A 70,437-nucleotide genomic window follows, 5' to 3' on the forward strand; every position below is an offset into this window, starting at 1 on the left:
ACGGATATGGGTACAGTTAGGATCAGTGTGTGGGTTTCATTTAAGAAACCCTAACTCAGGCATGAAGGAAACCCTTGGCCAGCAGTTAGCGTTTCATCCCAGGGATTACAGCTGAAGTGTAGAGGTCAGAGAGTTTCTCACCTCTGGTCCCCTCCCAATTTTCTAAGGCACCGAGGGCCAGGCAGGAAGCATCCGTTTCCTCCAAGCTGCTTCCCTACTGGGACAGAGTCTCAGTCACAAACAACTACCACCACCCCACCCCTCCCCTTCTTCCCTTACCGCTGTGAGCTCAGAACAACAGGACAAAAGTGTTCAGGACAAGGAGGAGAGGAGCTAAGAGCAGCCGTGGACTCTGGAGGAATGGGCCTCCCGGGGACTAAGTGGCCCCTGCCTCTATTGCTTCTTTTCATCATGGGTGAGTGGGGCCTTCCCTCTCCTAATCCACGCTCCTGGGTTCATGGCCGGATCCACGGTCTGAATCCACAGCCAGCAGGACAAAGGAAAATCTCTTTTGCCTGTGGTGTCTCTCTTCTAATTAGCAGTGAAGTACCAGAAACAAAGATGGGGGCAGGGGGTATGGATATGGGCTTGTGTGTGCGTGCAACAGAGACAGAAAGAACTATGCAGACCCTGACCCATCGATTCAGACCCTCTCCCCTCCTAGTTAGCTTCTTGCTTGGAAATAGATGTTCAGTAATATAAACCTACACAAGACTACAGACTCCTACACAAGACACAGGAGTGTAGTACAGAAGTCTCTCCCTCTTAGGAGGCGAAGCTCTGGATTCTCCACCCCAGATCCTAGTTCACCCCCAGAACCAGCTACTTCAGGGCTCCGGCCCAGTCAAGATGAGCTGCAGAGCATCGGGCCAACCACCTCCCACTATCCGCTGGCTGTTGAATGGACAGCCCCTCAGCATGGCGACCCTAGACCTACATTACCTCCTGCCTGATGGGACCCTCCTGGTACATCGGCCCCTTGTCCAGGGACGGCCGCAAGATGACCAGAACGTCCTTTCAGCAATCTTGGGTGTCTACACATGTGAGGCCAGCAACCGGCTGGGCACAGCAGTGAGCCGGGGTGCTAGGCTGTCTGTGGCTGGTGAGGCTTGGGAGGGTAGGCTCAGGGTGAAGCAGAGCGAGGCGGAGATGCTTACGCCCAGGGAAATGAGGCCCGGGCTGCGGGTCTTGGGATGGAGAACTGGGTTAGACTAGACATAGATGGGCAGGGAAACGGGGACAGCAGAATTGGGTAGGCATGTTAGGATAAGCCAAAGGACTCAGGGCGGGTAGACATACTTCCTGCTGATCCGCTGACCTCCTAATAGTCCTCCAGGAGGACTTCCAGATCCAACCTCGGGACACAGTGGCCGTGGTGGGCGAGAGCTTGGTTCTGGAGTGTGGTCCTCCCTGGGGCTACCCAAAGCCCTCAGTCTCGTGGTGGAAAGACGGGAAACCCCTGGTCCTCCAGCCAGGGAGGCACGCAGTGAGTGAAGCGCCATTCCTGGGAACTCCTTTTCCCGTACGTCATCCTATCCTGGGCACATCAAGCAACTGACCTGCTCTCCAGTGGCATGTCCCTTGGCAGATCTGAGGACGGGAGGGCAAGGAGACCTCAAATTTCCCCTGACCTCTAGACTTCTCACACGGAAGACTTCACGGAGTATCTGACCCTGACAGGTATCTGGGGATTCCCTGATGGTGGCGAGAGCAGAGAAGAATGACACGGGGACCTATATGTGTATGGCCACCAACAAAGCTGGGCAACGGGAGAGCCGAGCAGCCAGGGTGTCTATCCAGGGTAAGCACAGGAGTCATCTGAAATCCAGTAAGGGGCTTGCTTCATGTACGTGAGTTCCAGGTTTCATAAGAGACCTTATCTCAAAAAAAAAAAAAAAAAAAAAAAAAAAAAAAAAAAAAAAAAAAAGACAAAGACAAAGAACAGCGCAAAGTTCAAGGTAAGGTAGGAGACTCCAGTTAGGGTGGTAGCCAGGTATGGAGTTCAGGATCCGAGTCTTAAGGCCTCCCTATATGAGGCTGGGATGGACATAGGGGTACCCTAGACCTGAAAACTCTGGGAGCCAAGTTTGTCCACGATGAAGGCATGCTTCACTCCTTTATCTCACCCCTCTGACCTCCCCCCATAGAATCACGGGACCACAAGGAACATCTAGAGCTTCTGGCTGTTCGCATTCAGCTGGAAAATGTGACTCTGCTGACCCCAGAACCTGGAAAAGGCCCCAAGCCTGAGCCAGCTGTGTGGCTCAGCTGGAAGGTGAGGCAGAGGACCCAGGAAATACCTAGAGCTCAGATTAGGATTGCCCTGATCTCCCTAGTCCCTTATCCTTACTCTGACTTCTTCCCAGGTGAGCGGCCCTGCTGCACCTGCTGAGTCCTACACAGCCCTGTTCAGGACCCAGCGGGCGCCCAGGGACCAGGGATCTCCATGGACTGAAGTGTTGCTGGATGGCTTGCTGAGTGCAAAGCTTGGGGGTCTCCACTGGGGCCAAGACTACGAATTCAAAGTGAGACCGTCCTCTGGCAGGGCTCGAGGCCCTGACAGCAATGTGTTGCTTCTGAGGCTGCCTGAACAGGGTAAGTCAAGGATTCTGCTCTGCCTGGGGGAGGTGGTTCCTTATCTATTCCAATCCAGTCTGGATGTGCTAGGAGGTTAGGGGAAGTCCTATTTGTGAATTCTCCTGTACATGGGGAAGCAAAGAGTTGTACGAAGTACCTTTCTTTGTGGAACTCTGGCTCTTAACACCCTAGTCTCTTTCTTCACCCTCTCTCAGAGTCCCCTCCCACAGCACTTCTAACAATCTCTTCCTTTTCTCCAGTGCCCAGTGCCCCACCTCGAGAAGTGACCATAAGACCTGGCAACGGCAGTGTCTTTGTGAGTTGGGCTCCACCGCCTGCTGAAAACCATAATGGTGTCATCCGTGGCTACCAGGTATTCCTACAAAATGACACCGGCCAGCGTTCCTGTCCCCTGGAGTACCACATAAAGGTTATGTGCCCGGCTGCTACAAACCAGCCTCTAAGTCGAAAAGGGAAAGGGTTTGCTTGAGCAAGTGAGCAAGGGCCTACCTAGTCTGCCAGACCCTGCCAAGCCTCTTATAAGCCACTGTGTCATGGCATCTCACAAGCAGCTTTAGGCTATGATCTCCGATTGACACATGGAAAGCCAGATTATGGGCCAAGATGGAAGAGAAAGAACAGAAATCAAATCCAGACTGGGTTAGACTGGAACGCTCAAAATGTGCGTGCTGAACTGGCGAAAGACAAATTACCTGGAAACTCCTTTGGAAGGCAGACTCTCGGGTCCCCTCCTAAGCCCCCTGAATTGGAAAGTAAAAATGAGACTTAATACTTGTATTTCAGCAAGCCTCTTGGTGACTCAAAAGCACACTGAACCACTTGTCTTGGGTACATTGTAACAGATTACCTTCCTGTCTGTCCATAAAGAAGTCTTTCTCTTGGTAGAGAAGAGGGTGTAGGGACTGTGGTGTTGTCTCATGGGACAGCCCCCAGGAAGATAACACCCTTAGGAAGACATGCCCATTTGCACATGAAGCGCTCTGCTGTTAGGAAGGCACTACAGGCAGCTGCTCACCTTTGCTCGTGCCCTAGGTCTGGAGCCTGAGCAATGCCTCATTATCTGCTGCCAACTGGACCGTAGTGGGTGAGCAGACACAGCTGGAGATCACCACACGAATGCCAGGCTCCTACTGTGTGCAAGTGGCTGCAGTCACAGGTGCTGGGGCTGGAGAGCTCAGTACCCCCGTCTGCATTCATTTAGGTGAGGGGAAGACTCTCTCCATATCCTCCAGCCCCTCCCATGTCATCCCTCTGTTTCCCTGTTTCAGTCTTACATTTCCGGCTCCTCTCTTGTCTGTTGGTCCCTCATTGTCCCACTTGCCCTCCCTCTGAGCTCCACATCTCAAACAGAGCAGGCCATGGAGCAATCAGCACAAGACCCCAGGAATCATGTTCCCTGGACCCTGGAACAGCTGAGGGCCACCTTGAGACGACCAGAAGTCATTGCCAGTGGTGCTGTTCTGCTCTGGTTGCTGCTACTGGGCATTACCGTGTGTATCTACAGACGGCGCAAGGCAGGGGTGCACCTGGGCCCAGGTAAGAGCAGAGAGCCCATACAGTCAGGCTCCCTGGGCCCAGTCTAAATGCCACAGGGGCTTAGATCTCTAGGAAGATGCTGGGCTTTTCATGTAGCCGTTCCCTTATTTTCTTCCAGGTCTGTACAGATACACCAGTGAGGATGCCATTTTAAAACACAGGTGAGAGGCCGAAAAGGAGCCCTTAGCAGAGAGGTCAGAGTGGGTGGAGTCTTGGCAGAGAATCAGGTGGATGTTTAGGCTACACTCCTGCCAGGCAGTATAGGGTCCTAGTGCCTGAAGCTCTCCTGGACTCCGTGCGACAATGATGTAGTCCTCTTGCCAGCTGAGCGACCTTCATCATGCCTCCTGACCATTTATCTGTTGTCCTTGTCATCTACCCTCACTACTCTTGCTGTTAAGTGAGTTGTGGCTGGCAGAAGATGAACAGCCCTGCTGTTTAGCTCCTTCTGTGTTCCCACTGATAGCATCTTTGCATTCTATACACTGCCTGCCTCTTGAGCCGTCCACCTGTCTTGCACATGCTACATATTTCCAGTAGGGGGCGTCCAGCTCCTTGGTCATAGATTGTTCTTCATTGTTCCAAACCAGAGCCAAACAATGGGTACCTCTGCTCCAACTGCTTAATTACCACAGTTAGTCTGGAGTCATGATACACAATTCTAACAAAAAAAAATCTCCCTCCAGCCCTCACCCCTCTGCACACATACACCATTGGCTGAGTTCTATACTAGAAAAACATTTTCTCTCTTTGTCAACATCATTTGTCTTTTTGCTCTCGTCTGAATTGTTTGAGGAGAATTTATTGTGTACCTACTGTGTACTGGGCATGTCCGTGAATACCTACTGTGTGTGTCAGGACCTCAGGCTACCAATCTGCTCAAATGCTCTCAGCCTAGAACAAGGTTCTAGGTGCCTGGCACCATGTTCCTGAGTAATAAAACTCTCTGACCTCTCTTCCAACTTCATCCTGCCTTTGCTCTGCTCCTCTGAAACCTCTTCCCTTGTCCTGGAGGGAAATTCTATTCAGATTGGTTTATCCATTCCTTTGGAATAGTCTCCATCCACCAGGAACTTGAAGACTAGGCAAAGATAGGCAGAAGGGCAACCGGAGTTGGGCGTGCAGTGTGGACCAGCTACGTGGAAGGGGACAGAGAAACAAAAGAAAGAGGAGCCAGCACTTACCCTATCGGAGAGTGGGGAGAGGGAGAAATAGATTGCTATGCTCACTGGAAATGTAAACCGTTGTTCTGGCTGGGATATATGGTATATAAGTCAGGACAAAGGGTAATGCTAAAAATCTGGGAGCCCAACCGAGGAAACTTAACCATGCTAAACGTCTGAACTCTGTCTTGGTAAGTAGGGAGCAACTGAAGGGTCTAGGCAGAGTAATTTTAGCAAATCGCTGGTCTTGAAGGACTATTCAGGAAACCAACAGCCGTTACAGCAAGCTTCTTTCTATTCGGCCAGCAGAATGATTTTAAGTTCCCTCAACTCACATTTCACAGTGTCAGACTTAGGGAGGATCTCTGTCGGCATTCAACAGTTGAGAAAGCAGGGTAGCTCGGCTCTCTGAGTAGACTTATTTCCTGGGCTGTGCAGCTAGGGGTTTTCAATTTGTTTCCCTGGCTCCATACTTGTTCTTTTCATCTCAGTAGCTCTAAGAGTCGCTCCTAACACCCCAACTCTGGACAAACTAGCCTTCTCCTGATCCCAAGATAGAAAGATAGGTTCAGGGACACCAAGGCAGACTTTGCACCTCAGGGGACTGCAAACAGCTATAAAGTTAAAGCGAACACTACCATTTCTACTCCTCTGAGCTGGACGTCTTGACTAATTTAGTTCCTATTCCTCCCTGCCTCTCTTTGTCACCCCACCACCCCACCACTGTCCCAGGATGGACCACAGTGACTCCCCATGGCTGGCAGACACGTGGCGTTCCACCTCCGGCTCTCGGGACCTCAGCAGCAGCAGCAGCCTCAGTAGTCGGCTGGGAATGGACCCTCGCGACCCACTAGAGGGCAGGCGCTCCTGTAACTATGCCTCCTGCACAGGGACCTGGGCGGGGAGAGGGGATGCAAAGGGAGGAGTTCAGTGTACTCACTATAACTCCTTTTGTCGTTCTTTTTTATGTCAGTGATCTCCTGGGATCCTCGGAGCCCCGGCGTACCTCTGCTTCCAGACACCAGCACGTTTTACGGCTCCCTCATTGCAGAGCAGCCTTCCAGCCCTCCAGTCCGGCCAAGCCCCCAGACACCAGCTGCTAGACGCCTTCCAAACAAGTTGGCTGGGACCTCCAGTCCCTGGGCTAGCTCAGACAGTCTCTGCAGCCGCAGGGGACTCTGCTCCCCACGCATGTCTCTGGCCCCCGTAGAGGCTTGGAAGGCCAAAAGGAAGCAGGGTAAGGATGGGAGAAAAGCCACACTCTGGGGCAGATGGGGATGGGACTAGTAGTGATAATGTGGTCCACTGGCCTTAATCAGGCCCAACTTGTCATTGTCTCCCAGTGAACGCAGACCTTTATCTCCACCCCCAGAGGATGTTTGCTCGGCTCTTCTCTACCGTGGGCCTGGGCTCAGCATTTAATTTAACCCGCACCTCTGCATGCCCGCATGGTTGCTTCAAGAGACATAGAGCGCATCTTTTTCCTCTCTTCCGAACCCCATCTGTGATGATGACCAACAGACAAGTATAGTTGGAGCCTGGCCAAAGGGAGTTAGCGCTCAAAAACAAACAAAACAACCAGGCAAACAAAAGAGCCAACCAGGTTTTCCAGAACTTGTGCCCCACACATTATACGCAGAGAGAAATAGGTATAAACAGCTGTCCGTATACAGAGTCTGTATTTGCAGGCTCAACCATCCAGGGATGAAAACGGTTCTTCCAAGGGATGCTGGATCCAGTCCCCTATAATATGAAGAGCTACCTGTAATACTTACAGCACAGATTTATCTCTTGATTTCCGACTGCCTGCTTTGACTTTCTAGAGGGGAACGGCAATAATCTCCATTTCTCAAGCAACTCCTTGCATTTATTTGTTATCATGTTTAATCCTCAAGCCAGACCGGGGGAATGGACAGTGTTTCTCTAATTTTACAGAGAGGAAACATTGGTACAAAGATGGGGTAACTTGTTCAAAAATCCCCAAGTAAGATGCAGAGCTCAACTTTGAAGCCAGGATGATTCGTCTCCCGAGGCTACTGAATTGCCAGGGAATTACTCAGGAAGGCCCCTGCTTTGGGGGCTGTTTTCCCAGCTGCTGCCCTACAAGGCGAGGCACTTTGCCTGCCTTCTTTGTGGATGGACTTAAGGAACTGCTTATAGAGACTTAGCAGATGTTTCTATGGTCAGTTGTTTTTAAGTAGATAAAAATCCAACTTCAGTAAAAAGGCAAGGGTGGATTCAGGGTAATTAAGAGCTTGCTCAATATGGACAATTTTATGTGACCGTAAATATTAATAAGCTGGCACTCTTTCCCGGTTTGCCCCAGGGCTATTGCATGATCAATCTTGAGTGGTAATGAAATGCCATCTAAAATAGTTGGAATAAGTCTCATTTAGGGCTCGTAAACTCAGTGGGAAAGCCTGTGGTTGGCCTGCAGCTGGTCCTGAATTCAGTCCTCAGAAACAACCAACCAACCAAATAAACAAACAAAGTCTTTTTCTGTGGCAAGCCACAGTGAGTTTAATGAAATATATGATCTCTCTTGGAACATTAACAACAGTTCTAGAAAAAGAGGAGTTATTTTCTCCAGCCATTTATTTCTTTTCTCCCTCCCTCTCTTCTTTCTTCCCTTTTCCCTTTGTTGCTGGAGCTTGAATCAGGGGCTTAGCAAGCTAAGCATGTGCTGTACAATTGAGCCACCCCCTCATTTCTACAGCCATTTTCTAGGAAGCCTCGGGACTTCCTAGCACGCCTTTTTAGCTTTTCACTTAGGTGATTCACCTCACCCTAACCCTGTCTTCCCACATCCCCAGTCAAGAAATAGCCAAGTATCTCAGGACGATACTTGACTTGCAGTGTAAGAAATAAAAATTATTAACAGAGTCTGAGAAGAGGATCCCTTATCTTCATGGAGCAGAAGTCGATGCGGAGAACAGTGGGGGGGGGGGGTGGATTGAGATGAGGCACACTGGAATGCACACATCGAAGAAAAGAAATCTGGTCTGGGAATATTTGTTTCTATTGAATGCTCAACATCATCCTTTGAAGTGGTTGTTAACTAGTGAACTTGATGTTCCTAAAGTTTGATGCAGTTCACTGAGGTCATACAGCTAAACCAGCCAGTGCGCTTCCCAGTTTATCGGGGCTGGAGAAACGTGAGAGCACAGAAGAGTAGCTGTGCTCTCATTGACGTTCCCCCTGGATCCCGGCTCCCAGGACTGGGTGAAGAACAAGGCTATGCACAGGCCCCACGACTGGGGGGGGGGGAATACAGTCGTATTTCCCTTGCAGAACTGCACCAAGCTAACAGCTCCCCACTGCTCCGGGGCAGCCACCCCATGGAAATCTGGACCTGGGATTTGGGAAACAGAGCCTCCAAGAACCTTTCTCAAAGCCCAGGTGAGAGAATATTCCTAAGAGGGAAGTGAGGGGTAAGGAAGGTTTTCAGGTCTACCAATCCAGGCCCGTCTTGGTTCTGCTGTGGGGTGTGTGTGTGTGTGTGTGTGCGCGCGCGCGCGCGCGCGCGTGCACGTACTACGTGGCATTCTAGGGAATTTGTTGTTTTCAGGCCCAAACTCTTATTCCCCACGAGAAGCCCCCCGAGCCATTGTAGCCTGGCGTGCCCTGGGACCACAACTTCACCGCAACTCCAGTGAGCTGGCGACTCGTCCACTCCCTCCAAAACCCCTTTCTCTTCGTGGAGACCCCAGTCACGATCCACAGAGCCAGTAAGATCATCATGGGTCAGGAAACAAGAGTTGGGATGTTGGGGGAGGGTGCTGATAAGGCAAGACCAAAACTGAGTGATAAGGACCTGCAGACTGCAGACTGATGAAAGATTAACTAATCTGCTGTTTCCCCCTCCCCCACTCAGGTGTGTGGAGAAGCTCCAAGTGCCCTCCTCTGAGCCACTGCCAGCCGCCCCTCTCTCCATCCTCAACTCTTCCAGGCCTTCCAGTCCCCAGGCCTCTTTCCTCTCTTGTCCTAGCCCAGGATCCAGCAACCTGTCTAGCTCCTCACTGTCGTCCTTAGAGGAGGAGGAGGATCAGGACAGTGTACTCACCCCTGAGGAGGTAGCCCTGTGCCTGGAGCTCAGTGATGGGGAGGAGACGCCCACGTGAGTATCCTCGGAGAACTGAAACGCTACAGCCAAGCATACATACCTGTCTCAACTGCCATGTTCCTGCTACTGTGCCCTAAGCAGTGTACTGTCCTGCCTTTTAGGAACAGTGTATCTCCGATGCCAAGAGCTCCTTCACCCCCAACAACCTATGGCTATATCAGCATACCAGCCTCCTCAGGACTGGCAGACATGGGCAGAGCTGGTGGGGACACAGGGTCTGAGGTTGGGAACTTACTGTGTCCACCTCGGCCCTGCCCCACCCCTACGCCCAGCGAGGGCTCCCTGGCCAATGGTTGGGGCTCAGCTTCCGAGGACAATGTCCCCAGCGCCAGGGACAGCCTGGTTAGCTCCTCTGATGGCTCCTTCCTCGCTGATGCTCACTTTGCTCGTGCTCTGGCAGTGGCCGTGGATAGCTTTGGTTTCAGTCTGGAGCCCAGGGAAACTGACTGTGTCTTCACTGGTATGTGGACCCACCCACCTCCCTTTCTCCCTAGACAAGAGGCAAGGCTTCCGAGTCAACATTAACCCTCACAGTCACTTAAACAATTTGTCTTATTGTGGTGGCACTTATCTGAAATCTCAGCCTTTGGGAAGGAGAAACAGAAAAATGGTGAATTCCAGTCTAGCCTGAGCTACAGAGTAGGATTTTGTCTCAAAAACGAGGAGAGTAATTTTTACTGAATGATTGGTCTGTCCTAGGTACTAGGAGAAGTGCTTCACATGCGTTATTAAGAACTCCATGAGGAGTTCTTTACCTCTCTTTTCCAACCCAGAAAACACTAGGTCAGAGAGCCAGAGCTGGTCTGGAAGAGAACAAGTTGAACTACTCTCTGTAAGGAAACACATGTCAGGTCCCGAGGTTGCAGCCCCTGGAACAATGGACTGAGTTAGGTTATATTTAGGGATGGTGATGACTTTGGACCCTAAACCATTTCTAAGCTTCCTGCTGTATATTGGTCCCTAGGAGGTATATATTGAACCGTCTTCTGACTGATCTACCTTTCTTGGCAGATGCCTCATCACCCCCCTCCCCTCGAGATGATCTCTCCCTGACCCCAAGTTTCTCTCTGCCTCTGTGGGAATGGAGGCCAGACTGGTTGGAAGATGCTGAGATCAACCACACCCAGAGGCTGGGGAGGGGGCTGCCTCCCTGGCCTCCTGATTCTAGGGTCTCTTCCCAGCGAAGTTGGCTCACTGGTGCTGTGCCCAAGGCTGGTGGTAAGTATCTGGCTGACTGGCTAACATGGTGACCTTAATTGAGAAGTCCTGGAGAAGAGTCAAGAGGGAGCCTGGGGTCTTAGTAACTCTATTCCCCTTCAACTTCCAGATTCCTCCTGAATTGTCCCTGAGATGGCCAGAAGAGTACTCAGACCATTCTCCTGTCTGTCCCCAGGCCTTCTCACAGGTGGAGGTCTTAGCCTATGCTTTTTTGTAATAGAGGTCCATCATCTCTGGGCTTCTGGAGCCCTCACTCTGTCACTGGGATGGTTAAAACAAATGAAAGCAAACCAAAGATTGGGAGAGCCTTGGATTCCCACTGAGAACAAGACAGCATCTTCAGGACACCAGACTCTCTCTTCACAACCAGAACCTTTGGCCCCTGATCTCCTACCCATGTGGATCATGGAAAGAAGGGAAGCCAAGGGTGTCTTCAGGAAGGATAGAAATGCCTGTTGGGAAGGGCTATGGTGGAGGACTTGTGGAAGAAACCCTCTCATACCTACTTGGACTCCTCCCTTAGAGGCCTGCTCAGCCCTTTCCCTAGCCACACCGTACAAGGAAACTACAAGAGGAAGGTCATGGATTCAGTGGGCCTATCTAGTGTCACAGTTGATGCTTCAAGATGGGTCAATGGAAGAGGCTGAGGGAAAGGACGCAGCAGCACATGGAACTAAAGCACTATTCTCATGCCACTGTGAGCTTAAGGAACTTGATTCTATAAAACTGTAAAGACTTGAGTTCTGTGACATCATTCCTTGGGCTCTATTTTGGGAAGGGCACCTGCAGAGATGGAAGAGTTACCTGGCTAGAGGGAGATTCACTGTTACTCGGGGAATGGCCTTATTTCTTTCTGGTGTGCAATCGAAGGGAACGAGATACATCCAGTAAGTTTAAAAGGAATGTAAAGAAGGGGAGAGGATGGGTCTAAGGCACTCTTGGTCTTGGGGAGCCATGTCCTGTTTTCTGCAGCCCCAGGTCTGTTCCCTGGAGTCCAATTCCAGGTGGTGTCTTAAAAATAGGCAGCTAAAGTCCACGGAAGGTAGAATCACCTGGGAAACTTTGCTAGTGAACACTTTTTAGACACAACTACAGGACGGAGATGGACCCTGGTGGAGGACATGGGTCCTGAACCATTGAAAGCCACTAGAGGGCAGGCTACCTGCATCTCTCACACGTGGTGGGTAAGGCAGAACTGTGCTGTAGAGCACGGTCATAGACAAAGAAGATACCTCTGGTGCTTCTTCATGAGACCCTGGAGCTCTTCCTGAAGACCACTGTGAGTCAGGAAGCCAAGCAGTGTGACTAAGGTGATAAGGTGACTAATTTCTGAGCTATGTTCAGTGAACTAGCCTGACTGGTTTGCAGGATATTTGAAAAAAAGCAATGAGTGTTGCACATCTGTCCAATTCTTTTCCTGTTTTAGATTTTCTTTCTTTCTTTCTTTCTTTCTTCCTTCCTTCCTTCCTTCCTTCCTTCCTTTCTTTCTTTCTTTCTTTAGCTTTCTGGTAAAATTCCTCTTGAAACCTGGGTGTTTGCACACACCACTATTCAGGTCAAAGTGGAGAGCAATGCCATGACTCTGAAGGCCCGAGATATTTAGAGAACTGAGGATGAAGCAAGCAGCAGCCATCGTGTGGGTCAGCTATGGGGTGAGAGTGATAACGACTGTGACACAAGTCTCTGACAAACATCCAGTGTAGCCATGAGTACGCTTTGCAGACACCCTCTGTGAAGGTGCCTGGGGACATGAAGCGCATATTTTCTTCTTGGCTGGAACGTCACTCATACACTCTTTTTGTTTTGTTGGAGACAAGGTTTCATGTAGTCCAGGCCAACCTCTAACTTGCTATGTAGCTGAGGCTGGTATTGAACATCTAATTTTCCTGCTCAAGTGCTGGGATTACAGGCAAATACCACCACCCTGGCTCTCTTTGGTTTTTGTTTTGTTTTGATTTGATTTGATTTGTTTTTTAACTTGTATTTGTTGTAAGGTGAGTAAGCAGAGAGACCCTGGAGAAGGGCACCAAAGAAGAGGTTGGCTCGGTTCTCTGAAGAAGGAACAATAATCTATGTGTTGGTTATTCGAATATCCCTATAGTAACAAGGCATCGTGGTGTAGATATAAAATATTCCCCCAACAGGCCTATGTGGTGACTATATCTGGTGTCACTATTGAGAGGTGACTGGATCATAACAGCACTAACTTCATGTATGTGCGACTAACAAGTGTGGTATAACAGGAGAAAGAAGGTCACTGGGATCATGTCTTTAAAAGACATATCTTGCCTTGGTCACTTCTTGTATGCTTCTTTCTGCTTCTTGGATATTATAGGTGAGCAACACCATGATGCTTTGCCTCACCACAGCCACAAAAGAAGATCCAGCCAACCATCGGCTCAGTCCTAAAAATAACCCTTTTTTTCCTGAAGTTGTTTACATGTCAGTGAATAGTGGACTAATACAATGATGGGACAGTGGACTGACACACACATTGGAGGACAGTGGACTGACACACTGGGGGACGTTGGCTTCAGTCTCTCTGGGACACAGTGCAGGCCAGTGACACTGATCATGTGTCCTTATCTTGAGATTTAAACAGAAATTCAGGAGGATGCAGAAGCTACCAGTGTGTGTTGATCTACACACCTTTACAGACTGCTCTACTCACAACACTGTATAAAACAAGCCAGGGCCAGGACTCAGATTGGAGGTTTTTTTTTTTTCTCCTTTTGTACAGACAGACATGTCTCAGTCATAAAGAGATGGAAGGGATAGAGCTAGTTCTCGGATTTCCAAGACGACTAAGGCTGTTGAGGACAGTGTGCTTCAGTGAGTCACAAGTATCAATGCCAGGAGGAAAGGCCGCACATCCTTGTTCCTCTTGGCTCACATCTGTTGACCAGGGAAGGGGTCCCATTCTTGCCCTGTGGCACTTTCAATATGCTCCTTGCTTCATGAAGGGTCATCTTGGTTCCTAAGGAGAAAAGAGTGTGTGTGATGCAAGGGAGTTGTGGGGGCTGTGTTTGTCACTGGACATACATAGGAAGGGACCAGCCTCTTTTCTAATCTACTCCTCCTATGGCATACCCACACTCTTATATCATTACGTCTTCATCCCTTGTCATTTCTTCTCTCTTACCACCCTGTCTTTGTGATCTTCTCTGGTGCCTTTTACTACTTCCCTGTTTCCCTTTGGCCTATCCTCCCAGTCCTTTGCTCTGCTTCTTTATGTCCTCTGGTCCCCACCTCTCGGCGATTCCGTCCCGGCCTCTGGCTCTGGCTCTGGCTCCGGCTCCGGCTCCGGCTTCGTCCAGGTCCCCGAGAGCCCCGAGAACCTCGAGAGCTGTTGGAACCCCTAGAAGAATTGCTACCAGCGGTAGAGCAGGTGCTGGTGCCCTGGCCATGGCTCAGGAAGCTTGGTCTGCCGTACGGAAGCCAGGCCTCTTCTGCAGCACAGCCCAGAAGTGCAGCTGGGCCCACAGGAGGAAGCAGACTGTCACCACTTGTCCACTGGCCACCCTGTACACTCTCCCAGCTCCAGGGTGATGACTGAGGGACGGGCATTGGCAGGTTGAAGGCCTAACATATGACCTTGACATGACATAGGTTCAGAAACATGTGGGGTGCTCCTGAACATAGAGGTTAGGGAAGGGAGGAAACAGCACCCAGACCCTACTTTTTCCTCATCCTTGGCTTCAGTCCTGGGGTGTGGGGGGGCAAATCTTGGGGACTCTGAGTAAATTTTATTTAGAGGGAGTGGAAGTGACAAGAGACAATATTGATGTTGACCAGACACATGGATCCAACTGAAGCTGGGGTCTACTGGGACTTCTGCAAGCCTCCAGGCCCCTCCCACTGTTCTGGCTTTCCTTACCATCTGGGTGGGGCCCACGTTGGGCCCCTAGAGGCATGGCCTGCCCCACTCTCCTCTCCCCACTGTGCTCTCGCTCGAGGGAAGACATGCTGCCCGCTGCTCTCAGACCCAAGGGCCAGCTTGTCTCTTCCTCTGGTGGTGGCAAAGGTGGTGGGGGTAAGTCTGAGGAGAAAACTTGTTTTCAGCCAAGTCTCCTGCTTCTCCTGACACATACACCCTGACACTGGGAGGCAAATAAATGAGGTTTGGTGTCACCTGCTCCATTCCTCTCCCAGGCCTAGGGCTCTTCTCACCTCCAGGACTGTGCTCCCTTCTGTAGGGAAGAGCCTTGGGTTTCTTCCGGATTCGAGCGCGGTGTGCATGGAGTGGGGGTGTCATCTCTCCAGTTACCTGGCGGGTTCTCCCTGTAGTATCAAGAGATAAAGAGGGAGAGGTATGGGAAGGTCCTGAGAAAGGAGGTTGAAGGAGAAAACAAGCTCTGAGGGGAGACAGTGATGTGGCAGCAAGTTGAATGTGGGCGGACTCACCTGGTGCACCGCTGGCTGAGCTAGGGACAGGACTGGGGCTGGGGTGATAGGAGACTATAGGACCAGCACTCAGGCCAACAGGCCTTCCATCATGGCTACTCAGAGCAGGCTGGGATACGCTGAGAGGAGAGCTTGGCCCAAGGGGCACTCTCCTGCAATGACATAAGGCCTCAGCATTTGTTCTCCACAAAAGCAAAACTTAGGCAAGACACGATTTGTCCCCCACAAGTCCTCAGACCAGGGAAGTGTGAGGACATCCATGTTTGCATGCAATGCCTCGGAAGTCTGCAGACCCACTTCAAAGAGAGACGGCCTGGAAGATGAGTGAGGACTCTGCTCGACGGATGTCATCTGAACACAGTCACGAGACCTCTGGACCCTCTTCACCTATCTATCCATCTCCCCACTGAACAAATATACACCGAGGGCCTATAATATGCAGGCATTCAACAACTCCTTACCTGGGCATCTGATGGAGGTGTGGGATGTCAGTGGGGGGCTGGGGAGGATCAGGAGGTGAGGGGGTGAGGGTGGCTGTGGACTGCTCTCCATAAGAAGAGGTAGGGGAGGGAGTTTCCCTTCGGGCGGGAGCCACAGCGCATGCACCACTGGAGCTTGGCTCAGTCAAGTGGTTTTTCTCGGGCATTGGTGGACACCACTCTTCCAGATCTGAACTGAGGTGGAGAAGGAAGATGAGAAGCGAAGGACTGAGTAGCTTCCCACTTTCCTCTGGAAGCATCTCTGCCTACTCCCTGCTCTGGGAAGTCTTGGGCTTCTCTATCTGTGAGGGGCATGTGCTGCTGTCAGTCTCTCTACCTGCCCTTCAGCTCCTCCTCAGGCCCGTCTGCACAGCTCAGGTCACAGGCAGGGGGAGGCGGTGGCAGGGCTTCTGGCCAGCTCAAAGAGGGCATCTGAACAGGTTTTCCCTGAAGCTTCCCTTTGCCTCCCCTGGCTCCTGAGGAGAGGAGATAGGGGCATGCCAGGAGCATGCAGAAAAGAGCCAGAGATGAGTCAGCGTGTCAGAAGGAAGTGACAGGCCAGGTGCCAGAGAATGGAGAATATTGTGGACAGGACTCAAATGAGGAGGTTCAGAATTGGGGTCATACCACTGTCCTCCTCGCTCCATTCGGGGGGAGCATACTGGCTCCAGGTGCTTGGGTCTCCAGAAGAATGTTGAGGGAACCCTCCGTGGAAGGTCTGTAGCTCTTCCCCTACTGGGTCAATGGTGCTGTAGACAGGACCCTCGCCAGGGGCATTAGCACCCCGTGCAGTCTGAGCCAAGTACAGGGAGATTCCTGCCTCTGAGGAGGAGAAAGAGGGAGGCCCAGGGGAGGAGGCAGACACACAGACATAGGGGACAGAGGAAGGCAGAAGGAGATTCCATAGGATCAACTTCCTCCCCAACCCCAAATCTGACATGTCAAACCAAGGCCAAGGTTAAGTCTGATTGCTGTTCTAGAACTCATGCCCAAGGTCCATTCCCCAGTCCTCCGAGGGTTAACCAAACTCAGGAAGGCCAAGGGGTCCTCAGATCCCTGAACTGTGTCCCAGGAAGCTAACAGAGAAGTGAGGGTGGGAGAGGGCTAAGTCTTGGGGGAAGGGGTAAGTGCACCCCTTTTAAGGGAGTCAGAGCTTCTCACCATTGTAGTATCTATCATCTGGATCAGGATTGTTGGGGCAGCAGCTTCCCCGGGGTTCCTGAGCTGAGGGACTTCGAGATGGGTGGGGCCAGGAGTCTGCCAGCCATGGGTAGGCAGCAGGGCCAAGGCCCATGGGTGGCCTGAGGGAAGCAGGTAAATATCGGGAATGGGGAGCCAAGAGAGGCCAGCGAAGGGAGGAAGATGGCAGAAATCAAGAGTCATGGGACAGAAATGATAGTTAGGGGACAGGAACTGGGAAAGACTGAGCATGGAGAGGCAATCAGGCCTGGAGTGGAAGGGACATTCTCTCTGCAGAAACAATAATCGTTAGAGAGGTCACAAAAATTACCTGGAACTGGATCCAGAAAGACCCTCTGAGTGTGGAAAGGACACTGAGGAAGATAAAGGGGAACGTAGTAAGAAAAGAGCTGGTATTGGGGTTCTGAGCCCCACAGAGTAGGGACACTTACCTGCAGGTGTGTAGGCAAAGGAAGCTTCCGAAAAGGAACCGGAAGGAAAAGAAGAGGAGAAATGAGGTGAGTTGGGTAAGGAGCCCCATTTCTCTGCTCCTCCACCGGGACCCAGATATCTACTCATGTTGCACACTGGACCAATTCTACACTAATTTCTTAGAATGAGACTCAAGACCGTCTCTGCTCTGTCTGTCTCTGTCTCTGTCTCTGTCTCTGTCTCTCTCTCTCTCTTTCTCTCTCCCTTTTGAGATAAGATTATACGTAGCCCAGACTGGCCTTAAACTCACTATAAGCCAAGGATGGCTTAGAACTCCTGATCTTCCTCCTGCCAGTCCCCCTTCCCCTTGCTCAGAAAACAGGTGAGGGCCATCACATCTCGCTTCATTTTCACTTTTCCCCCCCTAAAGCTTTCCTAAGCGATTCCTACATGCAACCAAACTTCAGAGATTACTTTTACTAAGGAGCAGATCTTTGAGCCGGGTAGTCTAGACATCAAAGGGTCATACAGGCCCTCTGACTTGAAAGGTACTTTCTTATTTACTTCGTTTGAGCTGCAAAGCCAGTGTCCCAGTGATAAATCTAACCCCCTCCGTCCAAATCTGGGTACTTCCCCTCTGGACACACCTTCTCACTTTCAAACTTACTCTCCACTTCTAACACCACTCCCCATCCCGGTGGGCTGTGCTCCCTGTGGACCCACTTCAGGCCCCGCCCACCCGCTCAGTTGAGGCCCCGCCTCCCCAAAAGTCCCTCCCACGTAGGCTTTAGTGCCCGGAGGCGTGGCTCTCACCCGTATAGTGACTGAGCTCTTTGCGCTGCTTCTGGCGCCGGTAGAGGGCGGCGCAGAGCCCTAGTAGCAGCGCCCCGCAGGCCGCACTGCTGCCAGCCAGGAAAGCGGGTTTTCGCAGCACCCTAGCCAACCGTTCCGCCAGCCCTTCGCTGACCTCTGGCCCGGGCTCCGCCGCCGCCGGAGGGAATGCTGTGGGGGTCAGAAAGATGAAAGGAGACGAACCCCGAAATCCAGAGGCTCGGAAGACACCATTCCGGATCCGTAATCCCAGTTACCCCAGCATTCCCCCAAGATACTTTTTTTTAATTGCCTAATTTCATTCTTTTTTGTTTATTTTGAGACAAGATCTCCCTGTATCCTTGGCTGGCCTAGAGCTCTCTATGTAGACCAGGCTGACCTCGAACTCACAGAGAGTCACCTGCCTCTGCCTCCTGAGTGAGGGGATTAAAGGAAAGCTCTGCCACTCTTGGGTTCCCCAAGTTCTCTAGCTTTTCTCTCCCACACCCATCACTGGACTCACGCAGCTGCACTAGCACCGGGGCACTGGCCACGCCCACGCCAGCGCTGGTAGCTGCTGCCACCAGGGTTCGATAGAGCTGGCCCGGTAGCAGTCCCCGGAACACCACAGAGCGTGACCAGCCTGCTGCAGATCGATTGAGGTGGAATCGGCTTTCATTACCCAGGCACCAGATCTAGGGAGATCCCAGATACAAGTCTGGTTAGGAATTAGATTTAGGCCCGAAGGAGAAACTTGGGGTTGCAGCTAGGGAAAACTCGGCCCTGAGGACAATATTTTGAACCCTTTTCTTCTCTCCCAGACTCTTCCCAGACCCAAAGCTAGCCCTAGGTTCATTCCACCACAATTTTTGGCTCTATGTCTCACCTCCCCCAGCTCACTCCCAGCCCCGAGCCCACTCACCCAATCTCCAGCCCAACTCTGTACCTGGTATTCAGTGATAACCCCATTTTGCTGGGAGGGAAGTGGAGGCTCCCAGGATACAGTGATACTGCTGTTGCCATCACCCCCCAAGGCCACAGCCACTCCCTGAGGGGGGCCACTGGGGGCTAGCCCAGGGTGGAGCATGGTAAGAAGAAAGACACAGATGGTCATCGCAAGCTGCCCCAAGCTTTATTCTCCCAGTGCTTACATGACAGAACAGAAAGGCATCCTTCCTTACCCTTTGCTGTTCAAATCTCCCTCCCTCCTTCCTCTTCCTTCTCTCCCTCCTCTCCCTTCTCTCCCTCCTCCTCCTCTCTCTCCTCTCTCTCCTCCTCCTCTCTCTCCTCTTCCTCCTCCCCCTCCTCTCCCTCTTCTCCCTCCTCCTCCTCTTCTCCCTCCTCTCCCTCCTCTCCCTCCTCCTTCTCTCCCTCCTCTCCCTCCTCCTCCTCCCCCTCCTCTTCCTCTTCCTCCTCTTCCTCCTCCTCCTCTTCTCCCTCCTCTCCCTCCTCTCCCTCCTCTCCCTCCTCCTCCTCTTCTCCCTTTTCTTCCTCCTTCTCCTCCTCTCCCTCCTCTTCCTCCTCTTCATATCGCTCTGTGCCACATCCTTACCCTCCTCAGGAATGCTTCTGGTCACAAAAGGGCTTTCAGCCCCCAGTCCCTCCTGGCCTTGGACTTGCACCTTGATCTGGATTTGGGCCCCTGGCGGGAGTCCTCTTAGCACAGTACTTAGCTTGTGTGGACTCTGTAGGTCTAGCACTGTCCAGCTTCCCTGGTCAAGGCCTGCAATCCTCCAAAACACACGGAATCCTTGAACCAGCTGGACAGGACCATCCACCTACAGGTAACAGAAAAAGTGTGTTTGAGTCCTAGAGGAGGTTAAAGCCACACAGATCTCCAAGCCCAGCACCTAGTTTACTCCTGCCTTCCCTAGCCTAGCCATAACTCCCCCTCACTCCTCAGATGCCCTCATGTCCCCTGCCACCATGTCATCTTTAACCACATCCCTTTGCCACACTCACAGTCCAGGACACCTGTAGAGTTCTGGGCCCAAGGACTCTGGGCTCCTGCATTCTTACAGCCACTTCAGCTAGGCCTCGCTGGCCTTTCCATGGGTCCTCCACTGGCCTAGTTAGGCTGCTGTCTGCTGACCAAAGACACCAGTCAGCAGGGGCCGCCAAAGGCAAGAAATGTGTACTAAGGCTATGTTGATGTTCTGTCTCTGTCTTTTGCATTCGTTCAAGGCTTCAACTCATCATCTCTAATATACAGTTGCCTCCCCCAAGTCCCTTTTAGCATTAACAATCTGTATGACGGGTAGTTAAGAGGCTCAGCGGTAAGGGAGCTACTGAGATGGATGACATCACACACCCTCATTTTCCCCTCCTTTCTTTCTTAGTCCTTCCATTAGAGAAACATGGCTTCCTGCTGTACTCTGAGCCATCAATATAGACCTGGCATATCAAGTGAACCACCACCATTCTGTGGTTGTGGTTTGGGTGGGGTGAGGGGCTCCTCTCGCTGTCATTCATACCCATACCCATAAGGCCTCTGGCCTTACCCTGGGTTTGAACAGGCTCAGAGACAGGACTGGGTTCACTGAGGCCCCAGGCTCCAACAGCTCTCACTAGGAACAGGTAGATGGTATTGGGCTGCAGGCCGCTGACGGTGTGTGTTTCCAGCTGCACCCCATCTGCCACCGTCCGCCACGTGTTACCAGCTGCTTGGCTAAGAAGGGATGAGATGACAGGCTAAGCCAGGAATTCCCAACTCAGTCTCGCCCATTCCCTAGAGAACCATACTACCTCCTCACCTTGGGGGAGGGGGCTATAATCATTATCCCAAAATATCAAAGGCTCTAAGGACATAGGATCCCCCTCTTTTCAACTCTCCAGCTTTATTCAGCAGTTGTCTCCATGGACCTGGAGAGATGGCTCAGTAGTCAAGGTGCCCGGTGAGTAAGCATGAGGACCTGAGTTCAAATCCCACGCACCCACATAAACTCCAGGTGTGGTGGCACACATCTGTAATCTTAGTATTTGTTGGGGGCAGAGGGCAGAGATAGGAAAATCCCCAGAGCTGAATAGTCAGCCTGTCTGACCAATTAGTGAGACCCAGGTTCAAAGCCAGACTTTGGCCCCCAGACCATGGGGGGGGCACTTGTTACTACGCCATGGTCTCTATGTGCACATATACATATGCATGCACACTTGCAAGCACACATACAACATACGCAGGCACATACCTGAAGGCCTCTATCACATAGGAGGTGGCTGTGGCCCCAGACTGTGGATTGGACTTCCAGGTCAAGGTAACGCTGTTTGTAGTTACCTCAGTGACTATTGGCTGAGAGGGCGGGCCTGGAGGATTACTGGGTTCTGTTGCTGGACCTGGTGATGCTCCCCAGTCTTCTGCAGTGATAGATTATCATTAGATAGAGAGACTGGGAAAGAAAGTGAGATCTGCCTCTTTCCTAGAAAAGCCATGGAGCTCCAAGAGTGGCCATGGTTAAGAGGCGACATAGTATATTAACCCAGTGTCACATCTGCCTCCCAAGTGCACCAGTCCATCCTCATTCCCACCAACAGAGCCTTTGGAAGATAAAATTAGCCCTGAGGCTTGGAAGATATTGGCTTTTTTTTTTTTTTTTTTTTTTTAAAAAACCAATGTGGAGAAAGCTGCTGATGGATAGACTGATGGATGAACTTACCTCGCTTCCTAAGCCAGCTATTCCATGTGGCCTCTCCTATGGAACTCTTGGCCACACAGCTGTAGAAACCCATGTCCATCTCCTGTAGGAGAAGGTAGAGTGCTGGCCCACTGGGAGTAGAGCAAAGTAGGGTGAAGGGGTGGAGAGGCAGGTAACAGAAGGATGAGGAAGATGCTGGATACTTTAGGAAGTCTGAGAGAGCAGAGAGGTAGAAATGAATTAGATGCCTAGTTGGCACTTACTAGAGTTGGAATGTGGACCAGATAGCTATTTTTCAGTTACAAGGAATCCAGGGCTGACACTCACCTGTACACTGGCAATGTACAGAGTGCCATTGTCCATTAAGTTGAACTGTGAGTCATCCTCCTGCAGCCACCTCTCATCCTTCTTCCACTGAACATTGGGCTGAGGGTTCCCAGTCACTCTGCATGGCAGCCACACAGAAGAGCCAAGTGCCAGCGTCTGATTGGCTGGTCCCTGGAGAATGATGGGAGGTAGCCCATCTATGGAGGCTGGGAGAAGGAGACCTTGGGTCAGGAAACCTTTGTCCTTCTGCCTTATTTGTTTCATCAACTCAACTCTCCCTCCAAGAGGGCTTGAGCAATCATGTCTAGTCTCTGCCTGGAACCATTTTGCTGCTTGTTTCCAAATATCAAGAATGTCCCTCAGGAAAACGTCATTTCCCTTTTAGACACATTAAACAGCATCCAAGGGAAGCAGATCTCTCTAAATAACGGATCCTGGGTCTAACCTTCTCTCCATGAACACGTACCTCCTTTTATCTGTAACAGAGCTTTGGCCAGGATGCTACCAGCCACACTGACAGCCTGGCACACGTAGTAGCCACTATCCCCAATCTTTACTCCAGTGATGTTGAGCTGGCCTCTTGGAGAGACTAAGAGGCGTCCCATGGGCTGGAGTGACTGACTAGGGAAAAGCAGGACCTGGGATGGAGCAAGAAAACAAGATATGGAATGGGCAGGGTGTAGAGAGCCCTACACCTGCTGAGAGAAGCCCTAAGAATTTTAGTTTGCACTGTCTCCAGCCATTGGCATGACCCTGGTCCAATTAGTTAGGGCAAGCAACAACCATGATGGACATTTATTAGAAGCTCTTGGGGTCCATGCTCCAGTTCTGTGATTTTATTGGTTGAGAAACTCTAAGAAAATTAGCTCTGAGATAAGGCAGGAGGATCACAAGTTAAGAGACCAGCTTTAGCTGTGACTATGAGCCACCTGGGGCCCGGGGAGATGGCTCAGTAGTTAAGAGCACTGGCTGCTCTTCTAGAGGACCCAGGTTCAATTCCCAGCATCTACATAGCAGCTCACAACTATCTGTAATTCCCAATTCTGGGAGATCTGATAGACATACATGCAAGCAAAAACACCACTGAACATAAACAAATCTTTTTTTTAAAGAAAGAACTAACCAACAACTGAAAGAAATCTCTGGGCCAGTATATCTTTATGAGCCCCCGTTTCTCCAAGTTTGACTCTCAAAGCTTAGGGCTCAAACTCGGTGTGAAGGAATCATGTGAATGTTTCATAAAGCAGTATATGTGTTAAATATTTTCTGGCTTAGCATTTTACTTTAGAGAGATGTGTGGAAAGGTAGCTGGAAAACAGGCCAGGCGGAGACTCTGACTGACCCCCTTCTTACTCCCTCCTACCAACACCATTTTCATCCCCATGAGGACCGAATTAAAAGGCAACGAGAACTGGAGATGTTGGAAAATTGTGGCCATGTGTTTGGGACAAAACATCTTGTAGTTTTCCCGAAGTGTGGAAATAACCAGGTCTACTGTGGTAACCCTGTAGTGCAGTGCCCACTCCTTCCATAGAGAAAATCACTGAGGTTTAACTTCCATTCTCTTGGATGGTGTGATAGGTGGAAAGGAAATGGCTGTGAGTCCCCTGCCCCCGGTGAATGATGATCAATAGAGAAAGTCATCTACTCTAAGAAGCTTTCATTCCTTCAGTGCTTGGTTTCCATGTGCGAAAGCCAAGGAACAGAGGGTTCGGGGGAAGAACAATTTAGTTGGGTTTCTGCTTTCAAGACAACACTGGTTGAGACGTAAAGATTCTCTCAGAACCTGCCACTCAGAACTGTTCTGCACCACCTAAAATATTGCTGCATTATCATTGAGTTGTCCAAGTGTCCAAATGACCTGGGCCTTTTTATCTTCGTTGTCTCATTTGCCCCTCTCAACCTGCAAGAGTTTCTGGAACAGGAAGCTGAGAGAGAAGTCTGCAGAAAGTGGAGGGAGAGAATGATCCAGAAGGAAAATTGGTCAAGAGCTTTAGAACGGGCTACCTACTTGACTCCCTTCCTTCTGCCAGAAGATGGCAGGTGGGGGGTTTCCTTTGGTCTCACATTGGAAAGACACGTTTTCTCCAGGAGCTGCTGTCCGGTCCTGGGGCTTAGTCACAAATTGTGGTGGGACTGGGAAGGAGAGAGACAGAAAAAGGGGCTGGGATTCAGTGGTAAGGAGTCCAAAGCTGGCTTAATAGAGCAGGAGCCTATCTCTTGCTCAACTCCCTTTGTTTTTCTCTTTTCTTCCTCCAGAAGTATCTCATGTGATCTACCCTATCCTCCTGTTCTGTCCTCTTTCCCCATTCTCCTCCAATACCATCACTCTTATCACCCCTGCCAGCTGACCCAGGAGGGGCCCTCACCGTGAACACTGAGGGAGCCAGATGCTTCTGCTCGGCCCACACTGTTCTCTGCCACACAGGTGTACGTCCCCTCGTCTTCAGCACTCACTTGCTCGATCCAAAGGCTGTGGTCACTCCGGATCTCATACCTGCTCCACTCCCCACACCAAGCTGGGTTGGCCACAGCTACAAACCCCTTCTCTCTCCCCCAGAACAAACACCAGGGTCAAGATAGGTAAGACAGAATTCAAATGGTACAGAAGAAGATGGCACCCACTCTATGAAATAAGTTTAGCCAGGGACCACTAGTTCTGGGAAATAAATTTCTCCATGCCATGGCTAGGGAGAGTCTGGAGTTCCTTGGATCCCCTACTGTCAGAAGGAAGGGGCTTCTCACCTGCCAGTGGGTAGCTCCCCATCATCCTTGCGCCAGCGTAGATTGGGCTGGGGGTCTCCCTGCACCTCACACAGGAAATTCACAGGGGCATCAGCCAGGACAACCTGGTTTATTGGTCTACGCAGAAATGAGGGACGCTCTACAGAGTAGGAGCCATCGAACTGTCAGGGGTTCTGCACAGCTACTTGCTCACTGGGCTACACACTCCCATAACTCCAAAATGCCCGGTGCCTACCCAGTACCACAAGTTCAGCTGCCCCACTCTCTCGTTCTCCAGCCATGTTGGAAGCCACACACGTGTACATGCCAGCGTCACTCTTGAACGTGTGTGACATCATCAGCTTTCCTCCACGTATCTGGAGAATAACAATGGTAACATTGGTCCTTTACAGCCATCAAAATGTTTGTGAGTGTGTGTGTGTGTGTGTGTGTACGGGTGTGCATGCTTGTATATGTGTGTGTAAATTTTATTTGGTTCTTGAAGTAAGCTAATGAAGAAAACTAATGACGTTGATTCATGTGTCAGATATGGAGGCTTTGGCACATCATGGTGTTTTCTCTCGACTTTTTTTTTTTTTAATTTTTAGGGGAGGGGTTGAGACAGGGTTTCTCTTTTTAGCACTAGGTGTCCTGGAGTGCATTTTGTAGATCAGACTGGCTTTAAACTCAGGGATCTGCCTGCTTCTGCCTCCCAAGTGCTGGGATTAGAGGTGTGCACAAACACCTCTTAAACCTCAGTTCTTTACTTAGTAGTTTAGTTTCAGATTGTCTTCTGTACATTACCAAGACATTATTCACAGGTCTCAAGATCCTTAAGACCAGTGGTTCTCAACCTTCCTGATGCTGTGACCCTTTAATACCGTTTCTCGTGTTGTGGTGACCCTCCAACCCTAAGATCTTTCTGTTGCTACTTCATAACTGTAATTTTGTGGTTATGAATCAAAGTGTAAATATTTGATATGCAGAATACTTCCTATGCCCAAAGGATGAAAGGCATTGTCTTAGATTCAAGACTTCCTCCTTTGAGGCATGCCTTAGACGCATTGCCCACTTGTACACACACACACACACACACACACACACACACACACACACTCACGGTGATCCTTCCCTCCTCTTCCTTAAGCTTTGTATGGCCCTTCTTCCAGGTCACCAAAGGCTCTGGGTGACCCTTAGGGGGCACACATTCCATTACCGCTGGCTCCCCCACTGCTACCACCAAGTTCCCTGGCGACTGCCGGAAATCATCGCGGAGGACTGAGAATAGAGAAGAGGCCGTGGGGAGAAAGGGCAGAAAAATAAAGTAGAATGATGTTAACAGGAGCTGAGTGTCAGGGAGGGGTCACAACCAACCCGGTTTTCTGAAAAAAACCTACTTCTTTCCCCATAGTCAAGGTTTGGCGTTAGAGACCAAAGGTCTCTGTTCCAAAAAAGACGTTCAGTGGGCTGACCCAACGTTGCCCCGCCCCCAGGCCAACTCTCTGTCCGCCTTCCCGAGTGCCCCGGGCTCCAGAAGCATCAGCCGACCGAACTCTCACCAGCTACTTCCAGAGAGGCGTTTCTGCTAGCGGCTGCTCCCAGGTAGTTGCGAGCCACACAGGTGTAGACACCCTCGTCAGGCCGAGAACGACGCCCGTGCACGATGCGGGGAAAGAAGAGGGCGCCGCTGGGAAGCAGCAGGCGGTGAGCGCGCGGATCCTCCCGTGCAGTGGCCACGCGCGCCCCATTCTTGTACCACTCGATGTTAGGTCGAGGCCGGCCTTCGGCGCGACAGGGCAGAGTGGCCGGCTCGCCCCTGGAAACCAGCAGATCTGGCGGCTGCTCCACGATGCGTGGCATGGCATCCTCTGGTCCAACTCTTGACCCTGAAGAAGGAGGTAACTCAAAGTGCCCAGGCAAGACAACTGGGGGAAGACCAAGGCTTGCTCTGGAGAGTAAGAGAACCCTCTGACTCTGACTCGCTCATCTCCCATGCTTCCTTTTCTGCAGAACCATCTTCATCAGCCCAAACTCCTAGGAAAGATTTCCGGGTCTCCTTGAGATTCAGGCGTCCTTTCTTGACTAGTGTAAGTGAGAGATGGCTGAACATAGTTTGGTGAAGACCCTGTACCCTAGTAAGTTGATCTGCACTCACACTTGCTGGTTTGCCTATAATCCTTGCTCAGTGAGCAGCCAGCCATGCATGCTATACCGTAGCAGAGACTAGATTGTTCACCTCTCAGTGATCCCTGCCCCTACAGGTGAAATGAACAAAATGAATTGTCCTGGATCTTTCGTTTAAGAAAATGTTTAAGGGTTGGGGTTAAGACTGGAAAGGTTCTTAATTTGAATGCTATGAGCCCCGGGTAATCACGGTTTTTTTTTTTTTAACTTATTTCCAGGGATCCTGTGACGTTACAAAAGTTAAACGTGGTGGAAATGGAAATTTGAATGGCACCGCTTTTCCTGAAAGGTACAGTTTTTAAAACCAGGAAAGAAATTCCTTCCCTTCCTTGCTCTCTCTTTTTTTAATATAAATTTATTTATTTTATTTGCATAAGTGCACTGTAGCTGTCTTTAGACACACATGTGTCTGATGAAGAGGGCAACAGATCCCATTACAGATGGTTGTGAGCCACCATGTGGTTGCTGGGATTTGAACTGCCTCTGGAAGAGCAGTCAGTGCTCTTAACCGCCCGAGCCATCTCTCCAGACCCCTTGCTCTCCTGAAACAGTTTCTCTGTAGATTCTGCCCCTGCCTTTCTCTTGTCCTACAGACCTCCGTCCTGAAGCTGGCTCATCTCCTGCCTCAGGTTTGGGATCCAGGTGTCATCCTCACTCACAAATGTTCCACACTCCGATTTGTACCCCCATCCTCTTTCTCACCTGTACAGGATACTGACTCTGAGCACTCAGTCAAGACCTATCCGCTTCTGCCAGTAGGCGGCGCTATAGCCATGCACAATCTGGTGTCCTTAAATAACCAGGGACTACTGGGCGCATCTGTTCTGTGGATCTCTCTCGCCCTCACTCCGCCTACTCCGTTCCAAGATCCTCAGGGATCTCTTGGTTCTAAGCCCAGTGGGGGATTAGGTTTCGTTTCTTGCCCTTCCTTTTAAGAGTTCTGGTATAGAGAAGCTGGGGCGTGGCGGGTGCCGGCTCCACTCTGGTAGAGTTGTCTGCTAGGAGTAAAATCAGTTTCTCTCCCACGTTTGGAAGAGAATAAATTTCTCAGTCTTTTCCCTTCCAGATGAAATGTCTGCTGCTCACCCGTCTCTTTCCTCTGCTCCATTTCAATTCTGATCTGGAAAAACTCCACTGAGAGAGGTCCCTGGGTGATTAGAACCCAGGTTTTGGCTTTAACATGCTCTGAGCTGGAACCTCAGATCTGACACTTCCCAGAGTTAGTAAGTTGGACATATTATTTAACTCCAGTCGATTGGTGGCCGACGCCTGTAAACCCATCGCTCTGATGTGGAGGCATTTGGACCAGGGGTTCAGAGGCTGATTGGATTACATAGCTAGTCTAGCTCTCAAGAACCTAAAGGGCTCAAGTCTCTAAATATCACTGCTTTATCTGTAATATGGGAGTCCAAAACCCCCAAAAGGCTTTAAAGCACGTCAGTAGCGATGACGTTTGCCTTTCTCTAATACCCTTTCCTCCCCAGCACTTTAATAAGGCTTCCACAGTCTACCCGAATGAGACTCCAGGCTCTAGTGCCTCTAAACCCACCTCATCTCCACCTCACCAGCCTCTCATGTGTGATGAAAATACACTCAGGTTCCCTGCTGCCAAGATTTTGCTCTATGCTGCTTTTGTGATCAGTGTCCTATGCATTGCCCTCCAGAGCTGTGTTTTCCTCGTGGCAGTGTGTAGTGACTAACGGCCATCTTCCCTCACTGGCTTTTCAAGCTTGGCTGATAGGATAGATGTCTGGAAAGTCGGAGAAAATAGCTGCTTAACCTTCGGGGACTCCTCAAAGGTGACACGACTGAAGATTCGCTGCCCTCTTTAAACTCCTTCCGTCAACTCCTTTCTGGTCCACCCTTTCCCCCTAATTCCTGCAGACACAGCCAAGGGCTCCCTTTCCCAGGAATTTCTTCCCTGTCATTCCTGGTCTCCAGAGAAGCTTCGACAGCAGCCTAATGAATAGCTAATGACTTTGCAAATAGGGCTCTGGGGCTCCTCCCCCGCACCTGAGTACCAGAGAGAGAGAGAGAGAGAGAGAGAGAGAGAGAGAGAGAGAGAGAGAGAGAGAGAGAGAGAGAGAGAGAGAGATCTTTAAGAGTCCCAAAAAGGTGGACAGTGGCCAGAGTCCGGAGCCCTAGCCTAAGTGGGGCAGAGGCTTCCCGGAGGGAGAGTCCCCCGACGTAGCCGGCAGGGAGCGGGATCGGGCCTCTCTCCAGACTGCCTGAGGCGCTTAGGGAGGCTGCGCTGTCTCAAGTTATTTATTAATCACTGTAATTAGCGGTAACGACCTCGCCACCGCTCTGCCAGGCTGGGTCAGCTGTGAGTCTCACGGGGGAATACAAAGTTAGTACTAAGTTTCTTTGAAAAGACCGCTGACTTTGACCTTCCGCATAAAACCACCTACAAAGTCAGGGGCTTTCTCACCCTTGCTCTGAGTGAGGTTTTTGAAAACTTTTGATCTTTGAAGTGACATCTACTACTTGAGTGGATCATCTAGTGCCCGGTTTAGCCTTGGCCGACTGGCGACAGCGTGCCCTCTTCTAGCCTCCTTTCTTAGCTTGGAATTTGCCCTTCCCGGTTCTCCCACCTCGGGTCTGTGGTAAGTGGGTAGGAAGAGAGATGAGGAGAAATGAACTCAGCAGCCCTCCACCACACGCAGTTACACCAACTCGGATGCTCCTTTGGGACCCCACTTCCCAGGAGGGCCCTGACAGGCGCCTCTGGGTCCTGGAAGGGGAGGAGACCTTTGGCCTTCCCCTCAAAGCAACCCTCTCGTCCCGATCCCCAAAGCTAAGGTCCCCATCGAACAGTCTCACCATTGAGAGAGGGGTCTCCAGGAGGAAGCAGGCTAGGATTGAGCGTTGACAGCGAGGAGTTGAAGCCGAAGAGTAGCTCGCTGGAGTTGGAGATGTCCCCCGCCAGGGAGTCCGCGAACAAGTTCATCTGTAGTAGTGTTTTAAGCAGGTAGCGCAGCATAGTGCGGCCAGCCTGGGTCTTGGGCGGGGGCCTCGGAGCCCAGCCCCTGGGTCTGGGACCCGTGGGCCGGGAGCCGTAAGCCCCTCCACAGCCTTTGCGCGCTGCGGCAGCCACGATGCCGCTGTCCTGCAGGCGTGCCTGGGTACCGGCCGTGCCTCTGCGCGGGCTGTCCTCCTTCGCTGGTTCTTCTCTCCACCCCCCAGTGCCAGAGTCCCCTGGGAGCTGGGCGGGCGGAAAGCAGGTGCCACTCGGATCACGCCGTAATTAAGGGCTTAATCCGCCTCCCTCCATACCCCCACGTCCACCAGAACGGCCACTAGCAGGGCAGCGCGCAAGTAAGAATCCCCGCCCACACCCCTCTCATCAAATGTTGCTCTGAACCTGGTGGGAGAGTTTTCCTCTCTCAGAGCACCCAAGACGCAGACTGAGCCTCTGTCAGACTCTGTCCCTCGTTCTAAAATCGCAGCAGGAATGATTTCCTTTCTTGGACTTCAGGAAAACTGAGGCACTGGAAGAGCTCAAATGTCCCAGCTTCCTTCCAAACTCTGAGGCTTGGAGACTTGAGCGCAGGACGCTTAGATACTTGGGAGTGGGGGGGGGGGGAGGAAGAAGAGAATTCTACCGCTGGATCACCTCCCGCCCCACGTCCCACCCGTGCGCCCCTGATTACCCCTAACCCCATGGTTTGTCACTAGAAGCCTACAGGATACAGTGGCCCAACTTGACCTGGAGTCCTGCTCCAGACGCCCCAGTCAGAAATTCCTGCCGGATGCTCAGAACTGAGTAAAACTGGAGACATGTTTCAAGAAGTTGTTTTACAGTTTTTGAAAAGACCAAAAGTCTAGAACAAAGGAAGCAAAGTGCCGGGTGAATGCCAAATTGTGCGGAAATTGCTGGACCGGGATAACAGCTGGTTGTCTTCTGGGTTGAGGTGGGGTAGGGTGTGCAACAGGAAAACCAAAGCCCCAGTTGTGTCTGGTCTAGGGTTATTTTAACCTTGGAGATGTCACAGTCAACCATCTTTGCTTTTGCCCCTCTCCTGCACGCACTTTTTCTAGACTGGAAATGGTGTTGAATGTGGAGCAAGAGATCCTGGGTTTCCCATCTTGTGTTAGGTTCTGCAGACAAGTAAGTGGGGGGAGGGGGTGGATTGCTCTTAGGCTGCTTCTGATCAGTAAGGGGACTGAGGCCTGCACAGGAACACAGCTCAGAGAGCTATAGGCTACTCCGTCCCAGGGTGGAAGGCGAAGCTGTGGCGGATTCCAAACCGAAAGCAAGTCAATGAGCAGAGAAGTTCCGCCAGCAAGTTTGTCCCTTCATTCCACTCTCTTACTAATGGAACTTAGACTCTGAGGCATTTAGTGCTTCGGAGTCCCCTGCCCAGGACCTCAAAGGGGATGAACTAAACGGTGGGGATTGACGGGATTCAATAGTCCGACGGGATTTTAGACAGAGCCCTGGGAGCTGATTTGACAGTGTGTCATCGGTGGGTGCCGAACTGGGTCCCTGGTGCATTCACTGAAGACAAAGTCTGGGCAGATCTTGAGGATGGGGTAGGTTAGGGAACTAAAGAGATAGAAGTTTTTTACATCAGACCCCTGTCGCCGGGGCTTGCTGCAGGGCTAGACCACGTTCAGCATGAGAGGTAAGGGTGTGTGTCAGTCAGAAGACATCACCATTGTAGACCAACCCCTTCTCGGTTAAGGATGAATCAGACTATTTAATTTGGTCTGATTCTCAGGTTCAGGATTCTAGGGACCTTTCGTTTGGCCTTCTGCTGGCCGGTTTTGCGGGTTCCATCACATTAAAAGCTCAAGAAAGGCAGAAATTTGACTCTGTGACACCAGGTCCTGCTTTGGAGCTGGGAAGGCTGGAAACACCCTAGCCTTGCAGATTTTGCCCTATCCTAATCCTTTGATTTGCTCGAGGCCAGCCTCTGGGCAAACACACTCCCCTCCGGCGTCTAGGGGCTTGTCACCCTGTTAGCGGATTTGTTTCCGGAGACCGCACAGTTAATTGGCCCTTTATGTGGGGATCAGGGTGTATTTGCTCTGGGTTCCCTAAGCGGAGACAGCAGCGCAGGCCTGTGGGCACCGCTGCTTCCTAATCCCTGTCATCTGGGTTTAGATGCTGAACAAACGGAGAAAAGCCATCTTTCTAGGACTCTTGGCCCCTATCTGGTCCATCTTGTGAATCCCCACATCCTTTTTTTTTTTTTTTTTTAAAAACTAACTTCTAAAAAAGCCTCCCTACTTTCCTGATTGTCTCCACTCTTTCCTTCGCTGTGTTTGTTGAATCTCTAGAACATTACTTCTTCTCAGAAAACCAGCCTGATCTGAAGACAAGAGAGGATAAGGACTCAAGGGACCCAGCTAGCAGATTAAGGAATGCCATCTATACCCAAGTTCCTTCCATCTCCTTTCTCCACCTCCCCACCCACCAGGGCCCCCAGAGATCCTCCACTGGCAGAGGAGAGAAACAGAGTAAGAAGAGATGACCCAATGAAGGTCACACGTCCATAAATTCTGCAGCCTTCCCCCACTTTCCCTGACTCATTACTCTGGTCCCAGGGCAGGCAGGAAACAAGCCCCTCACCTCTTCACGGTCTATGAGTTGTTTCCAAAGGCAACTGTGCAAAGAACATGATTCCTGCTTACCTCCTCAAGCCAGACTTCAACCAGAAACATCACAACTCTGGCTTTTGTCTTTTGCTTAGCTGGGATGGGCAGCAATACCTCCACCCCCATTTTTTAATCTGAGGAGCCCCACAAGCACAGAAAACACTGCCTGTGTATTGCCCTTGGAGGGGTTCACTTGTGCCTTTGACTTATAAACTTCCATCTTGGGCTGAAGGAGCCAGAGCTCAGTTCCAGGCAACTCCATTTCCTCTGTTTGTTTGTTTTGGTTTGTGCATGCCGTTGTTTGTTGGTTGAGATGGTCTCATGTAACCCAGAGTTGCCTCACACAACATCCCAAGTTATGGGTTTACAGGTATGGGCCACATCCAGCTGAGGACTTCTTTATATTACCCCCAGGAACTTCCTTTTGCCAATAGTATGTAGAGTTGAACTTTAGAGAGAAGAAGGTTTTAAAGAGGAATTGGCAAAGAAGGAAAGTGACAAGGGACATGGGAGTTGGAGGGCTTGAGTCCGTATCAGAACCCAATAGAGTTCTGATCTGAAAGAGAAAGACATGTTCACAGGTGGAGCTGCAGAAGAGGGCATGGGGCAGGGGTGATGAGGCAGACATCTTTCTCTGGGTTTCACTTTAGGACTGCATAAGGAAGAAAGTGATACAGGAATCTGACATGAATGGTGTTTGGGGAATCAAGTGACTCTAAAGGGACTCCCCACCTGTGTGTGTGTGTGTGTGTGTGTGTGTGTGTGTGTGTGTGTGTGTGTGAGGGGAGGATCTGAATTGGATAAGAGAATAGTACCCCAGGCTAACAGTTGTTGGCCTAATGCCAGCACAAAGGCTAGAGAATGTGGCTGGGAATTTTCAGTGACCAAGCTGGGGGCCATATGGGAAGGCTTCTTGGTGGTCCAACACCCATCTGCCAGCTGGTAGTGGATGAAGCTGCTGGCATGTGATTGCCCCAGAGGGTAGTCTGAAGACAGCCCCTGCAATCTCACACTGATTATTACCTCTGCCTCGTCTTGATAGATAGAGACACACAGACACACACACAGACACACACACACACACACACACACACACACACAGAGAGAGAGAGAGAGAGAGAGAGAGAGAGAGAGAGAGAGAGATGGGGGGAGAACTCTTGTCTGTTTATATACCCCTAGAGCTTACTGTCTCTCATCATCTTCCCTGCCTGGATCTCTTCCCAGGGCATCGATACCCATTGAACATATGTGTGGGTGTAGGTGTTTGTGTGGGAGGGGGAAGGGACACACGGACCTAACATCTGCCCCACCCCCACTGAGCTATGCCAAGAATAGCCCAACGGGGTTGCTAACTTCAGAATGATGATTCCCAGGGCCAATGACCCAGCCAGCAGGGGTTAGAGAGGTGACAGGAGGGGGATCAGAGAGCAAAGAGCAGCACCCAGCTGGCAGGCAGACAGCAGGAGCTTCCTCTGGCAGGAGTCAAAGTTCCTTGGCTGAGACCCTGTGGTTGCTGAGATAATAAGCCAGAGGCCCCTGCCCAAGAGTATCCCTTTCCCTACAGGGTTCCAGTGGAAAGCCCTGCAGGGGCACACTTTGCCATACACCCAACCAAGCCCAGAAATCTGGAGGCACCTGGGTGGACGTGTACACATCTCATTGCAGATATATCAAAGGCTGAGAAAAGTGGAGCTGTTTGCTCCACATTGTTAGCCCTTCTTTTGAAGTTTTAAAAAATGCATCTAAGCACATATATTATTATCCTTTGGGAACCTGAGTACCATCCTATTATGCTAACAGTGCACAGCTGTTCCAAGCACTTACAATCAGTCTCCTACTTAGTCATATCTGTTTTATTTGTGGATTTTGTTTTGTAGACAGTGCTACAAATAAGTTTCGTGCACATACACATATGACTTTGCATATTAGTATATCTGAAGGATACATTTTTATTATTCTGTAATTTTGTTTGTTTTAGATTTTGGTGTTGTTGGTCAGAGGTAGACATTGTTTGTTTGTTTGTTTTTTCAAGGCAGGGTCTCACCAAGTAACTCTAGCCAGAAAGTGCTTTGTAGAACAGTCTGGCCTTCATTGAACTTATATAGCTCTTCCTGTTTCTGCCTCCCAAATGCTGAAATTGAAGGTACATGCAACTGTGCCCAACTGGTTTGAATTTTTGATACAAGCTCTTGCTATGTAGGTCAGTCTAGATTAAATCTTCCTGCTCAGACTCCAGGTGCTGGGATTGCAGCAAACACCACCAGGCCCAGTTGTTCGTTTGATGGAAGGTTTTGTTGTATAGCACAGATTGATTTCAAACCCCTGCTCTTTTTGCTGGAATTGGAAGTCTCTACTACCATACCCCAGTAGAATAAATGATTTATTTATTTATTATTTAGGTTTCTTAGACATATGTACTACAGACTGAACTGGCTACGTAGCCTAGGATAGCCTTTTTTTCATTCATTCATTCATTCATTCATTCATTCATTCAAGGATTGTTTTTTCATTTTATTATTGTTGTTTTAATATGTATGGGTATTTTACCTATATGTGTATCTGTGCACCATGTGTATGCAGTGCCAGAAGAGGGGCATCAGATACTCTAGAACTGGAGTTACAGATGGTTGTGAGCTATCATGTAGGTATTGAAAATTGAACCCTGACCTTCTGGAAGAGCAGCTTGTGTTCTTAATTGCTAGGCTATCTCTTTAGCCCCAACTGCTGATCTTGCCTCGACTTCCCAATCATCATGGCTAGCTGCACTTAAACAAGACACTTAATTCTTGTTTTATTTTTATTTATGTGTATGTACATGTATGTGTATACATCTACATGTGTGTAGGTGGAGTTGCAGATGAGCTACCTGATGTGTGTCTGGGAAATTGAACTCCAGTCCTTTGCTAGAGTTGCAAACTCCTTAACTACTGAGACATCTCTCTAGCCCCCTTTAAAAGCATTTTTTCCTAATAAATATTTTTATTTGCGTTGGAGGATGGGGGAACCATGCAATGGGATGTTTGTGGGGGTTAGATAGCAACCAATGGGAACCGGTTATTTCCTAGCATCATGTGTGTTCCAGTGGATAAAATTCAGGTTGTCAGGTTTGGTGACAACTGACTTTACTCACTGGGCCACTTTGCTGTCTCCCCAGCTGCACCTTATCTGTGGAGGCCTGTGAGAGGGTTCAGCCATTAAAACTCTTACCACCAAGCCAGATGACCTGAGTCCAAACTGCAGAACCCACGGGGTGAACAAGAGAACCAATTTCTTCAACTTGTTCTCTGACCTCGGCATGCATGTGTGACCTCTGTTCATGAGTGTGCGTGTGAGCACATGCACACACACACACACACACACACACACATAAATAAATAAATAATAAATGTTAGCTTATATATCTGTTTTATGTGTCTGAGTGTTTTGTGTGCACATATGTGTGAGTTATTTACAGCTGTAGGCTGGCATGTAGGTACTGGGAATATAAACCAGGTCCTCCAGAAAAGCACCCATGCTCTTAACTATTGAGTCAATCTCCAGCCCAAATGCAAAACTTTTTTAAAGGATAAAAAACATTATGAGACCATGTCTTAAATAAACAGTTACTTTAAGTAAGTCTCATAAAAGCATGCAACTCTTTTCTTTTGTAATTATCTGTGCTGAATAAGCTGGCCTTGACTTCAAACTCCTCCTGCTCGTCAGCTTCTTGAGTGCTGGAGCTGCATAGTCTTGGTTCACCATACCTAGTGAGCTTACTCCTCTTCCATCTCCTCTCTCCAGACCCTCCCATGCAGTCTTTTCTGTTCATTTTCAAATTTATGGTCTTTTCTTTCATTAACTGTTGTTGCATACACACACACACACACACACACACACACACACACACACATATATATATATAGTGTTTTTAGGGATGACTGTTTTGCATTGCACAACTATTGGTATTCTCTTCCTCTGGGAAGACTATTTCTCCTGTTCTCAGCATTTCTTAGTTGCCTGTAGTTCTTTGTGTAAGGTGGAAAGACCCCCATGAACTTTCTCCCATTCACATTAGCATGTCTGCTGTTGTTTTTAATTCAGCTCATGTTTAGGAAGTTTTGTTGGTGAGACTTTATGGCTATTGCTCCTGACATTCTTAGGAAACACAATTGCACAGCAAACTCCGTGTTCCTATAGCCCTTAAAATATTTCTGCCCCATCTTCTGCAATACATCCTGAGTCTTGGGTATAGAATTGTATGTGTTGAAGACTGTCTACTGGGACTGGGTTCTACCATTCTGTATTTTTGGTTGTGGTTGTCTGTAATCATCTCTGTCTGTTACAAAGAGACGTTTCCTTGGTGAGGGGTAAGGACTACACTTGTGTGTGGGTATAAGAACAAATATTTAGAATGGAGTTAGCTATATTGGTATAGTAAAGTGGCAGTTGTAAATCTGAAACGTCACTAGCCCCGTGTAATTGACTAGGTTTCTAATATCTTGTTGAGTGGGTATTAAATCCAATTTGAGAGCTGTTGGCTTTCACCAATGTAAATGTGCCACACCCTTAGGGTTATCAAGCCTCATCAGTTTTGTTGTGGTTCATAGGCGTCCTAGTCTGGTAGAAATCTTTGTTGCTTCTCTCTTTTGGGAGCTGTTGAGGTTTGGTCAGTTGCTATGTATTGTAGTATCCCAAGGTCTAGTTGCCTCGAGATGAGTGAATTCTCACAGATACCAGCTTTTGTTGTGCAAACCTTGTTCCTTGGTCTAAAACTATTGGTTGAAAATGGATGGCTGTAGCCTGAACTGAGCAGAAGAGAGGTAGGCGGGGCTTCAGTTCTGGAGCTTGGGGTCTGAGGCGGAGAGAATGGGAGAATAGGAGGAGGAAGAAAGAAGAAGGTGCCATGGAGTAGGTGGATCTGAGTGCTTGGTCATGAGGAGCTGGCCAGCTGGAATAGGAGAGACCCAGGCATCACAAGGTGAGTCATGTCTCAGGATTACTGATAGGGAAGTGGACAAACTAGTGCAGAGGGTTGACAGCTGCCCGACTCTAGTGCAATAAGACGTATTATAGATTTCTTTTGTTTTTGTGTCTTTTATTTGGGAACTAAATGATCTAAGGTGGGGTAGAAGCCCCCAAATAGTATTTACCGTGACAGGGTGCTTACATGGCACCTTCTGGTACCATGGAAGCTACTGCTCAAAAATAAGGCTTTCAGGCCAGTTCCTGTGAGCTTCCTTTCTGGTGGAGGTGATACATGATAACAAGATAGATCAGTCAAATTAGCCAATAGGTGAGCTGCGTAGTAAGTTCAATCATGAAAAAATAATAGAATAAATATTCTTTTAGAAAACAATTCATGAATTCTTAACACATGTATAATAAGAATATACTTCTTCATGATGTTTTGATACATACACAATATGTCATGAGGGTGGTAGCCTCAAGAGTGAAATTAGAGTCCTGATGAAATGAGGCCCCCCTAGAGCTGTCTAAGCTCTTTCATTATGTGATTCTAGGAAGGAAGGCCTTACCACTTTTGCTTGAACTTCCCAGCCTCAAGAGCTGTGAGAACAGTTCAAATGGACTAAGACAAGTGAAATAAAGACCAAGACGGGCCTAAATTTAATCATGGGAATGCTAGGTTGGAGAGATGGCCCAGCGTTTAAGAGCACTGCTCTTCCAGAGGTCCTGAGTTCAATTCCCGGCAACCACATGGTGGCTCACAACCATCTATAATAAGATCTGATGCCCTCTTCTGGTGCGTCTGAAAATAGCTACAGCGATATATATATTTAAATATATATATATATATATTTTAAAAAACCATGGGAATGCCACTATTGCTCTTGTTAAGAGTAAATGTGATAGATTAGAGAAATCTTAGAGTAGATTCAAGGATACACAGAAATTAGAGTCTTTTATTGAAATTCGGTTGAGGTTGGGTGGGGAAATGAGATAATTAGATAATAAGGTAAATAATATGTATTAAGTCAAAGGAAACACTCATGTTGATATAGCCACTAAGACTGTCATTGAAAGGAGAAATTATGACACAGAGAAAAGAGTTTCAGGAGTAATATCCCCAAGCAGGAAAAGTGAAGTCTAATGGGCGAGTTCATGAGTTCACTTGGCTAGCACTTATACTTGAGATGGCCTAAAGGGTGCAAGCCTGGAACCCTGAATCCAAACCCTGGAACCCACATAAAGACAGAAGCACAGAATTGACTCAGTCAAGTTGTCTTCTTGTGGATTGATGTTAAGGTGATATATGATTGGACAATGGAGAGGTAGGCGAAGAAAAGGTAGGAAAACAGAAGAGGGGCTGAGAGAAAGGAGGGAAGTCAAGATGGAGCACAAGAAGGTTGAGCTGGATCCAGGTGGACTTAATTGGTGTTAGGTAGATATGAATATTCTTAAGGGATTCTATAGAAGAATCTATAGATTCTTATAGAAGGGCAGTTTGTATCCTTATCCATTGGATTTAATCTTATTGTGTAGATGGTTTGTGGATTGAGAATTTAATATATAAACCTACCATGAAAATCTACTAAGATTTAGAGTCATGTTTTTTCTGGGCAGTGGGGTAAAGTATCAGTGGCATCCACCTAGGACAAAAATAGGGTGGGCAGAGTGAACCACCTGGGGAAGGAATTGTGTGGAGAGGGCGGCTTGCCCACCAAGTGACAGAGTCTGTGCACTCGGCTCCACACTAGAGCAGCATCCTCGAAGTGAGACCACGGGGGTGGGGGGGCAGATAAAGAGATAAGCCAACCAATTAAATATTTACCACAACATCTTCTGACCTCTTCATGCACCCCAATGTGCACATTAATAACAATAACACATTAAAATTGCTTAAAGAAATAATAACAAGTACATTAGGCAAGAAACAGGAAGTGAAGATAGAACATAAGAATGCTTGAAATTGAGATCATGGAGTTCTTATTATTTATGACAGTCTAATAGGATATGACCACAGGTCACAGGAACACATGGCTAAGGTGGAATAGACAAGGTTGTGGGAGAACAGGAGATCAGGCAATACAAAAAAAGGTAGTGGATGGGTTGTTTGAGTTCATATTAAAGTCATGGAATGTTAGCGCTGAGGAAGGAAGCGTTGGAGAAAGTGGCAGAGATCTGGGAGCAAAGTGTACAAAAGATGAGATGTCATTGCCTTAGAGTAAGGACTGAACTGGACACAGTGACACTCGCTTTTAATCTCAGCAACCGGGAGTCAGAGGTAGGTAGACCTCTGAGTTGGAGGCCAGCCTTGTGTACAAAGCAAGTTGCAGGACATTCAGAGAGACACAAAGAAACCCTGTCTCAAAAAAAAAAAAATAATAATTAAAATAAAATAAAATTAATTAATTAAAATAAAAGGTTAGAAAACAACAACAAAAATGTAAGGGCCTCCAAGATGGAGGGCTCCTGACCATTACCATGTTTTGGGGAGGAGGAAGAGACTAACTTAGATCTAACCATAAGAAGCTTATTCCACCAAGACCAGGGATACCGGTTGTGAGATTAGCTCCCGGGCTTACCTTTAATAATCTTAAAGCTTTGTTCCTTTATATCTGCAACAGTTTTTATTATGCTTCTTCTAATGTTTATATCACTGTTGATATAAAATAAATGTTTTTTTTTTCTGAACCTTTTCTAACTTAATGTCTCCAACTCAAAACGACCATACCACTCTAGTGAGTTTCCAAGTGCTACTGTCACCTCCCATAGGTCTCCATTACCACTGGGTCAGTTTAGACTCCTGTCATTTTTCACCCAGACTACTTACTGCAAAGCCTCCTCACTCTCTACCTTCCCTCTTCTACTGAGAATCCTGCCTCCACCCCAGTACTACAGGGAGTTGTTATGCTTTTGTCCAGCTATCCCTTAGAAGGCACCTACTGAGTGCCAGTCACTGAGACACATGTCTGCCTCTGTAAAATCTGATCATGTTACCTCACGGTGGCTCCCTCCTCTGTGGGATAGATCTTCACACAGGCAGCAGACAACAGTCACCATAGTCCCAAGGCACCGTCCACCTTCCCAAACCATTGTCACTACTCTTTGCTGTCACCCCACCCCCTACCCATCTGTATCCCAACACTGACCTTCCTCTTTGTCTACGTGACAGTCTTTTCTTTTAAAGATTTATTTATTTATTATATATAAGTACACTGTAGCTGTCTTCAGACACACCAGAAGAGGACATCAGATCTCATTAAAGATGGTTGTGAGCCACCATGTGGTTGCTGGGATTTGAACTCAGGATCTCTGGAAGAACAGTGAGTGCTCTTAACCGCTGAGCCATATCTCCAGCCCTATATGACAGTCTTTATACTTAGAAAAAAATATTCTCTGTATTTATATTTCAAATCTTATCCCCTTTCCCCCCACTTTTATCCCCCCCAGTCTTTATCCTTCTGTGCCTTGGTGCTTGCTATTTTTTCCTAGAGTATTATCTGCACCCCCCCCCCATTCCACAGCTTCTAAATTCCTTCTACCTGTTGATCCAGCCTTAGTCACCTGATTAGTGCATCTTCCTGAGTCTCCCAACGTAAAGCCTTTCCCCAGATGGTGCTTTATGTTCTTATTTTTTTCTCCATGAATTCCAAGTCCTGTTTAAAGAGCAAGAGAGTTTCTTTATCTTTGTATGTATGGTGCCCGCCACACATAAAATCCATTATTAAAAAGCCTCATTTAATGGTGATATTTATTATAAACATACTGTTACTAAGTCTGTTCTGTATATGTTTGATTTTTTTACTCCGTTAACTCTAATAGCTAAAATTAGGTACAATTATTTTGCATACGCTATAGATGGGGAGAGGAACAGAGTGGTTAAGAAAGTGGCCCAGAGCTGTCTGATTAGGAAATAGAGAGTTTAGGACCCCACACAGATAGACTTAATCAGAAGGGCTTACAGTATCTCCACCACGAAAGCCCTGCATCTCCTTAGCAGAAGAAAAGCTCCCTTGCCCTACCTCCCACATGAACATATTTTGCCCTCATGCATAATTCAAGGGGCAGAATGACATCTACAGTCACTTTGCGGTATGAAATTCACCGAGACCTATGGCTCCTTTCTTGCTATTCTGTTTTCTAAGTCTGAAATCCTCCAGCCTCTGGAGGATTCCTGCTGCTATCTGTTTGCTCAGATCTGTAATACCTGGCATTTCTCCAGTCTCAGGAAAGTCCAAAATGGACTCTTTTACACTTCTTCTAAATTTCTTTCATCTCTCTCCCTCTTTTTGTTCCCCCTCCCTTGGCCCTTCTTCTTGGTGAGAATGAAATTAACAAAGGAAGAGACCAATTAGGATCTTCAAATCCCCTAAGTCCTACAGAGGATGTCCCACTTTTCAATTAAAGAGGAATATTCCCTTGTCTCTAATGAGTCCCTTTCAGAGGGAAATGCTTCTGTGTTAAATACATATGTGAGTTTTCCAGGTCATATAGCTGGGAGTTGTTCATACTTTGTTGTTGCTTATGAGTTCATAGACTCTTTTGTTAAATTCTCCTTGAATCCCAGATTTAGCTCCAGAATCAACAGGGACCCTTTGCTCCCTGTTGGTTTCTCACTTCATGAGGTGTTCCTTTCCATTGGCTCTCCAGGAGCTCAATCCTTAGAGTAACATTGACTCCAAAAATCTCTCTGAGTTCCCCACAGAAGATCAAAATCTGATAAGCCCAGTCTTGCTGGGATCTCATTTTCCATCTATATAGAGAGCAAAAGAATAGAAGTTACTATGCATTAAACATATTTTTTCCTTTTCTTCATCCCTTTTGCATGCTCCTGTCTTTTTCTCTTTCTCTGTGCCTATTGACCACCCCCATACTGCAGCCCCGGTTATTCTTTTAAGCCTTACCTCCTCAGTCCTGATTGCATAGCTCATACATATTCAGCATTTCCTAGGAGCAACCTTCGGATGCTATTTCACCATCTCATCATGAACAGGGCTGGACTTTCCTCCGTCACTTGCCTCTGTCCCTTTCACCTTGCACTTATCAGCAGGAGGCTTAATCACAAAGGGATTTCTTGCTGTGACTGGAACCCCTTATGGATTGGAACATTGATAGTCCCAGGCTCCTAGCTCTAAATACTCCATGATGAGAAGATTTACCCATCCCGTGACAAAAGCCCTGCCACTGAAAAAGGCGAAGAAAACAGGAATAGATCTGCAATTACAATACAGGTATAAACATGATAAGTGCTGTGCCTGGTATATAGACGTTCGGTTTTATTGTGTTTAATGATTTATGCATACAGAAATAGAAAAGAAGAAACCAAATGGGTAAGCAACTGTTGAATCGGATGAGAAAGAATGTATCCTTTTTCTCATCTTTCCCACACTTTTTCTTATTGGAAACAGGATCTCAATATGTAGCTCTGGCTGACCTTGAACTCAGAAACCTCTCATCTCATCTAATGCTGGGATTATAAGCATATGCCAAACATGCTCACACTCCGACCTGATTTTCAACTTCAGTAATGAAAAGAATCTATAAAGATCCCTGATAAAGGGCTAGTTAGCTGAAGAGACAAACAGCTTGTGGGCTTAGAACCCTCAGACTGCAGAGCTCCTGCCTCAGTGGACACCCAAAAACTGCCAGAGTCCAGATAATAACCAGTCCTCTTTCTCTGCTTGGTTTGGTATGATGGTCCACCTTGCATTAGATGAAAGGAGGGAGCGGAGAGTTTAGGATGTAAGTGTAGGAAGTCAGAGGACGATGGTCCTTTGGCAAACACCCCCTAAGACACCCTTCTGTGAGGTTTTAAACAAATGTCATCCCACTTGGCTTGAGTTCCAGTCAGGGAACACAAGCAAAGCAGCTCCTGACTGTCCAGTCAGTCTCCTCTGCTGGCCTTGGTGCACATCCTGCTTTGAAGCTGAGGAACTGGTTTGGGAGTGAGTGGCAACAGAAATATAGTCAAGAGACAGAGATGGGAGGCCAAACTAGGGAGAAAAGGAAAGCTGTTGGTTAAGAAAGAGACTGTGGATCCCTGCGATTCACCTCTAGCCAAAACTCACGTGGGGACTTAAGTTGGCAAAGACTGTGGATGTGATATGTACCAATGGGTTGGGCCAGTGTCCAAGGAAGCAGCTTCATCAACCCCAGTTAAGCTGTATTTCGGCATTGTCTATGTTGGACATGAGTTTGGGGACTATTCCATGAGGCTGCCTTTAAGAGATGAGGGATGCTGCCAGCAGACACTGCAAAAGTGTCAGGGAGGGGAGCAATGTGTGTGGAGACAGGGCCCATGTGTTTTGGGCTCTATTAACTAACTCCCTCCCATCCATCACAGCCTCCCCCCAAGGCCGCTGCAACCCTGGCAGCTGGGTCACCCCGGGGAGGCTGGGCTGGGGGTCCCTAAAGGGAGCCAATCTTCAGGCAGAACAGTGGAGACACATGTGTGTCTGGCTGAGTTGGGGCCGGCACCTCATTGAGAAGGGGGCCCTCCAAGCTGGGCTTCATTAGGGCAGTGGCACTAATAGGGAGGGGGTTCAGGGGGCTGGGCTGACAGCCAATTACTTGCTCGTCTGCATTATGGATTAACCCATCTGGGTTTGGGAGATTGGCTCTGAAAGGGGCACAAAAGGGGGGGCGTGACCACAATCACACACTGAATTATCCTGTCTGAACACTATTGTCCACCAACAAACGGGGCCTCTGGATGGGTGACCCCCTTGGGTGATCTCTATCCCCACCGCTTGCCTCATTGGAAGAGCCAGAGGTAAACTGCTGCCTGGTTAAAAGGCAAGGTCTGCTCTGGACAAGGAGAACAAGGACCCCACTTCAGAGAGGCAGGGAATTTAGACAGAGAAGCCAGGCTGAGGTGTCATATTCTCCTGTCTTCCCTCTTTCTCTTTTCTCTCCCTGCCCACACTTTGGTTTTGATTTCAGTTCTTTGAAACAAAAATCTTATGTAGCTCAGGCAGGCCTCAAATTCATTATGTAACCAAGAATGACCTTGAACTCCTGATCTCCCTACATCCACTTTCTCAGCGCTGTGCTTTTGGGCATACAGCACTGTGCGGGTTACTAAGATTGTGTGTGTGTGTGTGTGTGTGTGTGTGTGTGTGTGTGTGTGTGTACATATATACATTAGCAAGAAATAAAATAAGGAGCTACCCTGAATTTAAGGCAGAATCCCACTGGAGAGAGCTCCTCTGGGGAAATGGGGGAGAAGGAAGGTGACTAGGAAGGACCAAAGTCAGATGCCTCCCATCTCACCCATCACCTCTCCTGGGCTAATTGATTCCAGACATGAATAAGGGGCTATCACATGGGTCTTGAAGGGCCCTGGCCCTGCTCTGGCATCTTGGATGCTCTCCCTGTGGGAGGGCCCAAACCCCTCCCCCCCACTCCTCTTCCAAGAGTCAGCCCACCCTGCCTGGTGAGGGAGAGATGCTGGAAATAATGGGAGAGGGCAGAGCAGGGGGCTCTCTTCTCTAGCTAATCCTCTCATTACCATCTCATAATCAGAATCACGCTTCCGATGTAAATGGGTATGTTAAATATTGGTTTCTCTAGTCTCAAGCTCCTTTGGAGAAAATTATTGATGCTCCCCCTTTTGTAGGTGCTGCTGGATCTCACTGTGTGTTGGGGGGGGGGGACGGGCTAGCATCAGTAAGGATGGAGTTTTCAGGGTTTATGCAGTGTCTGACAAGAAGGAACAGATAGGTTTGTTTTCTGTGGACCTGAGTAGCTTCCGTGTCCTTGATTCAGCAGAAGATACCTATGCAGAAGAAGTCGGAGAATCTCTAACTCATCCTCTCTATGTTGGAAGTGGATTAATCTCAAGTCATTCCTTTTTTTAAAAAATATTTATTCTCTCACTCCTTCTCCTTCCGTCCCTCCCTGCCCTCCCCCCCCCGTGTGTGTGTGTGTGTGTGTGTGTGTGTGTGTGTGTGCGCACACACACACACACACACACACGCGATTGTTGGGGTCCACAGGACCCAGAAGAGGTCATTGGATCCCCTGGAACTCGGAGGTTGGGAACTGCCCAATGTGGATGCTAGGAATCAAAGTCCAGTCCCGGGAAAGAGCAACTCTCTCTTGATTACTGAGCCATCTCATGCAAACTCACTCGCAGAGGTTAAGGACCAATGACAGACTCTTGGAGGGATCACCCTCAGTACTCTCTGTTTGAGGGTTCCATCCCTGGCAATCACTTTGAGAGCACTGTAGTTCGATGCTAAGGATGAAGAATCTGATGTCTACACCTGTGTACATTCAGTTCCCAGCTTCACTGCTTAAGTGTTGGGTCACTGACTCACAGCAGACAGGTAACTAGGTTGGGTGTCCCGGACTATATGTCACGGTTCTGTTTCAGTGCCCTAATCTGTGGGATCGAGGTATTAATGTTAGAGCCCGCTCTCTAGAGTAGTTGAGAAGAATAAGTGAGAACGACACCCCAAGTTCTTATTGTCCATCCCAGATAACAGCGAGCCATGTCTAGTAGAGAATGACTCCGGTTTACAGGTGCATTAGCCTCTCACAGGACCAAACCTGCCTGAGGTCCCCAGGTTGATGATAGCGGAACTGCTTCTCAGTTCTGGCCAGGAGTGAAATCTCCAGGTGGTTTGAGAGCCAGGTTCAAAGTTTTCCCAGAAAGAAAATGAAAGTGGGCTCTCCTGATGTACTTTGCTGTTTTAGATGCATCGTCAGGCTCTGTCTGCTCAGCATCCCCAGAGGAAGGACAAGACGACTTCTACATTGAGGCTGGCTATGGTAAGGCCACTCCTTCTCCCCTGAGTCAACGCTGAGACTGGAGCCAGGGGCACCATGTGGCTGGCGCTACTGCCGCTGCCACTGAAAGGAGGGCGGGAGATGCCTTCGGAGGGCCCCCTCCAGGGCAGCAGAGAGGGCTTCCTGTGCTCAGCTCCACCGTTTAGCTTTCTCCTCATTAACTCCCCGGCCTCATTAATCAGCCCCGATGAAATGCGCCCCCGGGAACACTGCCCGCCCGCTCCGCCGTTTGGCGCTTTAATTATCCTCCCAGCGGGAGGAAGGAGGGGTTGGCGGAGCTACACCGGTGCTCACGAACCCACAGATCCACACACTGGTCGGAGGATGGCTGAGCTCAGGTAGGGCCAGGCGTGACCTAGCCAAAAGCACGACTTTGGGCTGTTTCCCGGATGCTGTATCAATCATAAGGAATCCTATTGTCTCCCGGGCTTCTGTCCAGGAGCCACTGTGGAGTCTTCTCTCTCTCTCTCTCTCTCTCTCTCTCTCTCTCTCTCTCTCTCTCTCTCTCTCTCTCTCTCTCTCTCTCTCTCTCTCTCCCTCCCTCCCTCCCTCCCTCCCTCCCTCCCTCCCTCCCTCCCTCCCTCCCTCCCTCCCTCTCTCTCTCTCTCTCTCTCTCTCTCTCTCTCTCTCTCTCTCTCTCTCAAGGCTTCGAAGATCCTCTTCTGCACAAAAACTCCACCAACCCATTTCTTTCATCTGACTTCATTTACTTGCCATATCCTCCAGGTGTTGAAATACAGACATAGCTCTGGTTAGGAACACGGGGCCCAAACACACTTAAATATCCAAACAAAGCAAAAGGCCACCAGTAGCAAAGTGCTATTCTTAAAGAAAACCCAGCATTCAGTGAAAAGACAGGCAAGGTGGTGTGCTGAATTCCCACCTGCCAGGGCAGGTCAAAAATAGTTTAAGTTCAAGCCTCAAAGTGGGTCTTAACCTGGGAGTTAGAAGACAAGGGCTCAGTGCAAAACTACACAGATCAGGTGTGAATCGAGCTGGGACATAATTCAGTGTAGCTGACATGTCATGACAAGGTGACAGGATAGGTCGAAGGCAGCCAGGCCTCTCAGTGCTAAGTTCCATTTACATGTACTATACAGGCAATGATGAGTTAGTGGTGGGTTTGAAAACTATTAGACTTGTGTTTTGGAAAATCTCTGTTCAAAGGAGGACGAATAGGAGGGGCCTGGAATGAAGGCAGGGAGGCTAATTAGCAAGCAAGGTGACTGGGTGTGGGAGGTAAAAGAGGCATCTAGAATACGCCCAGTGTTCTTTTGCAAAGCACGCTCTGGGAATCAGGAAGGAGATTTTCTTGAGATGTTCCTAGGCCCCTGGCTCAGCTCAAATAGAAGGTAAGGCACAGGCCACTTGTTCCCCCAACCCCCAGCCCCATCTGGTAAGTAGCCAGAACATTTCCATCCAGGCCAGGCTAGGTAAATCAACAACCCAAGAAAGAGATAGAAAAGACCAAGGCATGACTAAGTTCCCACTGGAGAGATGATACTCCTCAGGAAAAACCTGCTCTAATCTTCCGGAAAAGGGACAAAGAACAGACACCAGAGCTTAGTGGTTTCCCTATGAGATCTCATTTTAAAGTAGCAGTCAACACATACTAAGTCTAAAACACATCAACTGTGTTTAAGTCTAAATTGTAATGATGTTTTCCTTTGGCTAGGTTTTTGCAGTGCTGGAGACAAAACCTAGGGCCTATCAAACACCAGGCAAATGCTCTACCACTGAACTAAACCCTAGCCATTCATTAGGGTGGGTTTTGGTTTGGTTTGGATTGGATTTAAAACCGTCATTCACCTTTAGAAGAAGCCAACGAATCAACTTGGCTATTTAGAAATCACTGAACAAGCAGGGCATGTTCGTGCACACTTTTAGTCCCAGCATTTGGAAAGCAGAGGCAGGTGACTCTTTGAGACCAAGGCTACTCTACAGAGAGACTACAAGCCAAACATTTATGTTGCCTTTCTTACTCAAAACAGGATAAACAAATAGTCAAAGACAGGTTTACCTTAGAAAAGTATCTTAGCTCATAATAAGGAAATCATAAAGACACAATGTCATGAATTAGCTGTCTCCCATGAATAATGAACCCGGGTAATCACTGTCACTGGATGCTCATATAACCACAAAGCAGAGCAGCAGACATTACTCCTGATAGACGGAGACACATCGCCTATGACGTATTCTGGGGGGTGGGGGGGAGCCAAGCGTTAATTGATCACGCCTCTATATCTAAGAGCCAATTTACGGCAAATAATAGGGGCAGAAAAACATGTTAAATGACACCACGGGGATACATTCAACAAAACCTAGACTGGAAACTCCACAGAACAAATGACCTGGTTTCCTCAACAAATGAATTGTAAGAAGGAAAAAAAAATAATTAAGGGGTGGGGAGGACAGCAGATTAAAAGAGACAATACACTGTATATATTCACTTGGGTCTAAGTTTGAACACCGAGGGGAATCAGACAGCTAGGAACAGTGGTGGAGTGTGCACTGTTTTATCGGAGATGAACAAACTGAGACTTTCTGTTTCTATGAGTCCCTCTTCACGTATGAGCTGGAATCCTCTCCAAGGAGAATCCGTCATCAGACGTGTAGATTTGGTGATAGAGAATTGTTATTTTAGATATGCTATTCCTATTGCTCTTTATTTTTATTTAAAACATTTCACCACCATCTCTCTACGTGTTCGAGTATGTGTGGGATTGCACATGCCTCAGAATTCATACGTGGAGGTCAGAGGGCAACTTGTGAAGAGGGTTGGTTTTCTCCTACTCTGTGGGTCCGGGGATCAAATTAACATTGTCAGGTTTGGCAGTAAGCGCATTCACCCACAGAACCACCTCACTGGCCCATTAATGCTGTCTAAAAGATTCCTTATTTTCGTTTAGGACTACATTTGAAATATGTACCAAAGAAGTTGTGAGGTTTCTGATATTTACTCCAAAACCACAGCAGATGCTGACATTCATATTGATATTGACAGATATTGGATGTATAAGTGCTGAGCTGAATATTTGAGGGCTCTAATCTTGTGTGTTTGTATTATCCTTAACAATAGTTTGGATAAAATGTGCCTGTGCTCTGAATTTGGTCCATGGGCTGTGACAGATTGTGACATCTGGATCTAATCAAAGTTGACTTCCATCCAACCCACCTCACCAGTGAATCAAACCCTGGCTACCAGACCTCTCTCTTATAAACCCTTTTTGGTCCTTTTTTTTTTTTAAGGTCCTTTTTTAGAGAGAAGAGTTAAATAAAGCCATCTGAGTTCCTGGCCATGGGACACTACAGGATAAGTATCACCACCTAGAACCCCTAAGTTCTTTACCCATTTCCCTCCAAGTGTTAAAGGTGGGCAGTACACGTAGCCTGGCTTCACCCTTGCAGAGGCCAAAGGCATCTACAGCCAAGGAGAATAAGCAAATGAAGGAATGACTGGACCCCCGTCACCCAGCAGCTAGAAAGTGGGTGTTAAACTGGAGAGACAGAGCAGCTGGGGCAGAAAGGGGAGCTAGGGAAAGTCCGTTCATTGAAAGGTAGTTGAGAGACCGAGCAGGACACCCGCCCCCGCCCCCGCACCGTGTGATTGTTTTCCCTACAGTCTCTTTTCTCTTTGCATTCCTCCTTTACGTAAGGAGAACCCCTTCGCTAGGCACGCGTTCGCGGCGCTGTCGGCTCACTTAGTGAAAGAAGGGCGTCTGGGAGAATGAATTGTACCCACGCCGAGCGAGCGGCGGTGGGGCGCAGGCTGACATCGCGCGGCGGCGACACACAATGGGCCATCGCGGATGCGGGGCACAGTGAGAGTCGTGCATCGGTCCCTCGTCAGCCCCGCCATCCTGAGCCGTGCCAGGGACCCGTTCCTCCCGGGTTGGCCATTGGTCTCCGCTGCAGACCTCTCCATCATCTCCCCCACCCCCCTGCGCGCCTCGGCCCCCGGCATCTTTCCAGCGACCGGGTGGCAGCGCTCTTGGCTCCCACCTTCTCCATCAGCGGCTCTCCGGCGGGCCGGAGTAATGAGCCGCTAGGCAACTGGCCCCACGCCATTGTGTGCGTGCCGGGGCGAGGCCGGGTCTCCGCGGCGCGGTGGAGGGTGACCACGCGCGCCGCTGCGCCCCTCGCTTCACACCTGCTCCCCGCCCCCGGCCGGCGGGCGCGGGCGTGGCCTTCCCCTCCCCGGGGGAGGGGCCTCAGCTGGGGCAGCACTTGGTAAAGAGGCCGTGGAGAGGACGCCCGCGGCCGGAGGAGGCGTCGTAAATTTGGAGCAGATGCGACCTGACAGTCAGTCACCCAGCTCGGGGCGGCGAGGGAGGGCTCCGCCTCGCGCCCACGCCCCTCTTCTAGTCAGCAGCTGAGTCCCGCGGACTCCACACCTAGGTGACCCCGGACTTAGGACATATGGAGCCTGTTTCCCATTCCCCTCCGCATCTGTCCTGTGCTTTTGTGCGTGTGTGCTCTCTGCTGGGAGAAGTCATGGAGGGAAAGGGGAGAAGCCTGAATTCAGCTACCACTTTCTTCCTAAAAGGAGTGGTCTCTTCAGATGAGACTGTGACAGACTGCTACCCTGGTCCTGAGCTGTCGCTTTTTGACTGTAGCCAACGAGGGCTAGGAAAAACAGAAGAAGCACACTTCGATGTGTAGTGCCCATTTTTAAGCTAGAGACGCAAGTAGACAGGCACTGACATAAAATAATAGAGTAAAAATGCTAAGGAATAATACTTGCCGTAGGATGTTACTGGGATACCTTATATTTAACTAGACTAGTATTGTAACCATCCAATAGAGCAAGGGGGTTGGTTGCCCCTGGGACTTGATGGAGTGAGTCAATTCTGTCTCTTTCCAGTCTTCCACACTATAGGGAAGGGAAATGAGTCTTCCAGGAGTCTTGAAGTGATGGAGAAAAGGATACTGGGGTGGGAACAGTCCTAGTTGCTTATTCTGGACACCATAGAGGTCTCTCTCTAAAGCAATGTGAAATGAACTCCGAGTCTTTGGCTTCTGCATAAAGATCACAGTACCATTGCCTGTCTCACCAAGGCTAATTTGGAGGTTATGTTCACAGCAACGGTGCCAAGTGGAGTTGGCAAAAACCGTCTGTGATGACCCTGTGTTTTTCCGTTTGGGGCTGTTTTGTTTCCTCTACCACTCAGGGGAAGTAACTAGGTTGGCTGATGGGCTCCTTGCCCCCCTTCCCTCCCACTCCCATCAGGTCGAGACTTTCTGCCTGTGCTGGTCCAAATACAGTATCAAAATCACTGGGAAGTCTGAACACCCACAGTTTCTGATACGTTTCATCTGGGACGAGGCCAGGAGATTTGCATTTCTAAGAGCTGCCCAGTGACTACTAATGCTGTTGTAATAGGGTCCTCACGGTGAGAGCTTAGTCTAGCCTGGGAAGGGAGAATCTGGGCTGAAATAGGTGAAAGTACCCAGTCCTGGAGAAGCTGGGGTACCTCCGCTCTCAAGGACAGATCCGCAACCGAATGCCTGGAACATCTGCAGGGTGTGCACGCATGCATCTGTCTGTCTGCCTGTCTGTCTGTCTGTGGAGATTTAGCACTCTTCTTTTTTTCTCTCTCTCTTACAACTTTATTTTTAAAAAGAGGGATACATACAGATTTTAAAGGCATTTTGGCATAACACTATATAAATATTTTTGTCAGTACTTAATTTTTTAGAGGTTTGATAGCATGCATTGAAATCCCTCTAGTTACCATAAGCATGAAGTACATGTAGGACAGAACGTAACATGGAAACAGTCAGTTTTCTTGGTGAGTATAGATTAAGCTTAATGATATTTGAATACCCAAAATTGCCACAAGGTTATATATTTGCTCTTAGACTATGAATGATTTAAGGTCCAGGTGTACCACACTCTGAGAGGGTGCTATACATTTATTTTTTTCTTAAGGACTGAGGCTTTCATTCTTTGGCCTTTGTTTTTCTTGAGCTTCATATGGCCTGTGAGTTGTTTCTGGGGTGTTCAGAGCTTTCTGGGGTTGGTATCCAATTATCAGTGACTGCATATTATGTCTGTTCTTTTGTGACTGGATTACCTCACTCAGGATGATATTCTCTAGATGCATCCATTTTCTTAGGAATTTCATAAAGTTATTGTTTCTGATAGTTGAGTAGTACTCCATTGTGCAAATATACCACAATCTTTGTATCCATTCATCTACTGAAGGATATCTGGGTTCTTTCCAGCTTCTGGCTATTATAAATAGGGCTGCTATGAACATTGTGGTGCATGCGTCTTTGTTGTATGTTGGAGCTTCTCTGGGGTATATGCCCAGAAATGGAATAACTGGGTCTTCAGGTAATACTATGCCCAATTTTCTGAGGAACTGCCAGACTGATTTCCAGAGTGGTTGTACCAGCTTACAACCCCACCAACAGTAGAGAAGTGTTCCTCTTTCTCCGTATCCTCGCCAGCATCTTCTGTCGGAATTTTTGATCTTAGCCATTCTGACCGGTGTGAGGTGGAATCTCAGGGTTGTTTTGATTGGCATTTCCCTTAGCACTCTTCTTCATGGACTCATAATTCACTCTTGTCCACAGATTTTTCAAAGCAGGGCGTGCTAGTGCATGCCTTAGTCCTTATGTTCAGGAGGCAGAAACAGGAGGATCTCTGTAAGTTTGAGGTCAGCATGGTCCAGGACAGCAGGACCACATAGAGATATCCTGTCTCAAAGCACAAACAAACAAAAGACATATCCCAAAACAATAGACAGCAACAAAACCCCACAGCCTTTCAAAGGAACAAAGGGAGCAAGAGCTACCTGGTTTGCTTTCCTAACATGTCTATCAGTCACTGAAGCAGTACAGGTGTGCTCGACACATTTTTGCCTGTAAATCAACATAGGTTATAGTACATCAGAGCAACTCAGTTGTTTGTGTATGAATGTCTCCCGTCTGCTGCTTCGAGCTGTTCTGAAACACTCTTAGGGGAACTTAAGAGATCGAATTATTCCCTAAAGTGTCACATTATTACCACAGGTAAGAAACTTTTGGTTTATCACAAGTAATGCTGGAATTAACAAAAAGTAAATAAAAAACTAAATAAAAAAATTAATAAAACAAGCGTTAGATGAGAGAGCAGGTGGCCTTTCATTTTCTGCCACCAGATGGCAGACCTTGCCCCATTAATGAGAATGCTTCCCAGAGCTAAAGCCTGGGGACGATTCTCGAATCAGAGCCAGGGCGAACGGGGCTGTTTCTGTACTTAGATGGGAATTGCAGCAGGGAGAGTGGGTAGTTGAAAATGCCGTTGTATCTGCTGCCAAGGTACCTAAGGCATCCCGTGATTCCGCATCTGTGAGAGGGGGGTGGCTTATACATGCTACATTTTCTTTCCGGAAAGGGACATAATCTCTTGTAAATGTCAGAAAATGGGCTTCTCAACTAAGAACAACGCAAAGAATCTAGTTTTAAACTAGAAGTTTCTGGGGCCATAAAAATGTGGCACCCTTCACAGCTTAGCGAGCACACAGCTTGGCTTCTTTGCTTCCAGCCCATGTCTGCTGGCTACTCTCTTATTTCTTGAGTGTTCTGGGGTGGATTTTAGAAATAGTTGGGGCTGGAGAGGTGGTGGTTAAGAGCATTGGTTGTTCTGGAGGACCCAGACTTCTATTCCCAGCATCCGCATGGCCGCTCACACCTGTCTGTAACTCCTGTCTTGGACTCAGACACCTTCACATAGACATACATGCAGGCAAAATAAACATAAAATAAAAGTTACTATAAAATGGAAGAATAAGCATAGCCAAGGCAAAGGTAGGTGCAGACATCTCAAGATGTGTGTGTGTGTTTAATTTTAAAAAAACCTTTTTATTGATTCTTTGTGAGTTTTACAACATCATTAATTTATTTTTCCTCTCTGCCCTTGCAACCTCCTCTCCAAAAAAAAAAAAAAAAAAAAAAAAAAAAAAAAAGTATCTCTCATCCTGGAAGCTACAGTGTGTCACATAGTATACTATTTTGTACACACATCTTTACTTGGAAATGTTCCTTGCAACAAGTCACTGGTCTGGTTCAAGGCTTCTGCTACACTATCAATAGTGGGTCTTCACCTTGTCTCCTCTTAGATGTCCTGTTGTTGAGTCATGTCATAGAGACCCTGCAGCTTTGGTTCTGCAGGACCAGTCCCTTCACACACCCCAGCACTTTATAGATGGGGTAGATGTTGGGGTGGGCCAATTCTGATGGCCCACCAGGGCCCTGGATCTGATTGGTCCTGGGTGGTAGCCGAGTTGGTTAGCTCACCAGTTTGCCTACACCCACACTACCAGGGCCAGCTCTCTAGCACTGTCCCAGCTAACTCACCCAGCAAGAGATGGGACTAGCTCACCTTCTTGCAGGAGGCAGTGAGAGGAGAGGGGTTCAGGAAGGGTTTCTCTCCTTTACCCACACCACCACCTGGCAGACAGGGATGGGCCAGCTCATCACCCACCCACCCTTGTGTGCTCACAATCACAAACACACAGCAGGGTCAACTTGTGCTGTCCAGGTATCATGCAGGGCCTGCTCTCCCAGTGAGAGGGACAGGGCCAGTTAACTACCAAGGTCCAACTATCAAAGTCTTGAAGTCCAGCAATTAACACCCCTCCCCCACTTTGGCTCACCTAATTAACATGCTTAATTAAAATTAAACACCTCATTCTGACACGGGGTTTCCCCTTTTTATAAAATGCCATTTTCCTATGGGCCACATTTGTCTCTGTTCTATCCAGAGGCAGTCTTTTGTCCTCTGGAACAAATACCCCTTCCCCCTCTCTCCCTTGTTCCCTTCTCCTTCTTCCTTGTCCTCTATCTCCTGACTTTGTCTCTTATTTCTTGTCCTCTGTCCTTCTGGGGTAACTAAGTCTTTCTGCTTAGAAACTGGCCCTGGTGATCCTGAGCCAATTCTTTCCTTAACAATCTTGACTCTCAAATGATGCTCAGTGTGGAAGTGACATATCGCAAGAATATGGGAGATTTTATTGTGAGCTGAGCTGATCATGTGGGAAAATGATGTGCCTAGCACGTGAACTCACTCTGCAGTGCTCTTTCTCTTTTAAGCCGCATATGGCTCTCTGCCTAACAATGATCTCCAGTCGGAAGTGTTTCTGTGTTCTGGATGGTTCACATACGTCATAGTGGCTCCCTTGTGACTCTTACGTGTTTAAAGACATGCTAACAGGACCTAGAAGAAACACTATTGGAAGATTGAAGCTGCAGATATTTGGCTCTTTTTCTTTGTGGGCTGCTGTAAGAGTCAGTCTAAATATATTTATGGAATGCCTGCAGGCTGCATAGCTTAGCACTTCACCCTTCACTGAAAATCCATTAAAACAATTGCCAGGTCATGCTTGGAAACTTTTTTTTTTTTTTTTACAAAGGAATTTTCTTAGTTGCTAGATTGGCAGGAACTAGTTTGAGATACAAAACTAACAATCCCATTTGATCTAAACATTTCTTATGTAAACCATGGCACTCTGCAGATAATACAAGTGAAGTTCTCCTGTGTCTAGGCAGATGGGCTTAAGGGCTGAAGCCCCAATGGCTCTAACATGTACATATAAGGGAAGAAGGGTTTTTAAACTAGTGAATCATCATATGCTAATGCTCCCAAGTTAAATGTTTACCTCGAAGGTTAGAGGCTATTAATGACCCCAGTAAATAAAGCCGTTCACATGTATAACAGTCATGGAATGTCATGACCTCACGCCTTCATGCCAGAAAACGAGGCTTGAAGAAAGACTGTTTTTCTTAACCAATGTAAAAACGGACTCGTTTAACCCAACATATGGCCTTTAAATTTGATTTATAAATATAAGGAGATGTCGTAAGTTTTTTTTTTTCATTGAAAATTTCAACTTTTATTAGCATATACATATATTCAGTTGGTTGCATTCTTTCATTTATTCATTTTTTTTGTCTATGATTGTCATGTCTGTGTGTGCCACATGCATGCCTGGTGCCAGAGGAGGTCAGAAGAGAGCACTGGGTCCCCTGGAACTGGAGTTATGGACAGCTGTGAGCCACCCTGTGGCAGCTGGGAATTTGAAGTCTGGTCCTCAGCAAGAGCGAGTGGTTTTGACTGCTGAGCCATCTGTCTAGACCTGTTATTCCAATTAGTTAACAAGACATTTATGTTGACTACTTCAGGCCCTGGGATAGAAATCCCTCCCCCCAATTCTCATATAGCATCTACGTTATGAGGTCTTATTAAGAGTTTTCAGCTGCAGTGGAGCATAGATTTCTATCTCTGACCCATGCTCCTACCTCAGAATTTTCTATAATGACAATTTAATCCCTCTCTTTCCCCTTGCTTTTCATTCTCTCTCCCCCCTCTCTCCTTTCTCCCTCTCTCCTTTTTTTGCCCCAGCTGTGCCCTGAAATTCTCATATGTATACCAGACTTGCCTCAATTTCACAGAGATACACCTGCCTCTGACTCCTGAGAGTTGGATTAAAGGCATGTGCCACTACGCTACGCCAGGTAACAAATGAAAGAGGCACAGTGTGGGGCTGGGGAGATGGCTTATCTGTTAAGAGCATATGTAACTCTTTTGAAGGATTCAAGATCAAATTCCAGCACCCATGTCAGGAGCTCATAACTTCTTGCAACTACAGCTTTGTGAGATTCAATGCCCTTTTCTACTGACACCAGCAGGCACCACACACACACACACACACACACACACACACACACACACGAGTAACGTAAGTAAGATTTGTTTTGTTTTGATGGTTTACAGAGGGATAGAATGACGGTTGAACACAATGATAGGCACTTGTTGTCCTGGCCATCAGAAGGCAGAGTCCTGGGGCTATAAGAAAACAGACTGAACAGGCCAGTAAGTAGCATTCCCCATGGCCTCTGATTCAGTTCCTGCCCTGAGTGCCTGCCCTGACTTTTCTGGATGATGGACTATAAGATATAAGCTGAAGTAAACCCTTTCCTCCTAAAGTTGTTTTTGGTCATGGCATTTGATCACAGTAGTAGAGACCCTAAGACAACATCAATTTAACAAACAAACAAACAAGCAAAATGTTCTTCCTGCTGTCGTCAATAGGAAAACCGTGGTGACTAGCATTAGGATAGCTGTTTAAATTGAGAGCAGAAACTGGGATCAGGTAATTCTGAGACCAAAGCTTTTCTCAAGTACATTCCGTCATATGGTGTATGGTGTCTTAGTTAGGGCTTCCACTGCTGTGAAGAGACACCATGACCAAGGCAACTCTTTTAAAGAACAACATTTAAGGGGGCAGGGGATAGGATAGGGAGATTCTGGAGGGGAAACTGGGAAAGGACATAACATTTGAAATGTAATTAAAGAAAGTATCCAGTCCATTATCATCATGATGGAAAGCATGATGGCATAGAAGCATTCATGGAGGAGCTGCGAGTTCTACATCTTATTCCGAAGGCGAACAGGAGAAGACTTTTCAGGCAGCTAGGAGGAGGATAGAAAAGCCCAACGCTACAATGACACACCTACTCTAACAAGGCCACACCTCCTAATAGAATAGTGCCACTCCCTGGGCCAGGCATATGAATCACATATTAAATCTCTCTCTCTCTCTCTCTCTCTCTCTCTCTCTCTCTCTCTGTGTGTGTGTGTGTGTGTGTGTGTGTGTGTATATGTGTGTGTGTGTCTGTCTCTCTTACACACACACACACACACACACACACACACATACACACACATTTCATCATCTTCCTCTGCATTACAGCAACTGCAAAGGACTAAAGAGACCCTAACAGAGTTCGAGAAGTTACTAAGAGGCCTCAGAGGCCGTGACTGGGAAACCAACAGAACTTCAAAGAGTGTCTGTGGTATAAGAGTGTGAATCGACTGGAGTTGTCCAAAGGCTGCTACTGCTTTGGAGTCAGGCCGCAGGCTCAGGGTTAAGCCGAAGAAGTGGAAGAGATTGCAAAGATGAAGGGCAAAGACTGGGTCCGGGTGAACAAAAGGACAGATAGGCAGATGGCAGATCCAGAGGGATGAACAGGCAGACTGACAGCAACTCCAATAGGACCAGTCAACAGCAGGAAACAAGCTGAGCTGAAGCCCCTGGGACAGTCCAGAGGTCTTTTTGCCTGTCAGGTCCCTGATCACACATTATGTTGTCACAGGACACGTTGACATCAGAGTGTTCCTTTTCATGGAGCAGGAGAGGAGTTGCTCCCTTTTCTCAGCCTAGTGTGCCTGGTAAGTTCTCGGGTCTGGCTTTCCAAATGAATTTAATGTTTCCATGTGCTCCTGTAGTCCCGCTTTACTTTGAAAAAAAATGTATAAAGTGACACCTTTTTTTTTTTTTTTTTACTTTTAAGAATAAGTTATTTATCACTCTGTGCCTGTGGGTGGTGCTGAACAGCTGGTGTTGTTTACTGGTCTGCCAAGGTGTAGAGTCATTTTGCCTCTGTGTTTGTACTCAGAATGGAGTAAAAAGCTGTTTGTAAAATGGAGTCTCTCCGGGTGTAGTATAGAGTAACACAGGTCAGCCCATAGCCTGATCCCAACATATGGTAGTACCTTCTTTTGTAAAGTAAGTGAAACTGCAGTGCTTGTGGAAGGCTCGCTGTGATACAAAGCGTTAGTGAGTGGAGGTTCTTAGAACCCACCAAACCAACACTTTCTTTCTTTTCTTTTCTTTTTTTAAATAATGAAAATTTATTTCTTACTTTCTCAAAAGTTCACAGTCACATGCATATACATGATTGGCATGTGGCCACTTTTTTGTGACTTTAACTCTCTCCTTTTTAAAATTGGATATATTTTATTTACATTTCAAATGTTATCCCCTTTCCCAGTTTCCCCTCCATAAACTTCCTAATCCACCCCCTTCTCCCGCTTCTCTGAGGGTGCCCTTCTATCCACCAACCCCCTCTCACCTCCTTTCCCTGACATTCCCCTACACTGGGGCATTGAGCCTTGGCAGGACCAAGGGCTTCTCTTCCCATTGATGCCCAACAAGGCATCCTCTGCTACATATGCAGCTGGAGCCATGGGTCTGTTCATTTGTACTATTTGGATAGTAAACCCACACTTTCTGTGTGAACAGAAGCTGCCCTGAGCTCTGTGATTTCTAACTGCCTTACCTCTGCTGTTGTGAGTTATTCTTCTTCTTCTTCTTCTTCTTCTTATTATTTATTCTCTTGATCCAAACCTCCAGATCTCCGGAAGTGATAAGAATCCTTTGCATGTTAATGAGGTGGGCTGAGGCACCATCCTGAAGCTGTTCACAAGAGAGACAGGTTGTCTGTCTCATTTAAAGGTTGGGAGTTTCAGCACTTGAACCCCTGGAAGATGAGAGGAACCTACGGATGTCTGAGCGGATTCCTAGTGGCCAATGATGTAGTCGATTACACCGACCATTGCAGGTTCCAGAGTCCATGCAGCTTTGGCATGGCTGAACAGGTGGAGGTTTCCAGACTGGCGCTCTACAGAGAGTGAGGACACATGCTTGCCCCATGCATCTCTCCCATCTGGCTGCCCATCTGTGTCCTTTGTTAATATTAAATCAGTAGATGGCAAGTAAAAAGTTTCCCTGAGTTCTGTAAGCTATTCTGGTGAGCTAAATCCAAGGAAGGTGTTCAGGAGAACTTCCGATTTACAGCAGGTCTTTCAGAGGTTTCTAGGTAACACACTACATGTGTAGACGGCATCTGGAGTAAGGGCACCGTTGTCAGGCTGAGCCTCAGTCTGTGGCCAGGGAGCCTAAGGTCAGAGTCACCTCCTCGAGAAAACAAACCATATTGAGACTAAAGGGATGATTAAAGGAGTTTGTTGTTTGTTTTTTCAAGACAGGGTTTATATTTGTAGCCCTGGCTGTCCTGGAACTTGCTCTGTAGACCAGGCGGGCCTTGAACTTAGAGATCCACCTGCCTCTGCCTTCCAAGTGCTGGGATTAAAGGCACACACTGCCACTACCTCTAAGGAGTAAGGAGACTTTCCATGAAACCATATAGTTCTGTGAAAACCTTTTCACTTTGTGACCAGTTTAGGACCCCAAACTGTTCTTTTGCTCATTTTAAACTAGGAAATGAAAAACATTTTGAGGACTGTTAGCTGAAAGTCTGGATGTTTGAAAGTGTTTAGGGGCTACTCTGAGAATCTGTATCCCCCCTCTCAATTCCCTAAGCCTTAACTTATACTCTTAGTTACTTCTCCTGTAATAAAATACTCTGACAAAAGCAACTTAGGCAAGTTTATTTCAGCTCACAGTTTGAAGGTATGTGTCATCCTGGGATGGTGGCCGAGTTCCAGAGGATAGCCACATTGCTTTCCCAGATGGATACCAATGCTCAGCTAACTTGCTCCTTCTGATGTGGTCCAGGATTTCAGCACATGGAATGGTGCTGTGCACATTCAAGGTAGGTCTTACCTCAGTTAACCCAATCTACCCAAGGCCTCACAAACATACCCAGGGCTAACCTAACCTAGGTGATTCCCACAGGCATGCCCGGAGACTTGTCTCCTTCATGATGTTAGAACCTGTGAAGTTGACAATATCTACCATAATGCATCTTCCCAAAATGAATCTGATTTTCATCAACTTAACAAAAGATCAGCCTGCACAGTGTCTGCATTGCTAAGCCATCTCTCCAGACCCATTATTTTTTTCTACTTCCTTTAGAAGCATCGCTTAGTACAGGCAAATAGAACAAAAGCCTCACTGACCTCCCAGTCAAATATTTTTCTGAGAGAAAGCTCTGTTTCGAGAAGGTTTCAAAGATGAACAAGGGTATCTCACCTTCCAATTTCTGGTGGGTCAGGTCTTTTGGAGGTGGCACTGAGAAAAAGTGTTGGGCACAGAAGTTTATGGGGGAAGGAGTTGGAAGTCAGGAAACAGATATATGAGAAAAAAGGAAGGGAGCCAATAGAGGGAAAGAGCTGGAGCTTAATCTTGTGAGAGAGGGTGTAAAGCTGTCTCAGACTTATTCCTCCAGAGGAGCACAGTTGGGATATCCAGCTACAAACTCTCCATCTGCTACATCTCCATGTCACTTAACCAAGAGTGAGGTGTTGGAATGGCCTCACAGAACCCTGCATAATATAATGCCAAAACTTTAAAAAAATGCATTCGAGTGCTATGCCTGCATGTGTAAGTGCCCCAATAAATGCAGTGCTTGAGGAGGCCAGAAGAGGACAGTGTATACTTTGATGCCCGTGAGCCTCCTTGTGGGTGCAGGGAGCTCAACTCAGGTCCTCTTTCAGAGCAGCAGCACCCTTAACAACGGAATTGGCTCTTTAGCTCCCTATTACAACTTTCTTAATGGTGTTTGTGAGATCCTCCGTGTGGCATGTGCATCTATAAAAAATACCTCTAGTAACATGGAGTTGCTGTCATGTGGTCCAAACATCGAGGCCAGAGACTGCCACAGAGCCTTGTTCTGAGTCCCTTTCAAACCTTCTGAGCCCTCTTACATATGGACGGGAAGAGTTCGTTGTTTTGTTTTTTGTTTATTTTGGTTTGGTCTTTTGCTTTGCTTGTTGGTTTTATTTTCAGTGCTAGAGATGGAACCCATGGCTCTGAGAAAAACTGATCCACTGAGAAAAAGAATGAGTCAGCTATTGTAAGGGCCCATGATTCACTGAAGAATGACACCCCAGACTCAAATAGTGTGTAAACGCAAAGAGTGTTTTATTCTGCAGAAGTCCAGAATGCTGGGGTCTCTCCATTGCCAAGATAGAGAGAGGCCAAAGTGAGCTCACACCTGGGAAATCCCAGGGTAGGTAGGCTCTATCTTACTCAGTCTCTAAGTACATTCCATTACTGGGGCATGGGGGCTGCTGACCCATTGTCCTTGCTTCAGGCCAGGTGGTGGGGCAGCTTCTGATTAGCTGCCCGAAGCCTAATCTCCTGAACTGCCTATTTGAAATCTGTCATGGAATTAGCCTTCTCACTATCGTTTCAAACCCTAAGCGAACCCTTGGGGGGGAAAATGTTCTCCAGATGGTGGTGGCACCTACCTGTAAACACAGCAATCTGGAGGCAGAGGCAGTTGGATCCTTGAGTTCGAGGCCAGCCTGGCCTATAGAACTAGTTGCAGGAGAGTCAGGGGCACACATGTCTCAAAAAGGAAAAAAAAAAATCCTCCAAATCCTGTCTGTAAAAGGAATTCTTCCTCCTTTTGCTCATCTGTTAGAGTGACGACTTTTTGTACACTGTGTGAAGATGTGTCTCTGTTCTTTCTTGCCTGCCTGAGATACCTTCTGATTGGTTAAAATAGTAAGCCGATGACCTATAGTAAAGGCAGGATAGTAAGGTGGGACATCCAGCAGAGATGGGAACTCTGGGAAGGAGTCAGGTGCAGAAGATTTGCCACCAAGTCACTGAGGAAACTGGATGTCTGAAACTGAGGAGAGGTAGCCAGCCTCGAGGCTGGACACAAAGTAGTATAAGAGGGTTAGTATAAGTTAAGAGCTAGTTGGGGAGCAAGCCTAAACTAAGGCTAACAGCATTGTAAATACATAGAGTTAGGAGATACCAAATGGAATTTTCACATTCTGTTCTACCAACTCCTTACTTAAAACCCTTAAACAGCCTATGAGATAGCTCTGAAGTCAAGTAGTTCTTTTACCTGAGTATGCATGCTATGGTATGCGCGCGCGCGCGCGCACACACACACACACACACACACACACACACACACACACTCTCACACATCCTCATACTCCACAACCACATAGTACATACCTATACACACACATACACCAATCCACACACACATACACAACAACCCCATAGTATATACACACACACACATTCACATAACACATACAAATACCATACACACATACCTACACACACACACACACACACACACACACACACACATCCACATACCCCACATCCACATACCACACACACATGCCATACACATACATACCTATACACACACATTCCACATCCACATACCACATACATGCCTACACGTATACACACATCTCCATACTACACATACATACAGTAAACAAGTCCAAATACTGTTTGAAACATTATTATATATCTTCTCTCACACGTTGCCAAAGGCCAGTCACATGAGGACTACATAACAGGAGTTGCCATTTCTCCAGCCGCAGCAACTGCTTTCTTGTTTCTTGCCCAGCACTAGCAGCTGCTGCTCCACCATCCTCCAGCCTCCCCGGTGTTTTTCCAGTTCTTAGTACCAGCTGGTCCAAAGGCAGAATTCCAGCATGGCGGTAGAAGACACACGCCCGCAGAGGTTAAGTTCCAGCACAACATGGCTTCTGCCACATTTTCCGGATACAACCCAATCACAGGACTATCTCAGATCCAAGGACGTAAGGAAAGCGACTCAAATCTTAACGGAAGAGTTATTAAGTTTTGGGACTGTGTTTTCCAAATGGATCTCTGCCAGCATGTGAACAGACCTGCGGTACGTTCCTAAAGGTGAACTTGCTGAGCCGAGCGCCTTAGCAGTTTTCTGAGACATTCCCACGTCGCCGTTCACAGAAGTTGCACTCATTCTGAATCCCGCCTGTGATGTGTGAGGCCACTAGACCAGGTTTCCCTTGGCCTTACAATGTGGTATAGTATCTAACATGTTTCCTTTGCCAATCTGATGGTTTAAAATGGCATCTTCCTGTAGCTTTGACTCACATATCTAGGATAGGGATTCGATATATTTTACTTAGTTATCTTTTCCAGAGTGACAGCTCATAAAAGTGGGACACAGGTTACACACTGTAGGCAGCTCAGCTTCACTTCAAGAGTGACCTTTCTGGTCCCTTGGTTGGACTAAGCCTCTATGAGCAGCTCCACTGGTTTGGTGTCAGAAGCTTCTTTGCTACTTTTGTTGGTTACTCAGGCAAGCTAGAGCCTAACGGATCTGGTCAGTTGCAGGGATCTCCTGGACCCAATTTTGAGTTGTTTTTCTTCTTGTTTAAGGAGCTTTCCTATAGGGCTGGAGAGATGGCTCAGTGGTTAAGAGCACTGACTGATCTTCCAGAGGTTCTGAGTTCAATTCCCAGCAACCACATGGTGTCTCACAACCATCTGTAATGAGATCTGATGCCCTCTTCTGGTGTGTCTGAAGAGTACTTACAAATAATAAATTAAATTTTAAAAAAAGGAGCTTCCCTGTAGGATAGAGTGTTTCACTGTTATAGAACACAACGCTATGGGGCCCTGGCAGGTCTGGAACTCATTATGTAGAACAGATCTGCCTGTCTCTGCCTCCCAGTGCTGGGATTAAAGGTGTGTGCCACGATGCTTGGACAGATTTTTATTTATTATTTTTTTTGAGATAAGAATTTTCTGTACAGCCTGACTGTCCGAAAACTTGCTCTATAGACCAGCCTTGAATTTAGAGACCCACCTGCCTCTGCCTACAGGGTGTTGAGATTAAAGGCGTGCACCACCACAGCCCAGCAGGCTAATTTAAAAAAAAAAATAGATTTATTTATTTTTCTTTATATGAGTACACTGTAACTGTCTTCACACACCAGAAGAGGGCATCGGATCCCATTACAGATGATTATGAGTCATCATGTGGTTGCTGGGAATTGAACTCAGGACCTCTGGAAGAGCATTCAGTGCTCTTAACCACTGAGCTATCTCTCCAGCCCCAGATTAATTTTTTTTTAAAGGAAAGTTTTATCTAGGCATGGTGGTGCTTGCCTTTAATCTTAGGACTCCTGAGGCAGAGATCAGAGTATCTCTGTGAGTTTGAATCCAGTCACTTCTAATCAGAAGCTAGAGAAATGACTAAGATCCTCTGCTGCTCTTCCAGAGGACCCCGTCTGTTAGTGGCACCCATGTCAGGCAGCTCATAACAACTTGTAACTCCAGCTCCAGGGAGTCCCTGGGGTCTACATGGTGAAAAGAGAACAAGTTGCCCTCTGACCTCTGCCAAGCAATGTAAGCTCATGCTTCCCCCTCCAAAAGATAATAAAATATGTAAAAAGTAAACAGATTCTTCCCTATGTGTTGATGGACTGCCTGGTGAAATACTATGTTGCTATAGCTGCTGAATAATTGATTTACGTGTGTCGTGCTGAGTTTTAGTGTTTATCACCTACCCATTGAACTCATGTCATTTAAGTGGCACAAAGATAATATTTTTGTTCTGACAAAATGTTTATCTTCGTTAGCAACTGAAGACATACAAATGAAATAAAGAAACACCACTTTAACCTTTCAATTTGCAAATAATTTTAAATGATAGCACGAGCATGAATTCCCTTTATACTCAGCAAATAAAAGGAAGAGATTTCCATCACTAAAACATTTTATAATACTGATTTGACAATGCTACTCAGAAATAAGAGGTAATGAACTCTCTGGAGGTGGTGGAAAGAGATTGGCAGGGCTTGTGGGGTAGGTATAGTTTTCCGCAATGCTAAAAGGAGTGTAAACTGGAAGAAAATTTCTATAGAAAAGTTTTGACGAATATCAAAATCTTCAAAAACATAAGAACCTGACATTCTTCTTCCTGAAAATGTATAGTAGGAAGAGATCACACTGGAAGGTTAGTTGCGAGATGTCTAATCCTACGTGAACAAGGCTGCATGCTGCATAATTACTGTCATATCACACTGTGGAAAAGGAAACCTATAAAGACAGTAAAGGCTGGTGAGGTGGTAAAGGTACTTGCTGCCAAACCCGAGGACCTCAGTTCCATCCCTGGTACATCTGTGGATGTCTGAGGACAACTTGGCAGTCAGTTCTGTCTTTCCACTGTACCTCTCCCCAGGACTGAACTCACGTCAAGGCTGGGCAGCAAGTACTTTTACTCACCGAACCAACTCGCTGGCCCCAGAATGACTTAAAAGCAGTAGTTCGATTGAGATGGAACTAACATACACAGAGCTGAAGTTCTTAAAAATTTGTAATTTGACCATTTCTTTAAATGTGAGGACAGTTGTGCGCACGCCTCTGTGTGTGCACGAATACAGGTATGCACACCCCGCTGTGTGTGTCCCACAAGTGCTACCATGCTTGCCTTTTGGGCGGGTTAAACATTTGCAGCAGCAGCAGCCTGTCTAGCATCTTCTAGCACAATGAAACATAGTCATCAGAGAGGAAGTTCCAGCTTGAATTCTCTATATTCTGCAAATGGAGCCTGGGTTATCTTAAGCAATAGGCGCCTTACCATCTAGTTCTGGTAGACAACCAGCAGTAGTAGCAATAGTCTGGGACCTTCTGCCCAATAACTCGTAGGGATGTAGACCAATCTTGGCACTGATACTTCATTCATAACCTAAGGCAGGGGTGGGTTTGGGAGGGTGGGGTAGGAGGGGATTGACAGGGGATGGGATAGGACAATGTGACAATGACACTATCAACCCAGACAGGTTGAAAATGTATTACATAACTAAAGCTGACCTTGCATGGAGCTCTTGATCCTTCTGCCTCCACCTCCTACATGCTGGGCTTATAGGCATTTCCTATCTACCACACTGCATACTGCTGAGAGACCAACTCTCTTAAGTTTAGACTCCATTTTAGAGAACCTGACCTAAGTATGAACTCGGGTAAACTAACTGGCCCACACCTAGCATTAGTCTCCAAGTTACCCCCAACAAAGCCAGAGCCGAGTTCCAGTCTCCAGGTTATACCCCCAACAAGACCAGTGTCTCCAGATTATTCCCCCAATAAATCTACACCCCTAGGTTATAAGCCAGCCCTTGCCTAACAATCCCCAATGCAGTGGGAAGGAGAAATTAAGTTTATGATGTGACTCCCAGCACTAGCCAATTATGTTAAAGGCCATGGTAGCTTTCCCATTAGAGCTTAAACACCCCCCCCTTGTAGTTTTCTATAAAGCCTTGCCTCAATAGATATCTGGGGTTCCTCATCATTAAAACTGCCCTTCGTCATGATCTTGGTGCACTGAGAGGCCCAAGCTAGTGCGAATAAAATAAAAAAGGCCCTGTTGCGATTGAATCAGATTGGTTCCTGTCTGTTTTAGGGGATCACTAATATTTCCCTGGCACAACACTATCATATTGTATATGAGAGACCTGTGTGTACTGTGGAGATCCTAGAATCAATGCCCCATGGACATTCAGGGAAGATTGTTATAAGAAAAGCTAGGTTGTGTGTGTATTATATGAAGGACTTCTGCCCAACTTTTGCTTCAGGAAAGTCTTTGTTTACCTTACATGTAAGAAAAATGTGTGTGTGTGCTCCTGTATGAACAACCTGGTGTCATGGTATATATGTGGAGGTCAGAGAACAACCCAAGGCAGTACATTATCTCCTTCTACTTGTTGGTCTGGGAGATCAACCACAGGTGTACTTTTACCTGCTGGATTATCTCACCAGCCTGAGGAAGTCTTTAGAAAAGGCTAGAAAAGGCTGGAGAGCCCATGCAACAGTTAAGAGCATTTGCTTTTGTTGCAGAGGACCTGGGATCAGTTAGCAACACCCATACGACAACTTACAACCTTCAGAATGGTTGCAGGTCTCCTGGGCTCCTTGGGCACCAGACACACAAAGGGCACAAATCCATGTAATATTTATCTCTTTAAGTTATTGGATATTTATACCAATAAAGACACGGGCGGTGGAAACTGAGGTAAAAGCCTGCTCATAATAAAGTGAGGTAACTTTGGACTGGAGAGATGGCTCAGTGGTTAAGAGCACCAACTGCTCTTGTAGAGGTCCTGAGTTCAAATCTCAGCATCTACATGGTGGCTCACAACCATCTGTAATGAGATCTGATGCCCTTTTCTGGTGTGTCTGAATACAGCTACGGTGTACTTATATATAATAAATAAATAAATCTTTAAAAAAGTGAGGTAATTTATTTTCCTAACTATATACAAAATATTGATTTACAAGCCAGATTCTACAACTAAACTACTAGCTCTTTAGAAATCTCGGTCATTGTACTGAGCTAGCCCACAGTTCTTTTGGGCTCCTCCAAAGCCAAGAGGGCTCCCCATCATTTTTTCCTAGAATACATTTCTACTTGTGTCCTGCCAGCTGTGTCTCTGTTGTTGCTGCAAGTCCTAAAAGGATAAAGATATAGCCTAACCCCTCCAAGGACCCCAAACTACCTCACTCTAAAGAAGCCTTAACCCCCGCGCCTAAGAAGCCCTAAATACCTCAAATTCCAGACCCTGCTCTCTGCCAGTGAGTAGATATAAGGTCACACTCCTTGCTGTTCCGGAGCCTGCTTTCTGTATGAAACTGGGTGAAAGGGCGTAGGACAGGCCCTTGGATAAGCTGACTAACCACTTATCTGGCTTTTGCAAACTGCTCGCACCATAGAAACCCCCGCCCCCAGCCTGACTTATCCTGATTGCCATGGTTACCCCCACCCAGGAGACAGTGCAAATACAGACCTCTGAGACTATAGGGAACTGATTGGTCCATGGAGCATGGGCTTAGATAGATTAACATGATTGGTCCACAGAGTACGGGCTTAAATGGTTTACAATGATTGGCCTAGAAAGTGCGGGCTTAGATAATTTAAAATGATTGGTTTATGATTCATTCGCGGGCTTTGTTGTGAACCTATCCTGCACTCAGGGTCCGCAGTCCTCTGCCCCTGCGTGGATAACGACTGTGGGCCCCAGCGTGCTTGGGATAAAAATCCTCTTGCAGCTTGCATCAAGACTGCTTTTCGTGAGTGATTTGTGTGTCGCCTTTCCTAGGATGGAGCGTGAGGGTCCTCGCTTTGAGGGTCTTACAGTCCAAAGAGAAAAATCCCTATCTCCTACTCAGGACTCCCTCCATAAAGTTCTTTCAAGCTAAGAGACAGAGCTCTCAAAGGTCCAAGGCCCATAGAAGTCTCTATCTCCTGCCCTACACAGCTTGGCAGGCCGAACCATGTCAATGTAATGTTGGGGAACTCCAAGCCAAGCCAGTAGGGGCAGAACCTTTTCACTTTAAGGTGGGGCAGCTCAAGGTCATCCAGCAGACTTTGCCTCTGGTCCTAAGGCAAAGGCCACAAGACCTGTCCCTAGCAATTTGCCTTAAAAAGAGGCAGGAACTTAACATTCTTTATCTTTAACTGTAGAAGCTTTTAGAGGCACACCCAAACTACTGCAACTCAACAGGACACACCTAACTGCCTCGGACAAATGCATTATCTTTCTAAGCTTGTATATTTTTCAATTAGATTTTCTAGGTACAATCATCAAATATCTTGATAATATATATTATGTATATATATATATATATATATATATGCAGGCACTCACACAAATATACAAAATAAAAGCAAATTAATACTTAAATTAAGGAAAACACCTGACACAAATTCTGAATGAAGTGACTGGAAGAATAAAGGGATAGTCTGAATTAAGGAAAGTAGTCAGCTAGTGCGTATTGTTTTATACTTGATTTCATATACTGCCTTACAAGTAGATGTTTACTTACTCAAAGCTATCATTTAGATTCACAGTTGTACTTTTTCGGATGTTACTGGAATTTTAATCTTGCTATAGCTTTTTCTTATTAGGTTGACTCAAAGGTATGGGAAGGAAGAGGAATAAAACAGAAATAAATAGTAACTGAAGTCTGGGAGAGGGGAGACCTCTCAGTCGGCTTAACCTGGAATGACTTCCTGAATGAGACCTGACTTGAGAATCATCCAGAAATAGGCAACAGGAGAAGGAAGGACCTGTTGTCAGGCTTACGCTGAGAGAAAAACAAATCAGTAATTTAAAAGTTCTTTGGAATCTCTCATTTTGTACATGATTTAAGAATGACTCTTGGGGGGGGGGGCTGGAGAGATGGCTCAGTGGTTAAGAGTACTGATTACCCTACCAAAGGTCCTGAGTTCAAATCCCAGCAAACACATGGTGGCTCACAACCATCTGTAATGAGATCTGATGCCCTCTTCTGGTGTGTCTGGAGACAGGTACAGTGTACCTATATGTAATAAATATATCTATAAAAAAAAGGAATGACTCTCCCTTTCATGTATGTTCAGTACTTTGTATTAAAAGCAATTACTGTGATCTGTCCACTATTTTAAGGTTCGTCCTGTATTTACCCATTTAATTCTTAAATAATGCTGTGAGATCTGCCTCACTTCTTAGATGGAGAAATTGTTGCAGGTCACAAGTGGAATCAGAAACCAGGCATTCAGACTGCAGAATCTTTAGCCATATGTATTCAAGATGACCGTGTCTTGCTTTTAGATGAAAGGGAACCACTAGTACGTCAAAGGAGGGGACAGGCAGATCAGGAGTTCTAGGTCATCTTTAGCTAGAGCAGAACTTGACCACTCTGGAACGGCTTCTTTTTTTTTTTTTTTTTTTTTTTTTGTACTTGACTGGGAGATTTTAAACCACT

General features: G+C 47.6%; 2 protein-coding genes across 4 annotated transcripts; one reads left to right on the forward strand and one right to left on the reverse strand.

Annotated features, from left to right (window-relative positions):
* Positions 1–304: 304 nt before the first annotated feature.
* Positions 305–11,378, forward strand: ROBO4 (roundabout guidance receptor 4). Of its 3 annotated transcripts, XM_080929912.1 has the most exons (18): positions 305–415; positions 770–1,102; positions 1,329–1,486; positions 1,681–1,801; positions 2,148–2,275; positions 2,367–2,595; positions 2,838–2,950; positions 3,631–3,799; positions 3,949–4,134; positions 4,253–4,295; positions 6,030–6,166; positions 6,271–6,534; positions 8,589–8,696; positions 8,866–9,025; positions 9,172–9,414; positions 9,522–9,880; positions 10,432–10,638; positions 10,748–11,378. In XM_080929912.1, the coding sequence occupies exons 1-18, from the start codon at positions 361–363 to the stop codon at positions 10,756–10,758; spliced, it is 3,024 nt and encodes a 1,007-aa protein (XP_080786038.1). In that variant the 5' UTR covers positions 305–360; the 3' UTR covers positions 10,759–11,378. The 3 variants fall into 3 exon arrangements, with proteins under 3 accessions (XP_080786038.1, XP_080786039.1, XP_080786040.1); XM_080929913.1 differs by lacking the exon at positions 305–415 and having other exon boundaries at positions 938–1,071; XM_080929914.1 differs by lacking the exon at positions 305–415 and having other exon boundaries at positions 998–1,102; positions 1,337–1,486.
* Positions 11,379–11,389: 11 nt separating this feature from the next.
* Positions 11,390–29,789, reverse strand: ROBO3 (roundabout guidance receptor 3; the record flags this gene model as incomplete). The annotated part of the gene is made up of 29 exons (XM_080930547.1): positions 11,390–11,421; positions 12,184–12,283; positions 13,888–14,111; positions 14,516–14,677; positions 14,809–14,919; positions 15,043–15,194; positions 15,504–15,716; positions 15,859–15,997; positions 16,149–16,343; positions 16,683–16,822; positions 17,032–17,074; positions 17,153–17,176; positions 17,946–18,134; positions 18,466–18,637; positions 18,889–19,010; positions 19,495–19,720; positions 19,905–20,026; positions 20,444–20,610; positions 21,128–21,293; positions 21,593–21,674; positions 21,899–22,104; positions 22,365–22,536; positions 23,910–24,034; positions 24,268–24,395; positions 24,644–24,782; positions 24,879–24,999; positions 25,743–25,900; positions 26,182–26,508; positions 29,630–29,789. 29 exons carry the CDS (start codon positions 29,787–29,789, stop codon positions 11,390–11,392), a joined length of 4,317 nt encoding a protein of 1,438 aa, XP_080786673.1.
* Positions 29,790–70,437: the final 40,648 nt, after the last annotated feature.

Source organism: Micromys minutus (genome assembly GCF_963924665.1).
Source record: "Micromys minutus genome assembly, chromosome: 16".
Lineage (NCBI taxonomy): Eukaryota > Metazoa > Chordata > Mammalia > Rodentia > Muridae > Micromys > Micromys minutus.

Bases quoted from the DNA above. Each gene is read 5' to 3' on its own strand.
- ROBO4 (XM_080929912.1), top strand. From the start codon at position 361: ATGGGCCTCCCGGGGACTAAGTGGCCCCTGCCTCTATTGCTTCTTTTC. The intron at 1,103-1,328 runs GTGAGGCTTGGG...ACCTCCTAATAG, and splicing joins TGCTAGGCTGTCTGTGGCTG to TCCTCCAGGAGGACTTCCAG. The intron at 6,167-6,270 runs GTAACTATGCCT...TTTTTATGTCAG, and splicing joins ACTAGAGGGCAGGCGCTCCT to TGATCTCCTGGGATCCTCGG.